At 36.0% G+C, this 72,089-nt stretch overlaps 3 protein-coding genes, 1 long non-coding RNA gene, 3 other non-coding genes and 1 pseudogene across 12 annotated transcripts in view; 4 read left to right on the plus strand and 4 right to left on the minus strand.

Moving 5' to 3' along the window:
• Positions 1-1,652, minus strand: part of LOC127108008 (ABC transporter G family member STR) — a 3,087-nt gene extending 1,435 nt beyond the window's left edge. Inside the window, exons 1-4 of the mRNA XM_051045372.1 lie at positions 1,195-1,652; positions 916-1,095; positions 565-833; positions 1-226 (exon numbers count right to left, since the gene is read on the minus strand). The exon at positions 1-226 is cut by the window's left edge and continues 1,435 nt beyond it. Coding sequence (XP_050901329.1) covers positions 1-226; positions 565-833; positions 916-1,095; positions 1,195-1,548 — 1,029 coding nt within the window. The 5' untranslated portion in view covers positions 1,549-1,652. The remainder of the gene's footprint in view (positions 227-564; positions 834-915; positions 1,096-1,194) is intronic.
• A 10,207-nt stretch (positions 1,653-11,859) lies between these two features.
• On the minus strand, positions 11,860-12,507 carry LOC127108087 (uncharacterized; annotated as a pseudogene).
• Positions 12,508-13,265: 758 nt separating this feature from the next.
• Positions 13,266-23,914, plus strand: LOC127106672 (uncharacterized). Of its 3 annotated transcripts, none has more exons than XR_007795448.1 (3): positions 13,266-13,496; positions 19,744-23,422; positions 23,510-23,914. It is a non-coding gene; the product is annotated as an uncharacterized LOC127106672 (long non-coding RNA). The 3 variants fall into 3 exon arrangements; XR_007795446.1 differs by lacking the exon at positions 13,266-13,496 and adding an exon at positions 19,347-19,570; XR_007795447.1 differs by lacking the exon at positions 13,266-13,496 and having other exon boundaries at positions 19,344-23,422.
• LOC127109625 (small nucleolar RNA snoR113) lies at positions 13,443-13,541 on the plus strand. Its single transcript, XR_007796896.1, has one exon. It is a non-coding gene; the product is annotated as a small nucleolar RNA snoR113 (small nucleolar RNA).
• Positions 19,517-19,615, plus strand: LOC127109626 (small nucleolar RNA snoR113). Its single transcript, XR_007796897.1, has one exon. It is a non-coding gene; the product is annotated as a small nucleolar RNA snoR113 (small nucleolar RNA).
• LOC127109624 (small nucleolar RNA snoR113) lies at positions 21,580-21,676 on the plus strand. Its single transcript, XR_007796895.1, has one exon. It is a non-coding gene; the product is annotated as a small nucleolar RNA snoR113 (small nucleolar RNA).
• Positions 23,915-30,885: 6,971 nt separating the features above from the next.
• Positions 30,886-40,212, minus strand: LOC127106673 (uncharacterized). Of its 3 annotated transcripts, XM_051043977.1 has the most exons (11): positions 39,395-40,211; positions 39,038-39,295; positions 37,344-37,586; positions 36,886-37,032; positions 35,259-36,661; positions 33,933-34,006; positions 32,497-32,578; positions 32,302-32,427; positions 32,011-32,117; positions 31,442-31,599; positions 30,886-31,357 (listed from the first exon to the last, which is right to left on the minus strand). In XM_051043977.1, exons 1-11 carry the CDS (start codon positions 39,833-39,835, stop codon positions 31,118-31,120), a joined length of 3,279 nt encoding a protein of 1,092 aa, XP_050899934.1. In that variant the 5' UTR covers positions 39,836-40,211; the 3' UTR covers positions 30,886-31,117. The 3 variants fall into 3 exon arrangements, 2 of the variants coding, with proteins under 2 accessions (XP_050899934.1, XP_050899935.1); XM_051043978.1 differs by lacking the exon at positions 30,886-31,357 and having other exon boundaries at positions 31,438-31,599; positions 32,011-32,107; positions 39,395-40,212; XR_007795449.1 differs by lacking the exon at positions 30,886-31,357 and having other exon boundaries at positions 31,503-31,599; positions 32,011-32,145; positions 39,395-40,212.
• A 5,444-nt stretch (positions 40,213-45,656) lies between these two features.
• Positions 45,657-47,463, minus strand: LOC127106674 (uncharacterized). Of its 2 annotated transcripts, none has more exons than XM_051043980.1 (5): positions 47,149-47,463; positions 46,929-47,074; positions 46,756-46,845; positions 46,436-46,594; positions 45,657-46,063 (listed from the first exon to the last, which is right to left on the minus strand). In XM_051043980.1, the coding sequence occupies exons 1-5, from the start codon at positions 47,243-47,245 to the stop codon at positions 45,989-45,991; spliced, it is 567 nt and encodes a 188-aa protein (XP_050899937.1). In that variant the 5' UTR covers positions 47,246-47,463; the 3' UTR covers positions 45,657-45,988. The 2 variants fall into 2 exon arrangements, with proteins under 2 accessions (XP_050899937.1, XP_050899936.1); XM_051043979.1 differs by having other exon boundaries at positions 46,929-47,086; positions 47,149-47,433.
• Positions 47,464-72,089: the final 24,626 nt, after the last annotated feature.

The following is a 72,089-nucleotide window of genomic DNA, read 5'->3' on the forward strand; positions in this document are numbered from 1 at the left end:
TCTGTAATTCGGAGGTTTTGGAACAGGGGTCATGGCTGCTATGTCAGGCTTATGGCCATCATGTTGGTATTGGACAAGAGGGTCAAGTCCAACAGTTGCTTGATCATATTCAGTTATAACATCTAGAAGATACTCAATACTGTTTTCTCCATCAGGTACAGGTCTTCCAAATCCGGATAGGTGAGTCTGAAGTGCGTCTGGCCTTCCCATGTATATCAATCTTCCCCTATAAATACACAAGCTAATATGGTCAAATATATATATTTTTTTTCATTTTTAAGTAACCTCATGCATGTCATAAATAGATACAGAGTTACTCTTTGTTGATGTTGATTTTTGTATCAAGCTGAGATCCATTCAACTTATAATTTTAACTGCAAGCTAAAAATCTCAGAGTGATTTTTTTTCTATGTTTCTAGCATATATTGGTTTCTAACTCTATCATGTCGTAACTGTATGCCATAAATATTTTTTTGTGTGTTCCCTTATGACGTAACTTTATAAGTCAAATAACATTATATCAGGCTTTAACAGCTTTAAGAATACAGGTTCTGAAATTTTCACCTTGCGAGGACAGTGATCTTGTCGAGGAGCATTTGAATTCTAAATGAAGGCTGATGTATGGTCATGAGGACAATGCTACCACCCTGAGCTATGTCTTTAATCTTTTCAACTACACTGTAAGCACTTGTAGAATCCAGACCCGAGGTAGGTTCATCTAAAAACAGAAGCGATGGCTTATGAATGATCTCTATGCCGATTGATACCCTTCTTCGTTCCCCTCCCGACACTCCTCTCCTTCCTTCGTCGCCAATATAGGTATGTGTAGCACTCTGAAAGGTCATGAAGTCATTAGTCTGTCATTTTATGTCTGTAGGTAAAGTCCGAGAGAATCACAAAGTCTTATTATCATACCTGTAAACCCAATTTATCAAGAAGCTCGTGCACCCTTTTCTTTTTTTCGTCCCTGGAAATAGAAGGAGGAAGCCTAACTTCTGCGGCAAACATAAATGTTTCGAAAACTGTCAGCATAGGGAAGAGCTGGTCATCTTGCATCACATAAGAGGACACCCTTTTCATGTAGCTTGTAGTTACCTGCATAATTAGAGTTTATATCAGATTAAAAGTATAATTTTTTTTTATATCAGAATTGAATGCAGCAATACAATGAAAAGGGTTGAGTTAATATTTTACCGGCTTTCCATCAATTCTAACGGACCCTTTTAGACTCCCTCTAGCAATTCGTCCGGCCAAAGCATCAAGAAAAGTAGATTTTCCAGCACCACTAGGCCCCATGATTGCCATAATTTGACCTTTAACTGCCTGGCCAGAGATATCATGAAGAAGAAATGTTTCTTTGTTGATCCAAACCCCATCTTTTTTCTGCTTCTTTATGATACTGTATGAGAGGTTAGTGAATTCGAGGCCATAGCCAGGAATGGATTTCTGGGAACTCAGTTGGTTCCCATTTGTTGCGGTTCCTGGTTTATGGGAGTCCATGAGACTCTCTAGACTTTTGTTTGTGCCATCCCTCTCTAGTCTCGCCATTACAGTATCAATCACTTTTGGCACTTGTTTGATTGCTGCTATTAAGGGACTTTAAAGCACTAAAAAAGGGGTTTAATACAGACAAAAATGTGATGGTTAAAATGAAGATATTTGAATAGCATGAACTCTGGAGTATAATAATAATATAGTATATACTTTTGAAAGAGAAAGAAACCATCAGGCGGCAATCTTGTTGAGATACATTTTTGTTTCCTTTGGGTTTGTCGTTAAATTTGCTTTGAATCTACCGAAGAATGACGTAGTTTTGTTTCACTTCAACTGTAACATATAGAGCTGGCATGGCAGCTACCGATCATGTTTGTCAGCTTCTGCATGTATTTGTCCCCAAACTCTAAATAACTTACTTAGAGTTTCAAGGCTGCCTTTAAATTTAATTCAACATGGATCTACTCACTCCTCCTATTCAACTTATCTGTTTTCTTTTAAATATTTGCCTATATCATATTTGTTATTTAAAAATAAATATTATTTATTGTTGTTCCGTTACGGAATTAGAAATGGACGGTGAATTGGTGATTTGTGGAGGATTACAGTGGATTTGAGTTTACAATGCGGTAGAGAGGGAGCTTTGAGTTTACAATGCGGTAGAGAGGGAGCTGACCTGCAAGGTTAGCACTCAAATGCTCAAAAATGTAAATTGAATAAGAAATTACGTACCTGGATTATTCATGTTTGTTCTTTATATAAGCAATTATAATAAACCGTTATTTGCTAGGTGTGAGATGCAGATAGTCGTTGGATGTATCTGGGACTTGGATCACCTGTACTTGTTTGTAGGGTAGCTCTCTTGCGCTAAGAAAGTTCTGGAATGATCACATCCCCTTATGAGTGGTCGGTTATAGACCATTACGGTCGGTTCAGAATAATTATCCCCAAGCCATTGTTTCTGCATGGCAGTGCAATGGTTTGTCGTTTTTGCATCGCCTACCGATCACTCTTCCAGCTAGATCAAAAGAAGGTGTTTCCGTTTCTTTGGAATTACACCTTTAATGTCCCATGCTTCAATTTTCTTTTCGAAAGTATCCTCGTTATGACCATTGGGAACTAGAACACTTGAGCGTTGTGTGTAAGTGGCTTGGACAATTAATAAGGTTTAGTATACCATCACCTAATTTTTGGAGAGTCATTTTTTCATTTCTTTGAGGTATCTTTCCAGTTTCGTTGTTATCTCATTTTCTTTGATATTTCTCTTTTTTGTGCTTGGAGAAAATTACATACACTTTGATTGAAAAGTCAAAGGAAGATGTTAAAGCTTCATGGGCGGATTCTGTTTATTCTTCAACTATTTCTATCTTTGTTTGAGAGGGTAATCTTGGCGGGGTATTTTTTGATATTGGTCCATCTTCAGATTGAGTGTATTGACCCGCAACGAGGATCAAAGAATTTGTAATGAGTATGGTGATTGTGTCATCCCTTTCTATGAGTGTGTTTTCCTGATCCTAGGTCTTCGACCGCCCTTCAATTACTTCTAGATGAAAATTCTTAGACACCTGATGGTTGCTCAGTCGCAGCCACACCTTGCGATTTGCGTGTATGTGAAAGTCTTCTAGTATTGGTGCGAGTATTTGAATGGAAAACCCTATCCGATCCTTTTCTTTCATCTCTTCAAAGTCTATTGTGGCCCTATGACCTAGGCACAAAGTCGTCTTTTAATTTCTATGGTGTTGACTGTTTGTGGCTTTGGGTCTTTTCTAAAAAATTGAATTGTTTTGAAGACTGATTATTCCTAGTTACTCTTATCTGCTCGGAGGCTCATGTGACATGATGTGTTGTCGGAGGTGGATCGAGGGTAAATATACAAAATTGTTTCCCAAGTACTAAAACAAGAGTCATTTCTTGATGGAAATGGGTTGTATGCTTACAAAGGGGATGGCCTCTCTCAAGAAGAGTTGTATTTGAAGATGCGACTAAAGAGTTTCGTCAAAGATCAGGGTTACCCTAGGGGCGTTAATCCTCAGGATGAAACCGCCTGGAAACACTTAAAACGCCTCACTGATTCCCGTTTACTCATGGATGCCTGTACTAGGGAAGAAAGGAAGTTTTTTTGTAAGTCTCGAAAGCTCTTGGCCTTTTTGCCTTCAACTTTGTTAATCATGACGTATTTATTTTGGTAATGATTGTGTGCAAATTCAATGAAGGACAAAGAAACGCTCCATCTTTTACGACATGGAATCTGCCCAGGAAGAATTGTACCGGGCCTTTCCACTACTCTAGAGCCCTCAAAAGGTGTTGTTGCTCCGAATGTACCCCATCGACCACTACGTGCATCAGATCCTCTGATCCCCATGTCGTTGACGGGGTCGGGCCCACACCCTTCTAAGAAACGACAAGTTCCTTCTTTAGAGGAGGACTGCTCTTATTAGCCATCTGTCCGAGCGTACCCTTGAGAAAGAATTGGTGACTCAGGCGTGTTACACTCGACGCACCTCTACTGCTTTGTCCCTTTGTGGAACCAATCGTTGGGACGCTATTTTGTCTGACCAACAATGCGACTCTTACTAGGATAGGTGATGCTTTACTCCCCCTTAATCTCCCTAGCTCTGTTGTAGAACATGCGACTCTTTTGGTGAGGGTTGTAGCGAGGAATGACAAGCCTCTAACTTCTGCCCGAGCTACTTTCACATCTACTAAAGCAGATCATTTTACGACAAAAGAGATCTACGTCTTAAGAATGCTTCATTGGCTCAACGTTTAACTGATTGTTCAACTTCCATCCTTGGGGCCGTTTCATAGTCTTTTGAGAATGCCTTGCAACAAGTGGATCATTTTCATCGTCCTTTGCGTATTTAAAGGGAGCAGGCTCAGCCGAATCAGATGCTCAAAGAGGGGAAGGTCGTTTCCCTACTGAGGTAGCCTTCCATTTTTTGTCACATCCTATGTGTAAAGTATATATGTAATGGAGAAATAAATATGTTTTTGTTTTTACCTATTTGAGGTATGTTCGTGTGATTCCAAATGCGGATCTCCGGATGATGTGCAAACTTACAAGGTCTTCCCTCAAAGTTTATTGGAAGTCTCTAGTGAAAACCCGATCCAAGGTCAATATGTGGCCAACCCGCCGCGATCTCTGGAGTGGCTAGCTACCAGAGGGCGGTGAAGTGTTATTGTCGTTTTAATGGTTTTGCCACTTTCTCTCTGTGTGTGCTTTACATTGAGGGGAACTGATTATTGTAGTCGCACACGCGTGGCATTTGTGACAACACCCTTAAGTCTTTGTGTCGGGCCTTAATCCCTTCGTTCGTACCCCAAACACGCCATTACCTTACACAGTCACAAAGAAATGAATATTTCAAAATTTTCAATATTTCGTTAATAATTTGGAATTAATGCTACATTTGAGAGAAAGTTGATTATAAAAAAATAATGTCAGACACGAACAATAGAAAAACATAACCAGGTGGACTGGCCATCACTTATTCTTTGTGTTTTACTTCTCGTTGGATCAACCACTTTTGGAAGGTGGAACGTTCATGCTTCTGATCTGTCTGATAGGGATGCCACGTTGATTTCCATCATTTTTCCTTCTCCTTGATATCACTGGAGTGCTTGATGTATTATCTTTGCTCCTTCGAGATTGACATTGATGGTTACCGACTTTCCTTGAAGATTATGGTATTTGAGCTTAAGATGGACCGTTGAGGCTACAACATCCAAGGTGATTGCGAAGGGCCTTCCAAGAATGCAATTGTAAATGCTCCTTTAGAGAACTACAAGGAACTGCGAGCTGATAGACCAACCATATTTCCCATCTCCTACAAATATATTAAACTCGATGTACTCCAATGGACAGGTTGTCGTGTCGTTGAATGCCTGCATATCTGAGCCTTCGTACGGACATAGGCATCCTTTCTCGATACCCATATTCTCAAACAAATAAAAGTACATGATATCACACGAGCTACCTCCGTCGATTAGAATTCGGGAGATATCAAAATGTCTGATCATAACAATTCTCACTAAAGGGAAATTTTTTGTTTGGGATTCCCTCGACTTTCTCACAGTCTCATAACCCTAGAATTGGTCGGTCGAGGGTTTTAATTGACGTACCTCCATCCTTCTTATGGACGCCCAACATCTCGGCGTTCTTTCTTTGCATCGTTCCCTTGTGCTGGTTGGGAATATAAATACAAAAAAAGTCTAGAAGGGGAGGAGGTTGAATAATCCGACCATCCTTTTAAAATAAAAAATAAAAAACTTTGAACACAAAATTAGAGTTTTATGGGCGGAAGCGAAAACAAAATAAGATGGAAGCTTAAAAGCTCATCAATATGATTTCTAACTAAGATATTTCAATGTTATCACTAAAACATGATCCTTACATGGACATAAACAAAATAGGATAATTCAATATGCTTGATTCACACAATTTAATATCCCAACATAGACATGTTTTATTATCACAATTGACTTAAGAACTATTCAATAGGTTTGATACAACACAAACCTATGTTTATACAATAAACCGCTACAAGCATGATCTAACATAGTTTATATATAAACTATGCTATGATGTAAAGTTTACATAATAAATGCAGAAAATTAAAGAGAGATAAGGGAGAAGGAGAGTACACAAGAATATATACTAGCTTTGTGCTATCATCCTCACAAACACCTACTCAAGTATTCAATGGTTTAAAATCATTTGTAAATAATCATTTTTTCCACTATTTTCAAGAGTTAATGTATAATTATTATGATGCAACGAACTATCATCAATCCGAATGCTAATAGCCACACTGTATTACCCTACACACATGTCAAATCACAATTCCTTCTGTTGATGTAGATACTCAACTTCCACATACAAGATCATTAATGATCTTGATATGATAATCTTGCTATCCATGATGACTTGCTTCAAGCTTCATTTCTGCAACATTCTTTCCCCGGATCTAATGAAGACTTGCCTAAGTGATTACCATTAGCCTTGGATAATTGGATAAATCCCAACTTTTTCTGCAACAACCTTCACATGATTTCATCAAAGTCTTCAATGGAGTATAAAGATATTATTCTCTCTTTGATAAAAACACACAACCAAAATCCATGTCCAATAAATGATTCTTCCACCTAATACACAAAAACACAACTTGAAAGAAAAACATTAGATTCCCTAATGTACCTTTAGTTTATCTCTCACACTCAATCTTTATAGTTGAAGATCCATAATAATGGTTCTTAACAAAGGTTAAAGATGATCAATAATATATGAAGAATCTTACACACACATAACTAGTTCTCACAAGATCCATATTCTAGGAGGTTATTCACAAGGTATCAACAAAGAGATAGGTGTTGGTGAATTAAGAACACACTTGGTTCTCTCAAGGTTCTTGGCAAAAATAGGTTTTTAGGTTCTTGGTGAATGTTCAAAGATTGATCAATTCCATCAATTGATTATTCAACTCACTCTCTTAATTTTTGTTACCACACAATTTTTAGAAGTTGTTACTTACTTTCTCTTGTGTGTTTAGTTTTCATGAAACAAAGAAAAAAAATTAAAAGAGACGAGAGATATTGGTGCAAGAATAGAGACACACTGAAAACAATGAGTTTTATCAAATCATAAAGTAGTGATTTGAATCAAAGAAACAATAACTTGAATCAAAGGTTGGAAAGGAAGGAACAAGGCCATGATTTGAGTCATGTGTGTCTCATGATTCGATTCATGAAGAGCTGTGATTCAAATCACACTATTATATGATTCGACTCACAAGACTTCATGATTCGAGTCACACTATGCATGACTTGAATTAAACATCTTTGCAGCCATGATTTAAGCATTCTAACTTATGATTCAAGCAATACTTAATACATTTATATAAAAACATAGCTAGGCTAAAAAAAGGAGACATTTTCATGGATAAAACTATCAGTGGATGGTGAGGTTCTCAAAGGTATAAAACTAGTCATAGCCGAAGCAAACAAATACAAATGATTCCAAAAAAAATGACAATCATGAATTAAACAAACAATTCATATTCATATAATTGACAAAGTAAAAATACGCAATAAATCAAATAATGCATATACATGCAAATTGAAAAATCAACAAAACTAAAATGATACCGACGATGACTGCAATTTCAGTCTCCCATTTTTTGATGTTTGGAAAATTTGGGGATATTATTCGTGATTTGATTTGAGTGATTATTTGAATTCGAAGTTGAATTTAAAAATTTATGAATCCGGTTGAATCCAATTTTATTTATCAACATAACATGATGATAATATACACATGACCCCCTGCATTAAACACTTACTGCACATGAATATCGATAATATCTCAACACTTTCTCCCCCTTTGTCAAATATCAAAAGAGAGAAAAAAACAACAAAAATCAGTTGTATATTTTACAACAACAAAATCAGTTGTCTCAAATTATTGATCTGTCACAAGTTTTTTGTGAAATTGACGAAGATTAACAAGCCAAAATCGATGTTATTGACGAGGAAGAATGAGAAGATGAGATATTGGTTGATCAGATGGTGAACGATGACACTATTGACCCTGAGAAAGAGCCATTACCTACTAGTCATGTTTATTGTCCATCTCTAGGGATGTCAATTTGACCTACCCCCATAGGGTACCTACAAAAATTATCCATAACGGGTAGGATAAAAACCCGCAAAATGGGCACGAGCATGGGGACATGCAATTACCCACTAAAATATGCGGGTATGGGTGCGGGTACGGGTACCTTAGTATTCAACCCGTACCATACCCGCATTATATATATTTATATATTTTTATTTTTATTATTATAAACACATGTATGTTTATCTATGTTATTGAATACTTCTATATTAAACTTGTACGTTTTTAATGTATGTGTTTGTTTATTTTTTAACTCAACAATAATATTCTTGATTTTTTTTAATCTTGCTAAAATCTCAAAATGACATGATAAATTATAATTGATCGATAATGTTTTTATTAGAAATACGGGTAAACGGGTACGAGTATGTGTATTTAGCTACCCATAGGGTACGAGCACATGTATAAATGTTGGCGCCCACACGGATATAGGCTTAGGTACGAGAATTTTTTTAAATTGCTGGTATGGGGACGAGTACTATAGTACCCTTTTCAAACCTTACCCATTACCAGACACCTCAACATATGACAAGCTTGAACTTGGTGCAGATGAACCATCGTCAAATATATTTCACAATTTGTATATGCAAACACAAGGATCATTAAAAGTGGGAGACAAATTTTGCACAAAAGAAGATTATTTTAGAGCTATTAAAAAGTATCACATGGAACTATCAGCTGATTATAAGGTCAATCAAACTAATGTGACGAGGTACAAGATCTTGTGTCGTAATGAGCTATGCCTGTTCTGGTTGGCGGCACCTTACCGGAAGAGGAGTGATTCTTGGGAGATAGGTTCTATGGGTCCAGCTCACACTTGCATAATCACCAATCCGATGCAGGATCATCGCAAACTCAATTCTTAGTTAATATGCTATGAAATTTTGTCTGTCATTAGCGGTAATCCGTCGTTAAAGGTGAGTACAATAATATCGCATATCGTTACACGATACAAGTATACTCCCTTGTACAGGAAATCATGGATAACTAGGACTAAGGTGGTTGAAAGAGTGTTCGAAAATTGGGAGGAGTCGTACAAAGAAATTCCAAAATACTTGGTGGCAGTTAAACATGCTCTGGGGACTATTGTCATTTTGGAGACCTTGCAACATATACCCTAGACGAGACATGTGTTAGTAGAAATGACATATTCCACTGACTCTTCTGGGCACATGAACCATACATAAAAGATTTTGTTTTATGTAAACCTATTATACAAATTGATGGAAATTTCATGCTCAAAATTAGACACGTCGCTTAAAATTTCATACGGGAAATCAAAGACAGGGCGTTGCGGAAGAAGGTTGTGAATGCATGATATGCATTAATATAACCTTCCTTTAAACACTACCGCGATGACATCATATTGACAAATGCATATGCAGTAAGGTGGATCGACAATATTCCATTGAAGAAGTGGACTAGGACATACGACAATGGTCAACAACGGGGCCATATGACAACAAATCTCGTTGAATTAATGAACTCTATCTTCAAAGGCATCTGAAACCTACCGATAATAATTTTGGTGAGACCAACCTATTTTAGGTTAGGGTCAATGTTTGAGACCAAACGTTCAAAATGGAGTTCAACGTTAGAATCAAAGCAGCTATTTAGTGATACTTCAGTGAAATTCATTACGGAAGAAGCTGCCAAAGCTAATACACATGTGGTCACATTGTTTGATCGTAATAAATGTTAGTTCAGTATTGTTGAGTCAATGGATCACAATGAAGCGAGGTTGAGGGGATACTATCGAGTGGAACTAGATAGAGGTTGGTGCGAATGTAGAAACTTACAAGTCTTTCATATGCCTTGCTCCCATGTCATAGCGACATGATTAAAGGCTCGGCATGACCTTTCCAACTCACTATGCGCCATTTACAAAATTATAAAACTATGCAATGTTTACAACAATAGATTTCCGGTGGTAGAAAAAGAGGACTATTGGCATGCATATCAAGGGGAGATAGTCTGGTACAATGAAAAAATGCGAAGAAAGAAAAAGGGTCTCCCTAACAGCACGCGTATTCGACCCGAAATGGATACGGCGAACAAATTAGTGAGATTATGTAGTTCATATCGTCAGCCCAAACACAATCGTACAAACTATCCCAATGTTAAACCAAGCACATCAACATAATTTTAAATCTAACAATTTTACTTTATATTGAAAACAACGTTCATTTCATAAATATCATAAAATTCGATTACAACAATTTAAAAACAACAACTAAATAATAATTTAAACAACAATTGAACAACAAAACAAACAAATACAAGGACTAAACAACATAATTATGCGATTACAACCATCATGACAATTTCCTGAGAATTGTACATTATCATGCGAACATCTATATCAGTTTTAACATTGTCTCATAAACGTCTTTCTCCATTGTCGTTGAACACAGTAACAAGCTTTTGAATTCTTCCGATCTTTTCACTCTCTGCAATATCTTAATATAACCAACAAATCATGCTCCAACTAAGATGTTCGAACGTCTATGTATTCCAGAGTCGGGTCTTCATCGGAGACTTTACTACCGAATAAATTAAATCGATATTTCTCTTGTGAATATAAGAACACATATATGAAGATATTTTTGTAGAAAAATGGAAGGAGATTGAAGAAAAATGATGAGGAGGCGATGCAATATTTATAGAATTTGCAAACAAAGCAGTAGCCACTGCATGTGCCGCATGCTTCTAGTGGATGCATGCATGCGCCACTTGCAGTGGCGACACATACATGCATTTGCCAACCATAATGGCGTCAATATGTAACAAAGCAATGCATGCGCCAATTGGGTTGACTACTCCTCTTATTGTTTACTTGAAACATAGTTAGTTTGATAAATAATTTAAAGGCTTAAATGTACTTTTGGTCCCTCTAATTTGAGCGTTTTAAACAATTGGCCCCCTATTACAAAACCAGCGATTCATATCCCTTAATTTTGATGGTCTTTGGATAATCGCGATCCCCTCCACTTTTGCATACGTGACAATCATGATTAGGATAATTTTTTTTAATTAATTGACAGGATGACTAGGATATTTTATTAATTAATATATTTTAAACTAATTTAATATTTAATAATGATTTTAACTAAATTAATATTTAATAATTTTAATTAATTTTTTTAAAAGAAGTGTTTAGACTTGAGGCCCAAGTCCATACAATATATTCTCAATCCACAAATAGATATTAGCATGTGTTTGAATGAGTTATATAAAGACTAAAATTCTTTGTGAATAAACCAACGTGAGACTTCAATAACAATTTGTTTATAGTTTCTTTGACGGTTTCTTCTAGCTATGCATCACTCTCTTCCTTACAACACCATCATTCTTCCTCAAGTAGAATAATATGGAAAACATAAGTAGCAGCAACAACAAAAATATGTAACATGAATAAAAAACAAGAAAAACATCCTCACTAATTAATTACATTCAACACCACAATTCATTAATGGAAATATTATCATGTTAATGCTACATGTATAGATGGTAACATTATCATGTTAATATTGTTGTTTTAATTTTTATGCAGCTGTGTCTGGAGAGAGATTTATAGCAGTGGACATAACATTTAGAAACATAGCAGGATCAGAAAAGCATCAAGCGGTAGCAGTAAGAAACAACACAGATCTTTCCATATCCTATCGATGCAGTTTCGAAGGATACCAAGACACACTCTATGTTCACTCACTAAGACATAGTTGATAATTGTCTTTTCCATTAAACATAGTATCCCACTTAATCTCTTCAACATCAGTCGACCAATATCCATCACCATCACCTCCATCATCATCGTCATTGTCACCGCCATGGATCTTATGTTCCTTTTGGAAATGATACATAACATGGCTAGAAAAACCATCGAGACCACCGAACAAATTAGGAATATGAACTACACCATTTGTGAGAAACATTTTCTCTTGTTTAGCCACCACAAATTTTTTGTTCCTCTTTATAATACCACTCTTCCATCTTTTCCCAAATCCACCACCAGACCTTGTTATTGGCACCACCACAAGTGTTGATTCTTCAGTATTAGTCAAAGTCCTCCTAACATAGTTGGCTAAATACTTCTTTGACCTTTTGATTGCAGCCACAAACTTTGCAACTATGTGTGAAAACTTTCTCTTGTCTTTTATTGCAAGTTTAAGAATTTCTAGTCAGTGTTTGGCTATAGAGATTCCCATGCTTTGGAGAAACTCATGCTTGAAGTAAGACTAGTCTTCTTCTTCAAGCTCATTGTGAGCTAAGATAAGTTCATACTCGTATACAAGAGATGGTTCAAGGTTTGTTTTTGAAAGCCATGAAAATCGATCCATAGCTGCTACTGAATTAAAGAAAAATTTATGTCAACTTTGAAATTTTGTTCCACTTCAAATTTAGTAAATATACAGTATAGTATTATGAATGCAGATAATCTAGATCTAAAAAGTGAATATAATATTGTTTTTTTAACTGCATGTTACCTAGTTGATCATTGTCTTTTCCATTAATAAATTGTGGTGTTGAATGTAATTAATTAGTGAAAATATTTTTATTGTTTTGGATTTATGTTACATAGTTTTTGGTAATGACTAATTAGTACACATGTTTTTCATATTATTCTACTAGATGGTGTTGTAAGGAAGAGAGTGATGCATAGCTAGAAGCATCAATAAAAAAATTAGAAACAAATTGTTATTCATTGATTTATTTACAAATAATTTCAATCTTTATATTACTCATACAAACACCTACTAACATCTTTTTGTGAATTGAGAATATATTGGGCCTCAAGCCCAAATTTAATTAAAACCATTATTAAATATTAAATTAATTAAAAATATATTAATTAATAAAATATCCTAGTCATCCTTGTCAATTAATTAAAATAATTTTTTTATCCTAATTAAAAATAATTTATTTTAGACCCCAAAATTATAAGATAAAAATGCACTCAAGTTTAATTTAAAAGATATGTTATTTTGATATTTAATTTGAAAGATATAATTATTTTAAAAGAAAATTGGCAAAAACGAGTAACATATTTAAAATTTAAAAGTAAAATAAAAGAGTGTTATGAGCCAAGTCTATTCTTGAAGTTGAAATTTAAAGAGAAACCCTAACCCTAAGGGAGCGATAGAGACACAATGTGAGTTAGGTTAAGGAATAGTGATAGGAACGATTACAAGTTACTCCTTTTACAAGATGCTCATTCTTGTATCAATCAGAGAGTTAATATTATAGCTATTGTTCATCATTTTCTGAGATTCACTGGCAATGATGATAAAAAGGCCGGTCTTACGGCTGCCATTTACTTACTTCAATGGTAGTAGATTGATTAATGCTTTCGTGAAAGTGTTTTCTGAGCCAGTTTCATCCATGTTTTTATCATTTTTATTGAATACTTTGTTTTAGGTCAAAAATATATGTTTTTGCTGTCTAAACAGCTGCATCTTCTGGGTTGGGTTGATGTTCCAATCCCAAATATGGCCTCCAAATAAACTGCAAGAAAAAAGTAAATATGTTATTTATTGAGAATGCTTGATATTAATAAATTAGTTAGAAGATGAGTGATTTAGTGGTAATACATCTTGTGCTCGGAGACGATCCAAGAGTTGACGATAAAATATTATTTTATTTTTCGGGGTAAGACTGTAATCTAGTCCGGTTGTAATGAACCTAAACAAAAAAAGATAAATAATATTATTTACAAATATTTATAGAATAAATATACAAAATGAAATAACATCATAAATTTACCTAGTTGCGTAGGGGAAGGAGTAGACGTTAGGATTTTCTGGGGCTAGCCTCGGAAATCTCCACCACCCCCATGTTTGGAGCAAAAAAGCACATCCAGAAAATGTACAGTGGTCATTTTATGCATTTTTACACAAAGAGCTATATAGGAAAGCCAATACAGCAGAACCCCAACTATACGTACTTATTCTATCAATGTCCTCGAGCAAACTCAAGTACATGAAGTTTATGCTATTTCCCGTGCCTTCGAGAAATAACAAGTTCCCAAACAATAACATAATGTAAAACCTTGTTTTTATGATTTTTTCTTGTTCGGATGAATCCTCAGTCAAATTTATAGAGTCGTGGTAGAATTGGAGGCTCGATAGTTTAATACCCTGGCCCCTTGCTTTTGCAGATCCCTCACCCTCGACTAGATCTACGCCCAACATTTGAACACATAGTTCGTTGGACTGTTGAACATTTCCAGTCACAGGCTTACCATCTATTCGAAGACCCAAAAATATGTACACGTCCTCTAGTGTGACGATACATTCACTGATTGGTAGGTGAAAAGTGTGTGTTGGTGTGTGAATCTTGCAGATTAGGTTGCACTTGTCTTGTCTAGGGGAAGGCTTGGTGGTAGTGTTGCATGCAAAGATGTGACACGTGTAAGGCATGTGTGGGAATCTTGCAGACTAGGTGCAGGCTAGGTGGATAGGTTGGCATGCATTGGTACAGATTAGGTTGCACTTGTCTTGTCTAGGGGAAGGCTTGGTGGTAGTGTTGCATGCAAAGATGTGACACGTGTAAGGCATGCGTGGGAATCTTGCAGACTAGGTGCAGGCTAGGTGGATAGGTTGGCATGCATTGGTACAGATTAGGTTGCACTTGTCTTGTCTAGGGGGAGGCTTGGTGGTAGTGTTGCATGCAAAGATGTGACACGTGTAAGGCATGCGTGGGAATCTTGCAGACTAGGTGGTGAAGACATTTGATGGATAGGCATGCGTGAGGAAGGCTTGGTGGATGTGTGAGTATAAGTATTCACACAAATTTTCACAAAGGTATTCACAAAATCTTCACAATATCTTCAAATATATCTTCACAATATCTTCACATATATCTTCACAAAATCTTCACATATCATGGCATCTTCATCACAATACAAAATCAAAGCTCACGTGAATGGTGAGACTTATGAATGTGATATGTCTGGCTTCTTATTTAGAAACACCGATTGCACTCGTTTTTGTCTAAATAGAGGAGCTGACTTCTCTTATCTGAAAAAAAAGATTGAGTCCAAACTTAGACAACCCGTGTCCCAAATTTTTTATCAACAACCTTTTTTATCTGAAAATAACTCAGTCAGGTTTTATAAGTCATTGATTCAAAATGACATGGAGGCACAATACATGTTTCGTAACCATGAGTATTCTGGTTACGACTATATAGTGTTGTACATTGTGTTGGAACAATTTCAACCAACTTAGAATATTCAGTCACAGGTTATTGATCCTATGGTTGATGACGAACAAGACGTTGAACACCCCGTTGAAGACAATGTCGTTGATGATGCAGAATACGTGGTTGATGACTTGGTGAACCGTGATTCCGAAGACGAAGACCAAGTACAAATACCTATAGCGCCACGATACTCACCGCCTGCGCACTTCACAACCCTTAACTTGGGCGAGGATGAGCCCTCGTCAGATATGTTCTACAACCCATATATGAGGTCTGATGAGGAGTTAAAGAAGGGTGACCAATTTCGGACCAAGGAAGAGTGTCTGTTAGCAATAAAAAACTGACACTTGAAAAACTGTGTTGACTACGATGTTAACAAATCAAACCCGAAAAGATACGTTATTTTATGCAAAAACCCGGAGTGTGGCTATAGGTTGATAGCATCGTACAAGAAGAAACATAATGCGTGGGTGATAGGGTCCATTTCTCAAGCTCACACGTGCGTCAACACAAACATGGCACAGGATCATCGCAAACTTAGCCATGATATGATCTGCCATTCCATAATACCTCTTGTTGAAGCTGACCCGTCACTCAAGGTCAAAACTATTATCTCCCATTGTGTTGCTGTTTTCAAATATACACCGTCGTACAGAAAGGCTTGGTTAGCGAAAACCAAGGCAATTGAACTGGTATACGATAATTGGGAGGAATCATACAAACAACTTCCGCGCTACCTGGCTGCATTACATTTGTATTCACCTGGGAAGGTTTCTATAATGGAGACCTTGCCGGCACAATCCCCTGACGGAACTTGTCTAGAAGGTAATGGAATATTCCATAGACTTTTCTGGGCATTTCGTCCCTGCATCATCGGTTTCACATTCTGCAAGCCGCTTATTCAAGTCGATGGAACTTGGCTGTATGGGAAATACAAAGGATCGTTACTGATAACGGTCGCACAAGATGGAAATTCTAATATTTTCCCAATAGCTTTTGCATTGGTAGAAGGAGAAACGGCTGATGCTTGGAGTTTCTTCCTTAAGAATCTCCGAACGCACGTGACTCCACAAGCTGGCATCTGTGTGATTTCTGACAAGCACACTTCTATAGACAGTGCATACAATAATCCAGCAAATGGTTGGCATGACCCCCAGTCTACGCATGTCTACTACATCAGGCATATTGCTCAAAATTTTGTGCGGGAGTTCAAAGATAATTTCTTGAAGCAAAATTTGATAAACGCAGGGTATGCATTAAACCAACCCGAATTCCAATACTACCGCCGGGAAATAGTGTTGGCAAATTCTGATGCAGGGAGGTGGATCAATAATATTGACAGAGCAAAGTGGACTATGTCATACGACGATGGGGTGAGGTGGGGCCACATGACAACAAATCTTGTGGAATCAATGAACGGCGTCTTTAAGGGCATACGTAACCTCCCGGTAACCGCTTTGGTGAGTGCGACCTATTTTCGGATGGCAACGTTGTTCGTAACAAGAGGCAAGCGTTGGCATGCAGTGTTACAGACGAGTCAAGTATATAGTGATGCCTGCATGAAGTTTATGAGGCAGGAATCTGCCAAAGCCAGCAGCCATCGGGTTACGGAATTCGACCGTCATGGCCACACTTTTAGTGTCAAGGAAACAATTGACCACAACCAGGGGCTGCCCAGACAAGAGTATAGGGTCCTAATACCAGACTGTTGGTGCGACTGTGGTCAATTTCAGGCCTATCGTATGCCTTGTTCCCATGTCATTGCAGCGTGTTCACACAGCCACTTCGATGCATTGTCGCTAGTGTCTCCCATCTACAAAGTTGCAACATTGCTAAATGTATACGACAATCTCTTTCCGGTGGTAGCATTGGAGGCATATTGGCCAGAGTATGACGGGGAAATTGTTTGGCACAACGAATCGATGCGGCGGAATAAAAGTGGTCGCCCAAACAGCAGGCGCATTAGAACTGAAATGGACGTCGTAGAGAAAATGCAGAGGAAGTGCATCATATGTCGACAACTGGGGCATAATAAGAACAAATGTCCATATCGTGGATCTAGTTCCACAACATAGTTTTCATATTCATAACTCTGTGTACCAATGCTATTTATCAATAAAGTTTACTTTTTATTCCAAATAGAAGATGACACTGGAACAACAAACACAAACATCTAACATTACAACAACAATTACTAAAACAAAAACAAATACTGGAACAAGAACAAGTACTAAAACAAGAACAACTACTAGAACAATAACAAATACAACAACAACAACACAAACAACCATTAAAATCTAGGAAATTACAACAGTTAACACTATGTCATCTGATCCATGCATCATTTGAATGCAATCAATATCGCTTTCAACTTCAACCCACGAACATACCGTTTCTCCAGTTTCAGATGAGATACTTCTTCTAAGCCTTTGAATCCTTCTGATGACTTCACCAGGTTCGTAATCTCCCTCTAACCAAGACATCAAGGACCTTTTTAGTTGGTCCAACGAACGAATGTTCCAAAATTTCATCTCCATTGGGGGTTTCACAGGCGAGAAAATAACATGCCCATCCCTTTTTAAGATTACTGGTTCAGGATCCGGGCGCCTTGATGATGTTCGCTGTCATGATGACGGTCTTGGGGATGCCATGAACTCAACTTGATAGAGAAAGTGATAGGAAATAGTGGTGAGGAAAATGCAAGGAAATAACACTTTATTTATAGGAAAAGATCTAGGTTGTACACCAATGTACTTAACCCTAATTAGTGTCGCACTTGAATTAGGTCATAACTACCAAACTCTAATTATAACCGATCAATAAACCCTAATTATAATTGATTAATTAACCTTAACATGATTAACCCTAACTCTCCCAAAAATTTATAAATAATATTAATTACTTATAAAATAAATTAATATATATATATATAAATTAATATATATATATATATATATATATATATATATATATATATATATATATATATATATATATATATCTTGTAAATAATATTATTTATATATATGTATTAATATAAATTAATATAATTTATAATAAATATAAATTAATAAATTTAAAATAATTTAAAAAAGATTTAAAAAAAAAAAAGGAATTAGGTGTAGGCGTCACTCCTAGTGGCGACTTGCCCTACCTTTAAGGGTAGGCGCCAACTAGGGTGGCGCCCATGAGGAAAATAGGGCAAAAAATGCCCATTTTTGTAAAAAAAATTAAAATATGTGTATGTTTGGAATTTTTTTAAAAAAATTAAATATTTAAAAAAAAACTTCAAGACAATCTAGATCTAAAAAGTGAATATAATATTGTTTTTTTAACCGCATGTTACCTAGTTGATCATTGTCTTTTCCATTAATAAATTATGGTGTTGAATGTAATTAATTAGTGAAAATATTTTTATTGTTTTGGATTTATGTTACATAATTTTTGGTAATGACTAATTAGTACACATGTTTTTCATATTATTCTACTTGAGGAAGAAAGATGGTGTTGTAAGGAAGAGAGTGATGCATAGCTAGAAGCATCAATCAAAAAATTAGAAGCAAATTGTTAATGAAATCCCACATTGATTTATTTACAAATAATTTCAATCTTTATATTACTCATACAAACACCTACTAACATCTTTTTGTGAGTTGAAAATATAGTGTATGGACTTGGGCCTCAAATCCAAATTTAATTAAAACCATTATTTAAATATTAAATTAATTAAAAATATATTAATTAATAAAATATCCTAGTCATCTTTGTCAATTAATTAAAATAATTTTTTATCCTAATTGAAAATCATGTATTTTAAACCCCAAAATTATAAGATAAAAATACACTCAAGTTTAATTTAAAAGATATGTTATTTTGATATTTAATTTGAAAGATATAATTATTTTAAAAGAAAATTGGCAAAAACGAGTAACATATTTAAAATTTAAAAGTAAAATAAAAGAGTGTTATGACCCAAGTCTATTCTTGAAGTTGAAATTTAAAGAGAACCCCTAACCCTAAAGGAGCGATTAGGTTAAGGAATAGTGATAGGAACGATTACAAGTTACTCCGTTTACAAGATGCTCATTCTTGTATCAATCAGAGAGTTAATATTATAGCTATTGTTCATCATTTTCTGAGATTCACTGGCAATGATGATAAAAAGGCCGGTCTTACGGCTGCCATTTACTTACTTCAATGGTAGTAGATTGATTAATGCTTTCGTGAAAGTGTTTTCTGAGCCAGTTTCATCCATGTCTTTATCATTTTTATTGAATACTTTGTTTTAGGTCAAAAATATATGTTTTTTTAATTTATGGGTTCATGTATCTCCAAGTTATAACTATTCGATGCTGCTTGAATTATTTCTGCAGATTGATTGATGAAACACATCACCAAACCGGTATGGCTGTTAACATCTTTACTGAAAATTCCTCATGTTGCTGCAAGATATATAATTCAGCTTTCTAATGTTACCGGTAGAATTTCTGGACTTATCTGCCTTTTTATGTCCATATATGCATAAACATGCTTCGAAAATGGTTGGTCAGTTTTCAGATTCCTGCAGGTATTGTAGGATTTTAGCTTTTGATGTAATTTACATCCATTTTCTTTCATTTCTGTTTTCTGAGTTCTGTATTTTAATTACTTCTCTTATCAAAGCAACCAGAAATGAATACACTACAGAAGGTGAGTTTGAGACTCACTTTTTTTTTTCTCTTGACAAGAAATCAATCTATGCCTAACCAACTCTTCTAACTGTACCCCTTTTATGTATAGGAAATGGTTGCAATTTAGTTAAGTTCCCCCCTCTTACCTAGTACCAACCTACTTTCACCCCTCACATAGACTCTCATTATTACCGAGTTTGGTCAGAATTAGGAATCATGGGGATTTTATAACTCTTATCATGCAATGTGATTTAAGCCTTGGTTGCTTATGGCCGCAGTTAGTTGGTGTATGCTAAAAACTAGCTTGGATTTTATTGTCTCCTTAAGATTTTGAATTTGTTTAGCTCAATCAAGAATTACCTTACTTCTAAAGAAATCGGTATTTGTTTGAGTAGTTTTGGCTTAGGTGGTTTGTATTTTTTTTTATGTATAGTCAAGGTTTTTAAATGTTGTGTTGTGTAGATTCAAATGATTTTCCTATGCTAAGAGAAATCAACAAAGGTCATTTTAATTTGTCCGGCAAGGTAATTCAGTTAGAATTGGTTTTGATATTTGTATTATGAGTTTTAAGACCCTTGGATAAATATTTAAGTAAAATATGTAAATTGTAATTTTTTACTTTTAGTTGTTACCTTTCCAAGGTTCTGATTCTTCATGCTTTTTATTGCACCTTAAGATACTTCATTGCTGGGAGGCTTTGAAAGATAATTGGTTTGTCTATGTTTGAGACGGTACAACAGATACCCTGCAAAATGCCATAACAATTGTCCGAAAGATTATTCTTTTCGTGATATGATTTTTCTCCTTAATTTATTTATTAATTTTGTGATATGACTTTCCTATTTAATTTATTTTTCCTGGTCACATGTTCTTTTAGGGAAGATCCATGCTTGGTCCTAAGGTCCTAAAACCTTCCTTAGAACTATAGTCAGAAAAACGACTTTCTCGATCAAAAGTCATTCTGATGACATCAATATTCTATTTTCTATTAATGCGATGGTTGGTTGTATAAGTATTCATAGGAGGTTTGAAGTCTACGTGGGAATCTCACATTGGACTGAACAATGCAAATTTGAAGAAACCAAAATTTGATGATTCAAATTCCATAATAAAACGAGCAAGACTCATTTCTAAAAAAACAAAGTTTTCTTAAATGAATCATTCATTTATTTATTTTTTGCATTAATAAGTAACCAATGATCAAAAAACAGCAACATATTTAAAGTTAAAAAAATAAAATAAAAGAGTGTTAACCCCGAGCATTATTCTTGTTAGGTGCACATATGTTCTTTGAAGTTGAAATTCAAAGAGGCTTGCTCCTGGGAAACCCTAACCCTAAGGGGCGGGAGGAGAGAGAGCGATAGACACACAATGTGAGTTAGGTTAAGGATTAGTAATAGGAATGGTTACAAATTACTCCGATTACGAGATGCTCATTCTTGTATCAATCAGAGAGTTAACATTATTGCTATTTGTTCTTGAGTTTGGTCTCCCGAAAGCAACTAGAGGCACTGATAATTTTCAATTTCTGAGTTTCACTGGCAATGATGATAAAAAGGCCGGTCTTACGGCTGCCATTTTTACTTCAATGGTAGTAGATTGATTCATCCTTTCGTGAAAGTGTTTTCTGAGCCAGTTTCATTCCATGTCTTTATCATTTTTATTGAATACTTTGATTTAGGTCAAAAGATATGTTTTTTAATTTATGGGTTGATGTATCTCCAAGTTATAACTATTAGAAGTTAAACTCACACAATAGTCAATTTGAGTTTGAACTCTGATTCCTGCATTCGTCTTTGCCGATATCAATTGAGTTTTATTTTTGGGTTCCTTTACTTATTTCTCATTAAAATTTAATTTATATGACCGATAATTAACATTATGAAACTGTTAAGAAAGATTATGAGTTTAACGAATTTGATAGAAACATGTTCTATAATAGAATATTTTGATCCATATATCCAATCTCATTCAGCATACGTTTGGTTATGCGGTAGCATATAATATACATCCCTAAAAAGACATGTATTAGATGATATTCTTGTGTTAAAAACTGAAAGCAGATTGAAATCAACTCTATGCTTTATGCTCACTTGGACAGTGCTGCATCAGTTTACTGTACATAAGCTTTTCTAAAGTAAATTTATCCCTTTCTCTCTTGACAAGAAATCAATCTGTGCCTAGCCAACTCTTCTAACTGTACCACATTTATGTATAGGAGATGGTTGCAATTTAGTTTGTTTCCCCCTCCTACCTAGTACAAACCTACTGCGACCCCACAGATAGACTCTCATTATTACCGAGTTTGGTCAGAATTAGAAATCAGGGGGATTTTATAACTCTTATCATGCAATGTAATTTAAGCCTTGGTTGCTTCTGGCCGGAGTTAGTTGGTGTTTGCTAAAAACTAGCTTGGAGTTTTGGCTTAGGTGGTTTGTATTTTTTTGGTTTATTGGCGGCTTCATCATACTTTTTGATGTATATTCAAGGTTTTTTAAAGGTTGTGTTGTGTAGATTCAAGTGATTTTCCTAGGCTAAGAGAAATCACAGAAGGTCACTTTGATTTGGGGACAGTACCGATACCCCGCCAAATGCCATGACTTCAGTGTGAGTTGATGTAAAATTACTTTTACATTGTCAGTTCAACTCCCCTCCCCCCGATGTTTTCGTCTTTAGATAAAATTGTATACTTTTCAAACGCAAGTTACTTGACATAGGGATTTAATTGAGATTAAAGTTGTTCTCTTACCTTAGGAATTAGATTTGAAAAGAAATAGAAAATTTGGTACCAGTTTAGAAGATTAATTTGTGCTGATATGGCCATGGATTTTGTATAAGAGTTTCTTTTTCTACAGGGTTTTGCCAAGAGTTGTATATATACGATTGCAAGGGCATCATCTATAACCATTCATTTTGAGATTGGAATGTTTCTTTTTCACTTATTCAGCTTTGACCCTGTTTGGTTTAGTGTTTGTGAAGAACATATAAATTTATTTTAGCATCCTCCAAAGGAATTTGATATGCTTGCTGATGAAATGCAGGCTGGAAGATGAATTTTTGTTTTTGAAAGGAAATTATAGTATATAAAAGGCGGGAACCAAAAAAGTAAGAGTTAGCTACAAAGCAGAAGAAGTGCCTGATAAAAAGCAAGAAAAAAAACAACAAAGGAAAAAAACATAGAGAAAAATAAAATCATCTTGAGTATTGCTTTTGAACTACCCATAGAGAAAAATCATCTCAATGTTCTTAAAAGTGGTAAATGGGCCCAATTTATCAACATACATCTTAAAGTGTATGCAGGACTGTGGTATGGTGGTTTTACCTCACATTCAAAGCTTCGACATACACCAAATGAAGACAGTCTCATTACAGAACGCCAAAGGTGGTTACCAAATAGAGTCATAATATATGGTTTGAATAGATTGGGTCAGTTAACCATAATATTTTCATTATGTTTGTGTTGGGCCAGGTTGTATGATGACCGTATATTGTTGAAATCAGGAAGCATGCCTATTGGCAGCATGACAGGAGACTCTTTTTGATGGTTATCCTGGCACTGCAAATGTGAAAAGGAAATTGAAGAGATTAGTTGGAATAACTGAATGCGATGAAAGTAGGTCAAGAAATCCACCATGGGTCAGTGTTTGTATTAAATCATACTATGTCTCCAAAACTGATGTATGGGGAAGTAGAAACTTTAGAATATTTGACACCAAAATATGTATATGTCTGTCTGTCTCTCCCTTTTGCAAACTAGAACATGCATATATATGTCCAGGAGAGATATGATATGTATATAGTATGCACAAACTCTGTATATTTTAAATGTAAATGAATCATTTGTAAATTACAATGTTCAGTATTTCTTGGTTCATTGTAGTTCACGTAATGTATATTTTATTCTGTGTGTACAACAATATGAAACTAAACTAGAGATTAATGAGTATGGCCACTTCGGTTCTTCCACTTCAGTTTGATTCTGGTTTGTGAACTGTCTAAAGGAAAAACAAGTGTTATTCATGATCTGAGGAAGAATCAATTAAGTAATGACAATGGGATGGAAATCTAATATTACTGCTCCCAATATAACAATATAAACAATTCTTAATCACATATGACTTATAATCAAGTGTTCAATTTTAGTTCTTAATCATGTATGACTTATAGTCATGTGTTCAATTTCTGAATAGCAGTAGCAGGCCATATTAACATAGTGACATTTAAAAGTTTTACTATATAACGGACCGAGACCGGTAAATATAAGGTTCTAACAAACCAAAATGTCTTCGGGACCATTCTATTTAGAGAGGTTCTAACAAACCAAAATGTCTTCAGGACCATTCTATTTAGAGGGCAACCTAAATATTTTTCTCAGTTTTGCGCTTAGGATCTTATCTTGTTATTTTATTGGGAGCAAGATATTAAATACTATGTTCTTAGAATAATAAAATGCATAAAAGTAAAGAGCACAAGACAATTATACTAGTTTCCATTATCAACCAAGTGTACATCTAATCCCTTCACACCTTGAAGGATTTTCTATTATGTTAGATTTTTATACCATCCTCATGTAACACCTAATCCCCTGACTCAACATTCAGTAAAATTATTCAATTTTAATTCAACACTTAGAGTGTCACGCATGTTTCACTAAACATAAAAACCAACAAAATATACCCATGAATAAAGTAGCGGAAACAATAAAGTTTGACATATAACTTATCAATAACAAATGAATAACAAAGTGATTCAACAACAAATGAATAACAAAATGGTTTAACAACTTTAAAGTGAAAAAGACATCTAACTATGAAATATAGACAGTCCGTCCCCAGTGCTACATATCAGAGCGACTCCACTAAAGACCCGAACGATAAATAACTAAAGAGGTCTTAACGACGTCCTCTAGCTCAAGCAACTACTCATCTACTTGATTTTTTATACTCCAGAGGAGCACAAACACCACAACAAACAAACAAGTGTGAATACGCTCAAAATATGTTAACGATGCAAAAGTAATAAAGGACAGTACACACCAAACATCAACGCAATCATGTCATTCACAACTCTCACCAATCATCAACATATTTCTAAAACAATCACATTCATCAGTACAAATGTATAGCCAATGTACTCATCTCCTCATCACCAAATACATATGGTATCATCCTACTCATCAATTGAATGTCATAGTTATGTTACTGAACAATTCTATCACCAAAATTTGAACATCAGAGTTATATTATTGATTTAATCTTATCCCCAATCATCATCAATCTCTATCTCCGATATACATGATGCATGAAAATGCCATAACAATGTAATATGAAAATCATTACCAATAGGTCATATTTGAACCCCATTAATCACCATAATATAACATCATATGATAACATTCACCAATATACATATAACATATTAATACGCAACAATACATCACCGACACACATGATGCATGGTTTATGCAACAACGACATACATGGGTAACAACACCATTGGTTCCATCTCGAACCATAGACAATACCAATTAAGCTAATCACATGAGTTCTCACTCCGAACTACACGCCTCAATATCAACAACATATAATTATATTCATCAGCACATAATTATACCAACAATCCACAACTCATACACATAATCATAATTCACAACATATAATTATGTAAGACATCTCAAATATTATTAAAATCATCAATGTATTTTATCTCAACATAAAAATCAATGTCATATAATTTCTCATCAGTAATCATCTCAACATCAACATCTCTCCTCATGGGACAATCATTAATTCAATCTATCACAACAATCAAAAGAAAATATTTTCATCATCATTAACCATTAATTAGATTTACACAACAAGTAACACCAAATAATCATGTCATCAAGTATACTATTAACCTCTTAGGACCTTACCATGATAAATTACCATATGTTAGCTTTCTAATGCTTCAAAGCGCGACTCAAACGGAGTCATGAAACTCAAGTTACGATAAAAACCATATCTGAACAAAATTAGCCCTGTCTGATTTGAATCATGTTATTTTTCTAATTCGAATCAAATGGGCCAGAAGCGTTTTTTTATTCAAATCTTGTTGTAATATTGATTCAAATCAAACTTCTCTGCATCATTTTTCTGCTAAAGTTTCACGAGAATCTCACTCACAAACCCAATTTCTCCAACCTAGAGTTATCCCACTTCAGTTTGAACATCTTACTCATATAACACATCAATTACCACACATATTTTGGCATATTAACATCGATTTATCACAAAATCATCAATCTATTTCAAATCTACGAACATGTTTATCAAACCAAAAACCCATGAATATAAACATTCAAACTCAAATTTGCACATTCATAGAAATTACAACAAGCATGATAACCTTCATACAATCTCATTCAAAAACTTATAAAACATCAACAATGGGGAAATAGATAATAAAAACTTAAAGGAGGGTGAAGATCCCGCTTTATCCTTCATGCATTTGATCCCATATAAGAGAAGTTCTCCCTCTTACCTCAATTTTCCAACAAAGAACTCAAGTTTTGGTTATGACTTCTCCTTCCTAGAGTTCTCTTTAGGGTTCCTTTTCTTTCTGATTATTTAACCTTATTTCAATTATAACAATTCTACATTTTCCTTTCACTTTTCCTTATTCCACCATATCACTCTAATTTTCTTATTAATTCAAATTTCATCCCATAACTCTTTACCTCTCCCATGAATCGTAGTAATAATTTGAACCTCTCCCATGAATCGTCCAAGGGATATGTCTCTTGTTGCTCGAAATTTGTGATTTGGGCTCTTCTTTCAGAAAACTTAGTGGTGAATCTTTCTCTACTAAAGCTTCTTGCACTAAAAGTGCTTCTCGCGCTGATTTGCGGTTTGCTTGTGCGGTCTTTTCAATTTCTAGATCAAAATGTATTAGTTCTGATCCTCTGATCCCGAACTTCGCATTAAAAACCAAAAATACCTTTAGTAGTACTGCACCAAAACGAAAAAAATCAAATAAAAACTAAAAACAAATAACAAAATTAAAATGAAAAATAAAAAATAAAAATTAAAACTACTTGTCCCACAAAAGTTGTCTTGTTGAGAATATCAACAATCCCTAACAATGATGTCAAAATTTTGAGGACTTCTTGACAAGTGTATCTATAGTATCAAAGTAATAAAAATAAATATTATACCCACATGGTTCACTATCTAAAAATGTTACGATTTATTAAGAGAAAGCAACTAGGTTTTATGTGAATTCCTTGTTTAGCCCCTGTTGACATTTAATGTATTACACGGATGGTAACAAGACCACTATACCCAATTCATTTGTTATGAATTTAATAAGAGAAAGCAACTAGGTTTTGTGTGAATCCTTTGTTTATCCCCTGACTATCCCCGGTTGACGTTTAATGGATTACACGGATGGTAACAAGACCACTATACCCAATTCATTTGTATACATCTCACTGACTTCTATTTGACTTCTATTAGAGGTATCCTATCCCTATTCAACTGGCATTATTCAACTGGCATAAGTAAAGTGAGTTGTTACAATACGTTAATTCTAATTCTAATGTCACTACTACTTAGGTTAAGGTCAGAAATCCCAACTCATTTATTGGATGATCGGTTTTAGGGAGGAAGAAAACATAAATGTTATTGAAATTAGTAATTTCATCGGTATTATGATGAGTGGTAATAATAGCATCATTCCAGATTCATTGGATGATGAAACAGAAAAAAATATCAAACTTTTTTTTATTGTTTTTGCCGATCTAACTGTCAATGATGTCGTAAAACCCCAAATTTAGAAATAAATAAAAAAAAGATGTGGATCTGAAATTGTATGAGCATACGAATGCAAGAACCGTATCGGAAAAGAACGGTGATTGCAAGCATTGATACTCAAACATTACTTTCGGCAATAAAGAGTACCCAATACGCTACAAAGCGCATCAGTGATGATACAATATTGCCTATTTTATACAAGAAAGTTAGCAATTAAGGATAGGAATAGCAGATTCGTGGTGAAGGCGCATGTTGGAATGAGGTTCTTAGTAATTATATATACAGATTTGGAGGATGGAAGACCCTAGCTAGGTCAAACTTGGGCCGTTCTTTCCTTATTGGGCCTATCAGATTAATGTGAAATTTCATAATTTTTTATTAGATTTTTGGATAAGTTATGAATATTTTATCGGATTTTCAAACAAGCTATGAGTTTTTATCGGATATTTAAAAAAACTAATGTATAATTATATTTTTTATTGGATTTTTCAAAAAAAACTATGAATTTTTATTGGATTTTTCAAAAAATCAATAAGTTTTTATCAAATTTTCCAAACAATTTATGAGTTTTTACCGGATTTTTAAATTTTTTGAGTTTTTATCGAATTTTTCAAATATATTAGCATATTTTTCAAAAACATCAATGAACTTTTATCCTAATTTTCAAAATACACAATCAGATTTTTCAAAAAAAATCTATGAATTTTTTTTAGATTTTTCAAATAAACTATCGAATTTTTCGAAATAATTTATTTTTTCCAAAATTTTCAAATGCCCGATAAGTTTTTAAACCCATCATTTTTTAAAAAAAAAATGATCAATATACATATCAAATTTTTCTATTCATATAGAATTTTTCAATTGCACTATTGTTTCGTGGGCTCTTTTTTAATTAAATTTTAAGAAAATTATTTTGGATATTATTTAAAATTAAGGGGTGTCACGTTAAATTTGAAGGTGGTATGATAAATTCTTAACGTACGAGGTGTGTTTTCACTACAAATTACTCGTAAAACACTTTCTAATTATTACACTAATTTTTTTTACTATAATTTTGCATTAATTTAAGACAAAAGAATATATGAAGTAACAATTTATTTTTTAGGAGTGTAATGAGTTTGTTTTGGACCATTTTTTTATAAAAAAAATATTTAACGGATAATATCTTTATCAATTTGGATTGACTCAATTTTTAATATTTTTCAAAATTAGAATCGAACTAAATTAATCGGTTTAATTCGATTTAATTATTGGTTTACATTACTCTTTTTTGAAAAAATTTGTATACTCTCTGCTATTATATTTTTTAATATATTTTTTTATCATTATTCTTCATCTATTTAATGTTCTACGTTTCAAACAACTTACAGATTATACTTAATACATAAAAAATAGGAATAAATAAAATATAACTATAACAATAAAATATTATCACCCACAAAAATTAATATGCTTCTGTTGCAGCGCGAAAAACACCTGGAGTAATCACCGATCTTTATTTGTTTCAAAGGAACGAGAAAACATCGAATAAAACCCACTAAAGTAAAGGAAAATGGTCGTACAGATGAAACATAATGAAATAAAGTCAAACAATACAGTTAGAAAAAATCCAAAAATGCATCTCCAGCTTTTGAAAAAACATTGAACAAATCTGGAGACCCATCTATGTAATGTTCTGCAACTTAAAAGGGAAGAAATGACAACAATGTTGTCCAATCCAATATCCAAAAAAATCATTAATCATTTAAACAACCTATCAAACACATTACTCACTTAAATAGCATATTCAAATTACCTATAATATAACTTAATGCTCTATTTCTACAAATATATATTAAAATAAAAAAAGTACAGAGAAATCAAAAATATACTAAATATGAATTTGATGTTGAATTATTTGATCGATTGGATGTTGATGGTAAAAATTAGGGATGGCAAACGGACACGTCCATCTCGTTTAGATCAGGTCCGCAAAAACCCAAAAAAATATAACGTAACGGGAGAAAGCGTGGGCAAGGCGGACCTGCGGACACCTCACTTTTAAGACTAAAACTGCATAAAATTATATTAATATCCGCGTTTGAAAAAGTCCGTAAAAAATGGAGCGGAACAAAACGAACACATTAGAGGGTGAGAGATTAAACTCTTGGTCGACACGCACTAAAGTGCAGACAAAACAAAATATTCAACGAAGCTGACTCGTTTTACCACCCCTAATAAAAATTTAAAAATATGTTAAATGGGTTTTAGAGATCATAAAATAAGAGATTTTGAGAGTTAAAAGATTTTTAGACTTTGGAGTGTTTTAAAATATTTTGAAAAGTGAGAAAAAAAGAAGAAGTTCTAACGCATATTTGATTAAAACAACATCCAAAGAGGCGATCTGAAATCTAAGAATAATTTTAATTTTTTACTAATGGAGATGCGGTATTTATGATACATTAAATAATGATGTCAATGTAAAAAGATTTACACGATCGATTCATTATCATCACCCGTTTGCATTATTTTATAGGTTTTTAAAATAAAAGTCAAAGTTATTTTAATATCCAACATATATGATTAATTGACGGTGTAAAATCATTTTACACTGTCAGTATATTTCAATTAAATTATTAAATAATCCACATTAAGAAACAGAAACCGACTGAAATGGAGACAATTTACAAAAACCAACAATGTAGAAATTCAATTTTTTTTTCTTCTAATTTTTCTCTCAATCAATTATACAGCTCAACAAATTGTTGACTGTAAATTGTCGGTCAATATTATGCTTAATACTTATAAATCAACATATTTCATTAAAAAAATGTCAAACAACATTTATCTATAATGTAATATAATTATCCAATTGAATATCAGTAAGCCTCGCCAAAACGATTTAATTATATAAGTTTAAACAAAGTAAATTAAGAAAAAAGATAGGAAGCTGGATAATGTAAAAGAAACGGAATAGCAAAAGGAATTAGTCGAACTAATGAATTACAGGACAGGTAATCATAGTGAGCTGAGCAAACTACCGCCAAAATCAAACCAACAATTAGTTGGGTAATAAAATATTTAACTATAGTGAAGTTTTATTATCAAACAAAAGTTCACCAACACTGTACAAAATTCTATACATTAAAAAGAACAGCCACTACGTGGATTTAAATCAAAGAATTAAAGGGAGAAAGCTACCATAAACTCAAACACACTGAACAACACAACACTAAGAATACAAAAATTAAAATCAAATGAATGAAATGAATATGAACCAACAGCAAAAAAATAAAAATAAAGATTTACGATGTACATCTCACTACCAAAGGCGACCCCGTTTTTTCAGCATGGAATGCCTTCACCAAAGACACAAACTGCAAAAGGTTATCTTTGGAGAACCACCGAAGCTTTAATTTCAGAGAGCCTAGGGCTGTGTCTCCATGACTGACCGTTACAAGGTTCATTCGGGTAGAGGGATAAAAGTCTGTCAAAGAACATTTCAGACTTAAAGTAACACAGTAGCTATCACCAACCCCAATCACCTGCAAAGTAAAACATTTTAGACCTTTTTTATTGTTTCTAAAGTCAGGTATTTTCTGCATCACTTAGCCTCATAAAATACTCACCATCTCAGTAATGTCAGCAATGGAGCAACATGAATCGATTCTGTAATATGGAGACACAGCGGCATCTGATGAAAATGAATACAGTTGCTTGATATCTTCAATGCATAAAAGTACATAACCTCCTATCACAAACAGCGATCTTGACAGCCATGATTCTTCTGTAAGTGAAAAAAGACAGAGGATAGCTTTATCTATGTTAAGTGATGACTAAAAAAAACATAAATACCCTTGCAAATTTCAATTAAAGATATATTTTAAAACTTCCATATCCAGTACAATTAATAGTGCTATGTAGTTTCTTCAACCTTCTCAAGGTTGTCAATCAAACTAGCTATGCATCGTTTCAATTCAACCATCTAAGAAAACAGCCTCTTGAAGAAAAAAAAAATAGCATTCACACCATAGTTCTGAGAAGTATTTAATAAAATTTAATGTTTTAGAATTCAGAGCAGTAATTTAGTCTTGAAGACTTTATGACTAAAATAAACAAGAAATGACAACTGTTATTTTTAGTAGAACAGAATATAAAGGGAAAAAATGTAACATTAAATTACTAGAGAGAAGCTTACGATTGCCATTCTTACAACAGATAAGCACCATTGCATACTGGTATATGCTGAAATTTGAACCACCACATATTTGATGGCTAAACAACTCAACCTGGACCTGCTCCAAACTGCCATTTAAATTTCCAAAACCCCAGTCTATTACAGAAGGAAAATTTGAAAATAGAAAGGAACTGATCATAAATCATAACTATAGAGGAATTGCTGATATCAACGCCAACGAACTTTTCAAAAATAAAAATATAGACATGTATTTCCACCCAAATTAATAATTTACAAGACAAAGGAAACTACCTTCTTAATGAGCATCTAGCATTTCCATCACATGAATCAAACACATGTATGGTACATAGTAACTCTCTTGACAATTCAATGCTTCTTGTTACAAACAGGTACGTTTTACCACCCTCAAAATTTACCCTGATGAGCCAAAAGAATCACAGTTAAAAGTTACTACTTAAGTTAATGGAAATTTACAAGTCCACTAACCTTAACACCTGAAGGCCCATTCCAACAAGCACCTCCCGAACTTCTTCCGTTTTGTGGCAACTCAAGACTCTCAATAGTGCCCCTGGATGGCATTTTTAAGAGGGCTTTTAAAAGCAATAAAAGTAACTGAGTGTCAACAAAACTTTCTAGTCTATTTTGTTGAAATTAACATGGCTTTCTCTATGTTGTTGAACTAATAGGAGGTACTTGAAAAGTGGGGTTCCTTTTTCAGGCTGTAAACGGATAAAATTTGGCAGTTTGGCATGTATTATAATCCTTGTCCAAAGTTAAAGGAAGTGAAAATTGAGCATTTTAAGCACCCATTGTGTTTAGATATTTGTAGAATTGATTTTAAAAAATTAATAAAGAAAGGATTTAAAAATGATTTTTGTGTTTTGGAATGATACTTAAAAAATTAGCTTAAGTGGACATTTTGTTTGGACAAGAAAAAATCACATAAGAGATAAAGCAACCGAAATAGTGCAATATGACATAGAGATAATAAATGAGGGTTTTGTGGTCAATCGTCACTTCATGTTTGAACAGTGAAAAGTTAAAGCTCCTTGGAGTCGCCAGCCACAAATTATTTACCAATGCAGTATTAAATGTCAAATCTGTTTTCAGTAATAAAATAGCCAAACAAGAAGAATGTTGTTGGAAAGTATCATCTATTTGGGGAGAGTAGTTTTGTTAGTTTCCTCATATTCTTAGACTCCACTTTTATGATTGCCTCTTCCAAAATATATTCCTGGATTAATATGTAAATCTTGTTATGATTGCCTCTTCCAATATACATTCCTGGATTAATATGGAAATCTTGTACATATATATAAATGGCAGTGTTGAGGACTTCCTCAAGCAACCCGGTAAATAGTTTACCCATCATAGGTAATTGTTTGAAACGGAAGGCCTCCCATCTTGAGAACTAATACTAGGAAAATGTCCATTAATCCAAGAAGGCCCGAGACAGAGTTTATGTAGCAGTTATGAAATGGGACAGTAGTTAGCAGTTATTGTATTTAATGCAATTATAAATATGAGTTAAGGACAGAGGAGGGCGATGGGTTATTTGTCAATAGGTTGGCTCTCTGATTCCTATAGGTTAGGTTAGTTACTAGTAGTTATTTTATTTGAATTACAGCAGTTTGTATTTCTCCGTGTTCTTGTTGGCAACTCTCCAGAAATTATTCTCAGTGTTGTTGATTACAATACTTATTCTATTCAGTATATACTATCTATTGTTACCCATGTATTCTAGTTCTATCAGTAACGTTATGGAAGGGCACTGAATCATGTTAACCTCCAAAACAAAAAAGCAGGTTTCATATTTCTTACATAAATTAATGTGGTATGTGGGGACACTAGAGCCAAATGAACGTATGTACTAAAAAAATGCAAGCTCCTTGTGCCAAAAAAAAAAAGGCTAGGGGCCAAACCTGATCCATCAGAAGCAACATTGATTAGCAGCACATAGAGCTTATTATGGTTGGTCAGCAACACTGCAACTTCCCTACATGGATAAATAAAGAAATTATACATGCCACACAGAAATGTGCAAATTTTTTAAGACATAATAAGTGCTGAATAATGTGGATAGGGGTAACTTTAGTAATAATCATTTCAAGTGTTTGTTTTGGAATTATCACATCATTTCTATTGCCTATACCAGCAATGGTTCAGAACCAAACTTTTGGGTGCAGAAAAAAATTATGACATAGAATAGAAAAAAATAAAGAATGTTGAAAGTGGAAATTGATTATACTCTTTTTGTTATCATAACACTTCAATATTATAGAATATGTTAATTATGAAATGTGATCCAAAAGTTTTCATAATATCTTTTATCTATATGATCTTGTTTAGTGATAAAAGTTATCTATATGATATTGTTTGGTGATGAAAGATAACAAAACTAATACAAATGTCTAACAAAAACTCTGGAAAGAAACAGTATTATTTATAAATTTTACATAAAAACTGACCTAATCTTTGCTTGTTGATTACTTTCTAAATTATTAGTTTCACATGATTGTTAAAGACATGACACTTACTTTCAATAATCAATCACTATTCTTTTAAAATAAAATAAAAAGAATTATAAAACAAGTATCATTTTTGGGTTATACCAAAGGGTTAAGTTCGGGAGATATAATATAGTTTTTAAGTCATCTTGGGTACTAGTTTACCATTCTTGCTAGAAAAACTATATAGCTAACTATTGACTTTGGAAAGGAAAAAAAAACAGGTTTGAACTTTTTATAATTTTTGCCAGTTGCCTCTTTTTCCACCTTATGTGCAATTGTTGGGGTGGATTAGAGAAATAAGTTTATAGCTTAACGGTTGAAGGAAGGAAAACCCCTAGATACATCCAGATAATTTTACAACTCCTTGCAGACACTGCTGAATGTAATCAACAGTTAACTACAGTAAAGACTAGTCAATTAGAAGAGAAATACTCATCATGGGTTAACATCATACGTGATTATGTGTAAGGTTAAACACTCGGGGAGTAGCCAACTTGATATTCTCATAATCCAGTGAAATGGCCATTTGAGCATACCCCAATCTAATTTTGAAGATGAGACACGCTCAACACGGGAAAAGAACACCATAAAGTTAAAATGCAAATCATGATTATGAATAATAAATGACTTGTATCCCTAAAAAATGTCTCCACAGGAATAACAACTTGCATAAAGTGAAGATATGTCCGTCTAATTTTTCCACTCAAATGCTCGTGAATTGGATCAACTGAAAATTACCTTTCTTTATAGTTTGTCTCCATTTGAAGTATGCAATTACAACGGATGCAATGACTACAGACTTCCTTGGCTTCAGAATCAGCAATATTTGTATTGAAATACATGATGATAAGCTCATCATTCTCTAGGGTAGAGCAAGTACGCCAACTAAATTCAGTGAAATCATCAACACCTGATTCTTCCCTTAAATTTCCAGAAACCTGTCCTTGGTGCATCTGCTCTTGTTCGTGACCACATGCATTGATGTCTACATTATCTTCAAATATTGAAATCACTCTCTTCTTGGCTTTTTTTCTGATCTTTCTTTTCTCGAACAAATCAGTTTGTTGGCTAGCAGAAAGTGTACTCTCACCATTGCCGTCGCCAGCAAAATCCATTGACCACTGCTTAGAAGTTTGGTCACTAGATGAACCAACTGAACAAATGTCATTTTTCCCTATGTGAATAATTCCTTGTCTAGGGCTGCAATAATCTTCCTCGTGTTGATTTGGAGATGTAAGTCCATCAACACCCCCATTCACATTATTTTTGCATGGGGGACTATCAACTACAGGAACTGGTGGTTCAAATTCGGTGCAATCAACCACACTACAGCTTGTGTTACTATCAGAAGTCGCCACTGAAAAGGAATCAGCCGACAGTTGCAAAATTTCCTCCACCAAGTTATGGCGGCGATGAAGAAGGTCTTCTTGAAAGTGAGGAGGAGATGTGGGACATATAGATGATGACCGAGACCCATTTACATCACCAATAGTTGTCAATGGAGATAAGTTGACATTTTCAGTCCTTAAATCTGCTCCTTGGGTGGCAATGGTGTCAGAATGAGAATTTTTAGATTGTGAGAGGGGTGTATTAATTCCCTGAAGTGAAAAAAAAGCTTTGAAACGTTCCAAATCCACTCCCCCTAAGTCAGAAAGAGAGGCCCCACTAGCATTACCAAGAGATCCTCTGTAGTCAAAGTATTGCTGTCTATGAAACCAAGCAGACATATCTGCAAAAGAACTGTCATATTCTAAAATATTCAAGCTACTTTCATCACCTGAAGCTAGAATAGAGTCTGATGCATATCTCGAGACTTCACCATGTTGCTCCTGATTTGCACTGTTTCTGAAGAAATTATCTTTCTGATGGTGTGATTTACCTCTTCCCTTTTTCTCAATTTCTGCCGATTTCTCAGAAGAAATATTCATCCAGTCTCTAAATTCCCGCAACCATAGAATAGAACGCTCTTTCTTCATGTGTTCAACTTTATTCATTAAATCTGCTATTTCAGCTTCATCGTCAAATAAATTAGGATCCTCGTTATTTTGAGTTTCATTCACGCATGATTGAGACTCCGGATCAGAACATATACTAGTGATCTCTCCTTCACTCTCAATGCTGGCAACACGATAGACCTTTCTCTGCTTGAGAAAACAAGAATAATGTGACACTTATCTCTATGAATATCCAAAGAGGAAACTATTAGGTTTTTTTAAACAATGTGACAGGTAAATATCTAGATAAAATTGGCCTCTTAAGTTCAATTTTCAGAAATGAGGTAATTTAGAACAAAATCGAGGTGCAAAATAAATCATTTATCACTGTTCACTTTTACATCTACATGTACAATTTCAATAATACATACCCTTCTATTATTTCCACCTTCCACTATAGCCTCATCCTTGGCAGGTACATAAATCCCAAAGCTGGCAGGTTGCTTATGCATACTGGCAATAATTATTTGTCTCGTCCAAAAATCTGTAGCATTAATTTCCTTCTCGTCTAACTTTAACTGATCAACATAAAGGAGGACTGTGGTAAGTTTGAAAGGAAAAAATGAAATAAAAAAAAAGGTGAAGATTCACACAGAAAATGATGTGAACTTCAGAAAAATGATTCTACGTGTACAAAAAAATAGTACGAAATGCCAATACAGTGAAACACACTGCTGAAAAGCAAAAATATGGACAGCCATACCCACAAATAAGAGCAAAATATATTGAGGTCACAAACAAACAGATAGACAGAGCTGGAGACATATATATTTTTAGACTGCGTGTGTGTGTGTGTGTGTTACAGTGTGAGCAAAATATATAAACTTACCCTTTCTGGGTAGGCGAAGAAACTGAATACATGTGCCCTATACCATCGGGCACAACATAAAGGATTTCCTTCCAACCACAAGCTTTTTAGATACAAAAGGCCCACAAGAAACTCAAGCTCTGAAAAATTTGAAATAATATTGTAGGAAACATCAAGTCCTTCGAGTGACTTCAAATTCTCAATTCCTCGCAAAGTAGTTAGAGCATTGTTCCTTAAAACAAGTTTAACAATATGACAGGAGACCTGCATGATCCAACAAAATTGGCATGTGGGTCCAAAGCAAACGACTAATTGAAAGACATAAAATAAATAAATAAAAATGTATTAAGAACTTTCCTTCAAATAATTTACTTTCTCACATTTACGTACCCTAAGTAAATAGCTAGCATAAATAGATGACTCTTCAACTAGATTGCCTATCGAGTTCTACGAACAATAAATTCGAAGTCACAAGCAAAAATCATCACACTAACAATTCCAAAATGCCAATTCATACTCCATGAATCACAGAAGTCGAGACTGCAAGCAGATTAACTTAAGAGGGCCTTGCTGCTCTTTATGTGGCTGGTGAAATTAATGCAAAATGAATTGAATCACATTGTAAAGAGAGCACAAAATAAATATAGATTGACAGTCCATTATAGGAAGTTGGGGACTTAATGATTTCTAAGGATCTATCCAGGTGAATGAATGTGTGGCAAGTCTGCATCTACTCCTTATATGGTGGGGTACATGATTTGATCAACATGAAAATCACAAACACAACACCCAAAAACATTTGTCAGACATTTTCTTTATCCCACAATAATTGGCAATTAGAAACTCATCCAAGACATATATTTACAACTTCTACTGAGCCAAGAATTCATACATTCATACTGTGAGCATTCAGACTAAACATAAATTGCTCTGAATATAAATTCATCAAAAAGTCCATTAGATTCATTATTATTGTATCTAAAGACGACTAAAGATTTTCACATCTTAGCTGACCCAGCCTGTAATAGTTTCTATTTTAGAAGTTATGCACCTATCATCATGAGATAGGCAGGAGCATAAAACTACATTTTAAATCTCAAATTAATTACATGAAGAAACCATCTTGAATTTAGAAAATTAAACCAAACCAGCCCTGTCATGGGTCCCATCGATTTAATATAGCTTGTTTTCTGTTTGAGACCAAACATTCTTATGCTGCAGCTGCGCCTAACTAAAAGTATATGCTTTGAGGAGTCCCTAATACCTTGCAAAACCCTATCCAAGGTTAACTAATATACACATTACTCAATCAAGGTGGCCAGAGAAAAAATCTAAATCCAGAGGGGGAGAATACAAGGATGTATAATTGAGTTTGCAGTCTCTACCATCTCACTGTCATAGTGTGTTAAATATTGAGAGTCAAATTCAAGTTACTAGTATTAGAATAACCTGGGTGAGGCTTTACTGCAGTTGGCTTTGGTCTCAACAATTTGATCAACCATACTATTAAGAAATCAATCCCAAGTTCTAATCCAAAACTTTTACAATTTCGTGGCCCAGTGTTTAAAAGTTCACTTCATATTTAGAATGGAGAAAAGTACAAAAAGATAAACTCACTCCAGTTCGCCAATGATATCAATACAGTCAACTATGTCAAAATCTTGAATATTCTAACATGTAATGCAAGATGCAAAATATTGGCATCCTAAACACACCTGGGTGAAGGGAGCAAATGTTCTGAGGTGATTGAAACCAAGGTCCAAATGCTTCAATTTGGTACAATGATGCAGATTATCAACCTTTGCAAACTTGTTCCTGCTAAGATCAAGTGTTTCCACTGCAGGAAGAAGCTGCAAAGACTCGTCCATGAGAACCAAACCATTACATGCACAAGACACAAACGATAACCGGTTCCATTGAGGAGAATCCTTTATCTCTGTTATCCTACTAGCAAACACATGCCGCAGAGCATCCTATACAATACACAAAGTCAGCTCAATCATTACCAAATATATACATATTCAAATAAAATAAACAAAATAATGATTCGAAAGTGAGAAATTGAAACTAACAGTAGAATTATGACAAATAATCTTCTCGAGAGTATGCCTGAGCTCGAGCAAGCCTTTGGCGGCAGAAGTTGACAAGTCGCATCCCCGGAGTTCAAGAACCTTCAACCGCCCAAACGGCAAAAACGACAAGGGCGTGGGATCTCTAACGGGAGGTGGCAACACCGAAACCACCTTAAGCGAGGTGAGGAGGCGAAGGATCCTCCGGAGTTGCTCAAGCGCGCGGTGGTCGCCGAGGTCGGAGACATAGGCTCGAAGGTAGTCGACCGGGGCTCCGACGAGGAGACTCTCTACCTCATGCAACGCCTCGAGCCTGGATTGAACGTAGTGAAGCCCTGCGGGATTTAGCTTCAAGACCAAGGTTCCTTCAATGAGATGACCGGCCTCTTCCTCGACAAACTTTACGAGTTTCTCCAAATACCGATCTCCGGTGACAATCGACATGTTCAATCGATTAGATAAAAGCGTTTCACGGCAGAATTAGGGTTTTGAGAGAGATAACGATAATCCCCGACTCCATGTAAAGAAAAAAGCGTGTGTGAAGAGTGACTTGAGAGAGAGAGAGAGAGATACGAAGGGTCACAAAAAAACGGAACGAGAATAGGAGACGTGAGAGAATTGAAAATGGAAATTCAAAGAGAAGAAATAGAGAAAGGTGGTTCGGAATTGAGAGGGATGAGGGAAATAGAAACGGCCATGGGTACGGATGCAGGTTTGTTTCAGAGAAGAGAGAGAGAGAGAGAAAGAGTAACGTCGTATTTATATTTTTTATTTAATTTTTGTCGTTAATTATGTTAATTGCTTAATTAGAGTGGTGGTTAGTGTGAAAGGAAGAAGAAGTTATTAAGTTAATTGTGAGGAATGATTGGCGTTGGTGTTTGAATATAATAGGATGAAAAGGACACGTGTCTTTGCATCTTGTTCACTTCACTAAGCTGTCACTTTATCGGCTGTTCAAATTAAGAAAAGTTTAAGTTCCAATACAGGACAATATTCCATGCACCATATATACCAGCGGTGTATAAACTCGGATCATTCACTCCCTATTCTCTCTTTTTCTTATTAAAGTTCCTCCAAAAACAAAACACTGCAAAACATTGATAGTGTTTTAACCTCTTCAATTTTATTTAACCAATTAGAAAGGCATTAGTTTTCGGGGCAACAATAATCATCTTTAATCAACTTTTCAATTTATAAGGAGGGGTGGCAAATATAGATATTGATCGTTACAAAAAAAAATATAGATAGGTGTGGACATAATACATAATATGGGTCTAAAATATTAATTTATTTTCATTAAAAATGAGAGTGGTGCGATCTCACAGGCCCAACATCCTAAATCATACAATTTACTAAAATTCTTGTTAATATTCGTTCCTCCGAAATTCCGCAAAAAGAAAAAATGACAAATAGACATAATAGAAGATGTTTATCCAAAACTTTGACTCATCCCATAAAAGAATGCAGACAAAATATACATATTTGGCGGCCTAGTCTATTTTGTCATTCCAGTGTATAAGTTAAATCCCACATTAACTAACGAATTAACCATATACAATTTAAGTCTTTTAATTTGTCTCTTAATCATAAACTCCAAACAGCTATAATAATCTCTAGATTGTCAACATTCCCTTGCAAAAAGGAGTTGGTGAACCTAACACCTTTAACCCTATTTGTAGATTCACCATAACAACTTCAAACTCTTTAATTTCCAATCAAACATTTTGTATCTCTACTTTGTTCTTAAAATTTTCTTCTGCATTCGTCATTAACCTCTCAACATTAATTATTGGTTTCATTTCTTTCTTCGGTTCATCCTTAACATATGAGTTTTCTAGCTTCAACCTTCTTTTATTTTTAGAAGTTGAATATTTCACTTTCTATTCAATGTTAGACAACTTATATAGCAAAGGTTAGAGGTTTTCATTGTTCTCCCTCAACGCCAACGTCTCGTACGACGAGTAGACATTATCTTGCAAGTGACACACATATATACGACTTATAGGAGATAAGAAATTGAGGTAGAACAAAGCCTAAAATTACCAACATTGTACATTTTTTGCTCATCTTCCTTATATATTTACCAACTCGATATACACAAGGGTGACAATTCATATAGACTTTGAGGCGGGGACGTCCACGTCGAAAAACTCAAGAATAGACTTCACCTGGTGTTCAAATTTGGAGGAGGCGCGACAAGTCTCGTAAACATTGATGAGTTGGGGGAATGAGCAACAACACATACCACATACACATTGACAACATATCCATCTCTTTAGCATAAGATTCCATGTCAATATAAATGAAGCAAAGAGGAAGAAACATCATTCATTTTCTTTTCAAAGGGAGTAGGATATGGATATGACATATCAGGCTTCGGAGACACTGGGGGATATTCCTTCACTAAATTCATAAGATCACCAAGAATCTTCCCAAATGACCTAGAAAAGGCACCCATCAAATCCAATTAATTTCTACTCATTTCTGGAGCCATCTTATTTGCACACACAAAAAAAAAACATCAATCAACGCACATGCCATGCCACATACCAAAAGCACATGCAAACAACGACATGACAGTCTTACACAACTTTTAGACATCCACCCCGTGTATGTGTTACAAGTCCAATGAGCCATGGGTACCACATTACTAAAATACCTCGCCTATTGAAATTTTTCATCTATGTAATTTTATTTTTCAGACTTCAATTCTTTTTAGACTCGTCTATAATATAAGAAAATTATATGTTTTGGAAATCCCTTTTTAGCCCTACTTGCTTTATTTCCACGTTCAGTTTTTTATGATAAATATGGTCTAATTTTTTCATATGCCAACTTGGTTGTGCCGTATACTTGCAACGTAATGACTAGTTGAGCATTTTATCTTCACCATTTATGTCTCCTATATTTTTATTTTACTTTTAAGTAGGTTAAACAAGAAATATCAATACCTCATTTACTTTCTGGTTGGTATCAAACCCTAATGGTAATTATAATTTCGATCAAATCAATCACAGTTTGTTCCATCAATGAACTGTTGTTGAGATCATACACTTCCCTTAAACCAAATTGGTCAGTCACATCTCTCTCTACTTCTCTTATCTCATTCATTTCCCCTTATCTCCCTCATATTCTTCTTCTTCATTTTCCCTTAACTTAAGATTTCCTCATCGAAATTTTCCTCCATTATCAACATTGGTTAATCACATCTTCTTCCGTTATCACTGATCATTTGCACTTTTTCCTATTCTTAACTAGGTGTATATAAGTTCCATCTTTCGTTTTGATTCTAGGTTGTATACATTTTATAAATTCCTTTATGCACGTTTCTTTGATATCAGGGAAACTGAGAGAATAAGAATATATGTTTAAGAAAACCTAAAAATATTCTGGTTGATTTGAATCTCTCTGCAATTTTCCCTTAAATTGTTCAAATTTATGCTTGAAGATGCAATTTAATTCTTAGAATATGCAGAAGTTTGCTTCAAGGTTTTGAAATCAATGTTCTTATAACACTCAACCTTACTTCATTCAATGTTTTTCCTAATTCCTTGAAATGTTTTTCTTTGTTGAACTAAGCCTAAAAAATGTATGCTTGATTTGCATCACTTTGCAATTTTCCATTATCAACATTCACTGTCCAGATCTTCTTCTCTTATACCACAGGAAAACCTTTCATTTCTTTATTCTATCATCTAGTGTAGTGATATATCTATGAGAACCCCTTATAAGGGAGACCCACATGTTTCCTACCCACGAGGCCTCGCCCAGGTGGGACCTTTGTGTGTCATGAGGGACTCGCCCTCATAAAAGACGTGTACAATATTATTGCTTAGACATTAACCACCTGTACAAAGTCGCACCACAACCCCCTAGAAAGTAGGCAGTCAACAGTCTCATCCAGACTAGGGGCAGTTACCATCTCTTAGTGTTTCTTAAATCTCAAGCCCAAGGGGACTCTATAAATACCTCTTCCTTAACGGAGAGGACGAATTAGAACTTACCCAACATAACGCATAAACACAAAGTCTTTCACCTCATGTGAGTTGACCCTCTTTTACCACCATAAACATCATCATACAAGATCTCTCACCACCGTTAGCAAACTCTAACCATCCTTAACTACAAAGGCCTCTAAGTATCCTCTACCTGCATAGGGATACAATGCACTACTGTACTTTTTGACAAGTACAATGGCATCCATCGTAAGTCCCTAGTAAAACTAATCGTGGTCACATCTTTTGTTACAATCACCATACTTATTGCCACCACCCCCTCTTCATGTACCCAACCATTCCCAATTAAGGTCAACAGGAGAGCTTCATCCCATACGTCAGAGGACAACGGTGGTAGCCCTGATGGCAATGCCCGGGCAGAGATGCGTACCGATGAACTTCGTCGTTAGAATTAAAGCCTGGATATCAACGTCCTCAACATTCGACAGCGCCAACAAGAGACAAATCCCACAAAAGATATACAGGTGTTTGACCCCTAACCACTATAACACAAAATATGGGAGGCACTTATCCTTGAAGGGTTCAAGCCTACATCCCTCTGTGGAGAGGTTTGATGGCGTAGTGATCCTTATGAACATCTTATCTCCATCAACACCTAGATGATCATCATTGTTGAGAATGTATCAAGTGTGAGTAGTATGGATAATAGTCCCACATTGGTTGGTAATATGGAGACTTAAGTATTTATAAGTGAGAGAACTCACTCACATATCACCTTAAGGTTTTGGGTGAATATGTGGTGTGTCTCTCACAAATGTATTGCTCTAAAAAAGAAGAAGTCTCACAATGTTCAATGCTCCCTAGTGAAAAACTCCCCCAACAAATGGTATCAGAGCCTGGTTCGAGAAGGGACCGACTTACTTGTATCGTAAGTCAACGACGCCAGTGTGGTGAATAAGAAACGTTTCGTTGAAGAGTGTCAACGGCGTCAGTGTGGTGAATAAGTAGAGCTTTCACTTGATGGGGAGCATTGTGGACTCACACTTGAGGGGGAGTGTTGAGAATGTATCAAGTGTGAGTAGTATGGATAATAGTCACACATTGGTTGGTAATGTGAAGACTTGAGCATTTATTAGTGAGAGAACCCACTCACCTACCACCTTAAGATTTTGGGTGAATATGTGGTGTGTCTCTAGAAAAGAAGAAGACGCACAATATTCAATGTTCCCTAGTGAAAAAATCCCTCAACAATCATCGGAGCGCCTGACTCCCTGAAGTGCAAATTATTGTCTGACATCTATTGAAACGCAGTCTTGCGATGGTATATGATTCTACCTCGAACCTCCATCGCCAACTATCAGGAGCTGGTGAAGAACTCTTACACTAGTTTGTCGTCAGCAGACATGGATAGATGTTCACCACCAGCTTGCTCAACATACGAAAATTGATTGAGTCATTTGATTGTGTTTTTCATTTTCAAATTTTAAAGTTGATTTTATGTTTCATATGTTAAACTTTATATCGTTTTCCCCTTCCATTTTCTTAGTCAGGTCTAAAAAAGGTTGTGAATGAGATTTTAGATGTGGAGTCAATAACATATCTACGGTATCATATCTTTAAGCTCAAGTCATTTTATATTTGATTTTCATATTCATATCTAAAAAATATTGTGGACAAAATCATAAATAACATGTATAGAATTGCACTCTATGTTGTGAAGATATTTGTTTTTCTGTTACTTATGTCATAGTGATTACCATTTTGTATTAACCATGTTGTAAGAAACAAAATATGTCCTTGTATGCTATTTTATTTTGATTTTTCATTAATGACAATTACAATGTGTTTTGAATTTTAGTGGCATAGTACCATTTGACTTTTGTTATTATGTAGTTTGAGTAGTTGTTACCTTGATTATATTTAAAGCTTGGGAAGGTATTCTCTATTAAGTATTTGTTGTAGTTAGAGTTGGACGAATTTGGGATTCCAGTGTAAAATTGCTATCTCTTTGAAGTTATTTTGTTGTGATTTTTAGTTGGCTGGATTTCATATGCATTTGTGTTTGGTGCTTCTTTGGAGCTTAGTGTGAGTCTTGCCTTTTTGCACACTGATTTTTGTCGATTGCCTTTTCTTTATGTCAGGTGCTAGGGTTTATCTTTTTCGTAGATCTTAGAATTGGAGATTTCTCATGGGTTGATAGCTTGAACTTGTGTTTGGAGTAGAGTGAGGTGTTGCACATGCACGTGAAATGTTTCTGTCAATGTTTATACAAAATACAGATGTATCTGCATGTGAATGATTCTGGTATATAACCAATAATTATGGCAAACTTCATTTTCATATAGTGCAATGATTAACAAACACCTAGTTATGTATGATTTACATCTTCACACATAAAATGTGTCCCTTTTGTATGTGTTTTGCGAATAATAATACATATTGCTAAGATACCAAACACTATACTTTTGGAATTCTCTATATTTTTTGTCTGAGAGAGTGAACTGTAACAAAAATAGCAGAAACCTTTCTAAACTAGTCCATATAGAGAGATTATCATTTCTGTTTAATTACTGCTGTAAAACTTGATTCTTTATACACAAACAAACTACTTCGATTCACCTCTTCATCACACTAGCTATAGCTAACGACTCTTCTCTTCCTCGACTTCTTGAAGCAATACTTCTAGCTCTGCTTCTGTCAGGGACTCTAATCGTTTCTGCAGATTCAATACGGGCAAAATTATATATTGAGAAACAATGTAAACACACATCATGCTTCAAATATTTCTGTCTAAACCATTTCTTTTAAGATATCTGAATGATTCTCAGTCTCTTAGATGCTTCCAATTTGAGAAATTTTAATTAGTCACGGGTATCAGTCTTTAATATTGTCATCTCTAATTTTATCTTGTCAAATCTTACCACAGATACATAGCACACTTAGTTTATTCTCGTGTTTGATCTTTACCACCTAACATTCTCACCGCCCAATTTCAAGATGGATTAAAAAGAACAAATTTGACCAACAACAAGTCACACATGTACTTGTCATTCCTATGCTTAAAACAAGAGAATGGCAACAATTTTACCTCCATGACTTTGCTTTCGTAATCGCGAAGCTGCTGCGCATAAGTCATTTCCTTGTTTGAAACTCTAAAGATATATGTTGAGATCCATCCAATTGTGAGACCCAAAACCAGCACAAGTTGAACCACATTTCCTGCTTGTAGTGGATCAACTCCAACATACTGCACAATATATCCAACAATAGTTACATCATTAATCTCATCTCTTTTACATACATAATGTCTATTTTATATGATATCCATTCCATCCTAGAACAACAACTAATAACAAAAGAGAAAACATTAGACACATATTTTTGTTTACGCAGTTGGGCCAAATGTACCTCTAATCCGGATTTTAAGCCAATGCCAAGAAAAGTAACACCAAGTCCAATTAATATAACATCTTTCCTTGAATATCCAAATGGTGTTTTCTGTAACATCAAGAAAGAAATTGAGCAGTAAGTAATAAAGCACATATATGAAGATAAGACATAACAAGGTATAAAAAACATGCCTTAGTCTTAGTCTGATTAATGGTGTCATCATCATCAGTGGAGTTTGAAGAAGAAGAAGTAGTACTTCTAGGAATAGAGAATCTGACATTCTTTGAAAACTTGGCACTTAATATTTTTGGTGTTAAACATTGGGGAATGAATGTTCCTGAAGAATGAACTGAAATGAATTGGAATTAGAAGATAATAGAAGTGAAGAATGAGGAAATGAAAAGAACAGACCTGTGTGATGAAATGGTGAAGAAGAGGCAGGTGGTAGACCCCTCCGTTGGAAGAAGGGTAAAGCAGAATAAGAAATACAAGATTTTATATAAGCCATCGCTAAAAAGAAAAGAGAAAGAAAAAAACTGGGTGTGAAGTTTGAAGTGGTGGTGTTGCAGGGACGAGTGGAGAGGAGAAGAGATAGAGATGAGGTTTTCTTTAGCTTCAATGTCCCAACAAATTCGTGTGTCTCTCATTACTCCATACGTGCCACTTCCTTATTGTCCTTGGATGGGTCCCATATGCCACATACTACTATATGTTTTCTTTTCAAACAAAATGAGCATCCAACTTTTTTTTACTTCTCCTATCTTAGGTTTTGGTCTTGCTGAAAAATTAAAATTCTTTTTAAAATTTGAAAATATATTTTCGCACTTAACTTAGTTCTAATTAGATTCTTATTTTAGAGAAAAATTAATATGTAAATATATCTTTTTATAATTTATAGAAGTGTATTTTGAACGGATTTAAATCAAATATTTGTTAATTCTTATTTTATTTTTTATTCTCATAGACTGATTTGTCAATTTCCATTTTCAATATTCAATCAATCTAAGTATTCAATATCAATTACACATTTGATAAAAAATTTAACCCTAATTTTTTTTTTTGATTTTCTATACATACATTAAAAAATAAAAATATTAGGTTGTGTAATATATATAATATATATATATATATATATATATATATATATATATATATATATATATATATATATATATATATATATAGTCATGATTAGATAATATAACTGAGCAATGCATTTTGTGCATTTTTTATTTTCATGCATTTCTGTCATTTGCGTCTTTTTTGAGTTGTAGGTAAATACAAAAGTACACTTCCGTAATGTTTCAGAATTTGATTTTTAAAGAAGACGAAAGTGCATTTCCGTATTTTGTCTATCTCCGTTGTTTGGCTTGATTTTGAATGTCATTCATATGGGTTTGATTTTGTTCGACTATGTCTAGCTTGTCTGGTTTAATTATAGGTAACATCAATGACAACTAAGAACAACTGAGACATGATAGAGTTTCGGAGCATGCATCGATTTGCAAGAAATGAGTTTGACCCTCACAACCATCGGTTGGTGCCAATTCATTTGATGCAGAGGTGTCAACTTCTAGGACTCATGTCTCTCCGACTTCGTCTTTCCAGAGACAGGTGTCACATGATGCTGCCCCGTAAGCCTCACTTGTCCGGTTTGATGCACCTGATGCCTATGCAGTTGTTCTTGAGATTTTGGAGGAGGCTCGTATGACACATCTAGGGATGTCAAAAAAACTCAGTACCCGTGTGTAAAAGTTGTCACGAACACGAAATGAATAGCTTAATGAGTATGTACGGATAAAATAAACGGATATTTAGTTACCTATTTTCTTATAGACACGGATATGGATTTGATGGTACTCGTACTCGCGGGTATCCGTATCCGTTAATAAATAACAAAATCACTTAAATATTAATTTATTTAATCTAAAATTATTATTATTATGTCAAATAAGAAACTATTATTATTATTATTATTATTATTATTATTATTATTTTGTTGAATATGAAATTATTATTATTTTATTGAGTTTAATATAATTTTTTAATAAAAGAAGAAATAAAATGAGTGTGATTTATTTTTTTTATGTGTTAAATTTGAAAAAAAAAATGTTTGCCTTTTAGTGATAAATTTTTTTTAGTTAATCATATAATTTTTTTAAGAAAATATATTTAAATTTTAGTGTCCACGGATATTCGTGAATACCTGTAGGCATCTCAAAATTCACAGATATTCGTCTAACAAATATTTGCATCAATATGGGGCAAGTACGAATATCATATTTATTAAACGGGGCAGGTAGCGGGGGACTAGTCCCCATTTCATGGATACTCGTTGCCATCCCTAGACACATCTTTGTTGCCTATATATGTGGACCATGTTGTCATGCACGTGTGGGACAGATAGGTAAACTTTATCTGTATTTATTATTTGAAACACATTTGTTATGATATTCCAACTTTCTGACAATGATGTATTTTTTGCAGTATTATCATGCTTTAAAACGCATCAACCATGGTCGGAAGATTGTGAGATTGCAACAGTCTAAGGAGTGGTGGTTTGAGGACGTCACTCAACTATATGGGCTGCGAGATTTATGCATGATCAATTATACTACTATTAACCATGGTATGTTGTCAACGTTCGTTGAGTGATGACATTCTAAGATATCACCTTTTCATCTTCTGCATAGTGAGATGTCAATCATACTAGATGATGTGTCATGCCTACTACATCTTTTGATCATAGGAAGATTATTATACCAATTTAGGATTACCATAGTTGAGTTGATGCATTGGAGATGATAGTGACATGTTAGGGAGATGAGCCAGAGGATGCTGGAAGACACCAGAGGGTATCATACTATATTTGGATTCTTAGAAAGCATATATGCACACCACCTGGTTGCGGAAGTGTAGGTCGATGGTGATGATGAACATGTTATGTATCATAAGCATGTGCATTGAGGCCATACCTCGTGTACTTGGTTGGCATGTCCATATTTGGGGACAAGAGTGCCTATTATGCGGATGTAGTTTACCTCAAATACTTCACTGACCTGTAGTTGATTCATGAGTACAAGTGGGTGGGTGGTTGTTTGGTTTACCTGTACTCCAAGTTAGTTAAAGGTCGTCTTTGGAAGACTAAACAAATGGCAGCTAACTGCATGTTGTTGATGGTAATATATTTGCATCCTTTTCTATTTTTGTACCATTTTCATAACATTTGTGCTACAAAATTACTAATAATTCGTTTATATCATTTCCATACATGGATCCTCCAACACTTACCATGCATCTTCGGCTGATCATAAGTTTATAACTATATTGAGAATATGTCAAGTGCTTGTACATAACCTTCTACTCTAAATGGTTGGGTTATGGCTCACGTCTAATGTATCCACGTCTGCCTAAGTGAGTCATGCGCCAGTTCGGGTATATGCGGGTTATTCCAAGCGACCCTTTTTTGTCTGCTCCTTCCACTATGCCCCATGGAGATGTAGATGCCATGTATGATGGTCTCTTGAATCATCTAGTATCATTTATAACACTAGGTATTATCACAGAGAATAGGAATGTTACTCTCAGATGTCTAATAATCTTCCAACTGACTCTTCATCCAGAGTATCTGAGTGTTGCATCCAGAAGCTGCAGTGTATTTAGCTTCAGCTGTTGAAAGTGAAATTGTTGACTGTCTCTTGTTGTACCATGAGATTAAGTTGTCTCCCAGAATTTGGCAACTTCCAGAAGTATTTTTTCTTTCAATTATATCTCCAATGTAGTCAGCTTCACAATATCCTACTAATTTATACTCACTTGATTTTCTATAAAATAAACCAAGATTAGTAGTACCATTCAGATACCTAAAGATTTTCTTAACATCAGTTAAGTGAGTTTCCCTATGATCTGATTGGAAGCGAGTACATAAGCATACATTAAATAAGCTATCGGGTCTAGAAGTTGTTAGATACAAAAAATAACCTATCATACCTCTGAAAAGCTTCTGATTTACCTTACTGCTTACCTATTCTTTTTCCAGAATGCATGTAGGATGCATCAGAGTCTTTACTAGCTTACAATCTGATAAGTTGAATTTCTTCAAAAGTTCCTTTGTATATTTGCTTTGATGAATATATGTGCCTTCTGGTCTTTGATCAATTTGAATTACTAGAAAGAATTTCAATTCTCCCATCAGACTCATTTCAAATTCTTCCTGCATAGACTTGCCAAAATCCTTGCACAACGACACATTAGCAGAACCAAAAATAATATCATCAACATATATTTGCACAACCAGAATGTCATTCTTGAAGGTTTTGCAAAAGAGAGTTGTGTCCACTTTTCCTCTAGTAAAATTATTTTCCAATAAAAAATTGCTTAGTCTATCATACCAAGCTCTTGGAGCTTGCTTTAGACCATACACAAAAAAATTTAGCTTAAAAACAAAATCAGGATTTTGAGAACTTTCAAAATCGGGAGGTTGATGCACATAAACTTCTTCAAAAATATAACCATTCAGGAATGCACTCTTAACATCCATATGATAAAGTATGATGTTATGATTGACTACAAAAGAAATTAAAAGATGAATAGACTCTAACCTGGAAACTATAGCAAAGGTTTCTATATAGTTTATACCTCCTTGCTGACTATAACCTTGAGCTACCAGTCGAACTTTGTTTCTGACAACTTCACCTTTCTCATTCAGCTTGTTTCTAAAAACCCATTTGGTTCCAATAACATGGAAACCTTTTGGTTTCTGAACAAGATCCCAAACATCGTTTCTGGTGAATTGATTCAGTTCATCTTACATGGCCAAAATCCGAAGCTTACCGTGGACCAGGAGAAGATTTTGCTCGAAGAATCATCGGAGTTCGAATAGACGAAGGTATTTCGACTTCCACCATAATGCATAATGACTTGATAACTGTTGAATGAGTAAGCTTATCTCGGTTACTGCTTTGAATATACCATCGGAGCTCCTTGCATGTCATATTTCTCCATTTGTGTGAGATTTGGTTTGCATGTTAAGTTTCAATTTGGGAAATTTGGGATTTTGGGTATGATTGATGTTTACGTGCGTGCTCGATTTATGATACTCACCAAGGTTGAGTTAGACTTTTTTTTTAGAATCTGGTGTAGAAATGCAGTTGGGTTGTTTTGATAAATGGAAATAGGGGCTTCGGTTGAGAGGAAGATAAAAAGAGAGGGAGTTGGTGAGAACCGAAGAAGCTTTCGGTTGGAACTTCAAAGGGTTTAAATTTATTTTAATGTTTTGAAAAAAGAGTATGGCTTTAAAGTAACTCAACATTTATTACATTGGGCCAAGTATGACGTTTGTTAAAGTTTTTTTTCTTTATGATGGATTTATTTGTGATAGACTTGACTGTTGATATTTGGTTGGTTTCTGAAACATACTTTCCAAAGTGGGTCTTTACAAGACCGCCACTTGTTCATCCATGGCCACGTGTCCACTGTAACACCCTTCTATAAGTACTGATAGGGTTACACAACACCTATCCCGTACAGGGGAAACAGAATAATTACGACTCGACTCGACCAACCAGGCTCTGATACCACTAATGTAACACCCTTCTAGAATACCCCAAATATTTAATTAAACAACATATATAAATCAGAGTAATTATGCAGTTAAGGGTGTCACACAATATTTCACACCATTCAACACAATAACTGTCATGCTCTTTTATTAATCCAAAACATAAACATTTGCATAAACCGCAGCGGATAGAAATCTCATCAATCATGTAAAACACGTAACATATTACATGTAAAATGGTTCATAACCAACAATAAAACATTTAAAACAAGTTAAAACATCCCATCCCGATGTTACATCTATCAGAGCACGACCCACTAAGGAGACTACACTAGACTCCAAGCATTAGCTTCTACTCAACTCATTGCTCGTTACCTGAAAAATAGTTGTAAGGGTGAGTTCCTCAATCGATATAACAAGCATTATAAAACATCATGTAATGCTAAGTAAATAACACGTTTCATCACCCAAATCAGATTACACGTTCAGTAACAGCAATATCAACTCAATCATACTCAACATCAACACAACACACAACACACGTATAATACTGGAATACATCCATTCATATTATACGCCATACATCAATTATGCAATGAGACTCCATGCATGCGGTACCGACTCTTTGTGAACATATAGTTCACCTCACCGACCAAATCCAGGTACGGCTACCAAGCTCACTAGTCCCACTCATTTGAGACCTAGTGACTCACTCACTAATTCCTCACCATGGGAATTAGCTACCACCCCAAATGGGCCATGCTATGCACGCTAATCACCTAGCATGCAAACACCAACAACAGTCCAAAATGACTAACTCACTAATCCCTCACCGTGGGAATTAGCTACCACCCTAAAGGCCACAATATGCATGCTAATCATCTAGCAATGCAACATCAACAATAAAATCCACAATGGACATATGCTCACACTCTAAGCCATACAACAGTTCATTCATAATTGCATACATAACATGTACATTCACAACATTATGCAGACTATCAAACATCATCAACACATGTATCAAAACATCATATCATGTCAAATAATCAACCACAGTATTAGCACACTCTACTAATACCTATACTGCTCAAAATAGCGGGAAATAATCCCTACCATATCACACACTGATATAGGCAACCACCAATTAGGCACACAACATTTAAATTAACAATTTTCCATACTGCAACAGTATTAACCGGTTAACTCCCTGGGTTAACCGGTTAACGCAGGCAAAACACGCTTACTGCCCAAAACTTAACAGTGTTAACCGGTTAACGCCCTGGGTTAACCGGTTAACGCAGGCAAAACAACACTAATTCTCAATTCGTAACAGTGTTAACCGGTTAACACCCTGGGTTAACCGGTTAACGCAGACAAAACAGCAGTCCTGCGCTAACACAAAGCAGAATGCAGAATTCTCCGCATTTTCCGCCGTTGGAGGACTTCCGGACCTCCGATTCCAATTCCGTAAAAAGCTATACGTTAGGGAAATTACAACACACTCAATTACAGGTTCAATTTCAGTTTTTGCACAACATATCCATCACAATTTTCAGCATTCAGCAATCCCAATTAGGGTCAATTCAACGGTTTATCACTACCCATTACATGCTAACCCATAATCCCCATTAACGACGATAAACCCCCCTTACTTGAGTTAATCCGGCAACTTTGAGCTTCAAGCTTTTCCGTTCTCCAACCCTTGCTCTCTAGCTCTTCCTCTTGCCCTTTCTCCACTTTCCCAATCGCTTCTCTGTTTCACGTAAAAACTCTTTTTACCAAATGGGATTCTTTTTCCTTATTTCCAATAATTATTATTCCAATAATAATAATAATAATACTCCAATTATCTAATTAAATTAATAAATATATTATTAACTTAATTTAAATAATTATCATATTATTATCGGGGTGTTACAACTCTCCCCCACTAAAAGAGTTTTCGTCCTCGAAAACATACCTCAAGCGAATAACTCCGGATAAGACTCCTTCATCTGACTCTCAAGTTCCCAAGTCACATTGCCACCTGCTGGTCCTCCCCAAGCTACCTTCACCAAGGCAATCTCTTTACCCCGCAACTGCTTCAACTCTCGATCCTCAATCCTCATAGGTGATGTTTCAACAGTCAGGTTATCTCTCACCTGTACATCATCTATTTGGACTACATGCGACGGATCATGAATGTACCTCCTCAACTGAGACACATGAAAAACCTCATGCAAATTCGCAAGCGACGGCGGTAAAGCGATACGATAGGCTACCTCCCCTATCCTCTCCAAAATCTGATAAGGACCAATAAATCGAGGTGTCAACTTCTTCGACTTCAAAGCTCGACCAACCCCAGTTATCGGAGTAACACGAAGAAACACATGATCTCCCTCTTGGAACTCAAGTGACTTCCTTCTCTTGTCATGATAACTCTTCTGACGACTCTGAGCAATTCTCATCTTCTCCTGAATCATCTTAATCTTTTCTGTAGTCTGTTGGACAATCTCCGGTCCAACCACAGCACTCTCACCGGACTCATACCAACATAAAGGTGTCCGACATCTCCTACCATACAAAGCTTCAAACGGTGCCATACCAATGCTCGAATGAAAACTATTGTTGTAGGTAAACTCAATCAAAGGCAAATAACAATCCCAAGCACCTCCCTTTTCCAAAACACAAGCCCTCAAAAGATCCTCCAGTGACTGAATCGTCCTCTCAGTCTGACCATCAGTCTGCGGATGATATGCAGAACTCAATCTCAGCTTAGTTCCCAAAGCCTTCTGCAAACCTTCCCAGAACTTCGATGTAAATCTAGGATCTCTGTCCGAAACAATGCTCGACGGAATACCGTGCAAACTTACAATCTTCTCAATATACAACTCGGCTAATCTCTCTAACGGATAATCCATTCTGATCGGAATGAAATGAGCCGACTTCGTCAATCTATCCACAATCACCCAAATAGCTTCAAAATTCTTACTTGTCCTCGGTAAACCAGACACAAAATCCATACTGATACTATCCCACTTCCACTCTGGAATAGCCAACGGTTGCATTAGCCCAGACGGCTTCTGATGCTCAATCTTTGACTTCTGACAAGTCAAACAAGAATAAACAAAACTCGCAATTTCTCTTTTCATTCCCGGCCACCAAAATAACTTTTTCAAATCATGATACATCTTCGTAGCTCCAGGATGAATACTCAGGCCACTACGATGTCCTTCTTCAAGAATACTCTTCTTAAGTTCGATAACATCCGGAATACACACCCGATTACCAAATTTCAAAACATCCTTCTCATCAACTCTGAATTCACCACCTTGACCTTGATTCACTAGAGTCAACTTATCAACCAAAAGCAAATCGGATTTCTGACCCTCTCTGATCTCATCCAGAATACCACTCGTTAACTTCAACATCCCCAATTTAACACTATTGTGAGTACTCTCACACACCAAACCCAAGTCTCTAAACTGCTCAATTAAATCCAACTCCTTAACCATTAACATAGACATATGCAATGCTTTCCGACTCAATGCATCAGCCACCACGTTTGCTTTACCCGGATGGTAATTCAAACCAAAGTCATAATCTTTCAGAAACTCTAACCATATCCTCTGTCTCATATTCAGCTCTTTCTGATCAAACAAATACTTTAAACTTTTATGGTCACTGAAAACCTCAAATCTTGACCCGTACAAGTAATACCTCCATAACTTCAGAACAAATACCACAGCTGTCAACTCTAAATCGTGCGTCGGATAGTTCCTCTCGTGAACTCTCAATTGTCTCGAAGCATAAGCTATAACCTGCTTATTCTGCATCAACACACCACCCAAACCCAACAATGAAGCATCACAGTAAACCTCAAATGGTTCCGACGGACTCGGTAATATCAGAATAGGAGCAATGGTCAACCTTCTCTTTAACTCTTGGAAACCTTCTTCACATTTTGAGTCCCAAACAAACGCTTGCCCCTTTCTAGTCAACATCGTCAACGGTAATGCCAACTTAGAAAATCCCTCAATAAATTTCCTATAATAACCAGCCAAACCAAGAAAACTTCGAATCTCAGCAACAGACTTAGGAGCTTCCCACTTAGATACCGCTTCTATCTTAGAAGGATCAACAGCAACACCACCTCTTGAAATTACATGACCAAGAAAACTAACCTCTTCTAACCAAAATTCACACTTAGATAGTTTAGCAAATAACTTCTTTTCTCGTAGAACTTCTAAAACCACTCTCAAATGCTCAGCATGCTCTTCTTCAGATTTCGAATACACCAAAATGTCATCAATAAACACCACAACAAACTTATCTAGGTACGGATGGAAAATCCTATTCATATACTCCATAAATACTCCAGGCGCATTAGTCACACCAAAAGGCATTACAGAATACTCATAATGTCCATACCTCGTTCTGAAAGCAGTCTTCTGAATATCCTCAGTTTTCACACGTATCTGATGATACCCAGATCTCAAATCTATTTTGCTGAACACACTCGCACCAACCAATTGATCCATCAAATCATCAATCCTCGGCAAAGGATACCGATTCTTGATCGTCACTTTATTCAGTTGCCTGTAGTCCACACACAACCTCATAGTACCTTCTTTCTTCTTAACCAACAACACTGGTGCACCCCACGGTGACACACTCGGACGAATAAATTTCTTATCCAACAGATCTTCCAACTGACTCTTCAATTTAGTTAACTCAACAGCAGACATACGGTACAGAGCCATCGATATCGGTCTAGTACCAGGTACCAAATCAATCGAGAACTCAACTTCACGCTCTGGCGGTAATTCATTCACTTCTTCAGGAAACACATCAGGAAAATCACACACCACAGCCAGATCACAAATCACCAGTTTATCTTTAGCCTCCAAAGTCGCTAACAGCATAAACAACTCTGCCCCATCTGCTACTTCCTCATTCACCTGCCTCGCTGATAGAAACAAATCCTTTCCTTCCTCAATCTCAGGAAAGATCACAGTCTTATCAAAACAGTTGATATAAACTCGGTTACACACCAACCAGTTCATACCCAGAATAACATCAATCTGCACTAGTGGAAGACACACAAGGTCTATCCCAAAGTCTCTACCAAAAATACTCAAAGGACAATTCAAACAAACGGAAGTAGTAGTCACTGAACCCTTCGCAGGAGTATCAATCACCATACTTCCATGCATCTCAGATATCTCTAACTTAAGTTTCACAGCACAATCCAAAGATATAAAGGAATGAGTTGCACCTGTGTCAATAATAGCTACAAGAGGAAAGCCATTAATATAACACGTACCTCGGATCAAACGATCATCTGCAGAAGTCTCAGAACCCGATAAAGCAAAAACCTTGCCTCCCGACTGGTTCTCTTTCTTCGGCTTAGGACACTGTGGACTGATATGACCCACCTCTCCACAGCTGAAACAAGTCACAGTCTTCAACCGGCACTCTGCAGCCAAGTGACCACCTTTTCCACACTTAAAACACTTCTTCTCATTACTGGTACACTCATGGATACAATGTCCAGCCTGACCACATCTGTAACACTTGGCAGGAGCACTAGAGTCTCCCCCACTAGGCCTCTTCATCCCACTCTGACTCTGGAAACCTTTGCCAGCTGCATACGGTTTTCCACGGTCATTCTGATTCTTGCCTTTCCTATCAACCCTCTGCTGATAGCTTTCCGCTCTGGCCTTGGTATCCTGTTCAAAAATCCTGCAACAGTCAACCAGATCAGAAAACACTCTAATCCGTTGATATCCAATAGCCTGCTTGATCTCGGGACGCAACCCGTTCTCAAACTTCACACATTTCGAAAATTCTCCCGCAGCCTCATTATAGGGAGTGTAATACTTCGACAACTCTGTGAACTTAGCAGCATACTCAGTAACAGACCTGTTACCCTGCTTCAATTCCAAGAACTCTATCTCTTTCTTTCCTCTGACATCTTCTGGAAAGTACTTCCTCAGGAATCTCTCTCTGAACACAGCCCAAGTGATCTCAGCATTCCCAGCAGTTTCCAACTCAGTGCGGGTAGCAACCCACCAATCATCTGCTTCTTCTGACAGCATATGCGTACCGAACCTGACCTTCTGGTTATCGGCACACTCAGTCACTCGGAAGATTCTCTCGATCTCCTTCAACCACTTCTGAGCACCATCTGGATCGTATGCTCCCTTGAACATTGGAGGATTGTTCTTCTGGAACTCACTCAGTTGACGAGCAGCTCCCATTCCCACAACATTTGGATTTCCCCCAAGTACTCCAGCCAGCATACCCAGAGCCTCAGCAATCGCAGCATCATCTCTACCTCTTCCAGCCATCTCTATTCTGAAAACCCAACAAGCTAAAACAATAAGTACTGATAGGGTTACACAACACCTATCCCGTACAGGGGAAACAGAATAATTACGACTCGACTCGACCAACCAGGCTCTGATACCACTAATGTAACACCCTTCTAGAATACCCCAAATATTTAATTAAACAACATATATAAATCAGAGTAATTATGCAGTTAAGGGTGTCACACAATATTTCACACCATTCAACACAATAACTGTCATGCTCTTTTATTAATCCAAAACATAAACATTTGCATAAACCGCAGCGGATAGAAATCTCATCAATCATGTAAAACACGTAACATATTACATGTAAAATGGTTCATAACCAACAATAAAACATTTAAAACAAGTTAAAACATCCCATCCCGATGTTACATCTATCAGAGCACGACCCACTAAGGAGACTACACTAGACTCCAAGCATTAGCTTCTACTCAACTCATTGCTCGTTACCTGAAAAATAGTTGTAAGGGTGAGTTCCTCAATCGATATAACAAGCATTATAAAACATCATGTAATGCTAAGTAAATAACACGTTTCATCACCCAAATCAGATTACACGTTCAGTAACAGCAATATCAACTCAATCATACTCAACATCAACACAACACACAACACACGTATAATACTGGAATACATCCATTCATATTATACGCCATACATCAATTATGCAATGAGACTCCATGCATGCGGTACCGACTCTTTGTGAACATATAGTTCACCTCACCGACCAAATCCAGGTACGGCTACCAAGCTCACTAGTCCCACTCATTTGAGACCTAGTGACTAACTCACTAATTCCTCACCATGGGAATTAGCTACCACCCCAAATGGGCCATGCTATGCACGCTAATCACCTAGCATGCAAACACCAACAACAGTCCAAAATGACTAACTCACTAATCCCTCACCGTGGGAATTAGCTACCACCCTAAAGGCCACAATATGCATGCTAATCATCTAGCAATGCAACATCAACAATAAAATCCACAATGGACATATGCTCACACTCTAAGCCATACAACAGTTCATTCACAATTGCATACATAACATGTACATTCACAACATTATGCATACTATCAAACATCATCAACACATGTATCAAAACATCATATCATGTCAAATAATCAACCACAGTATTAGCACACTCTACTAATACCTATACTGCTCAAAATAGCGGGAAATAATCCCTACCATATCACACACTGATATAGGCAACCACCAATTAGGCACACAACATTTAAATTAACAATTTTTCCATACTGCAACAGTGTTAACCGGTTAACTCCCTGGGTTAACCGGTTAACGCAGGCAAAACACGCTTACTGCCCAAAACTTAACAGTGTTAACCGGTTAACGCCCTGGGTTAACCGGTTAACGCAGGCAAAACAGCACTAATTCTCAATTCGTAACAGTGTTAACCGGTTAACACCCTGGGTTAACCGGTTAACGCATACAAAACAGCAGTCATGCGCTAACACAAAGCAGAATGCAGAATTCTCCGCATTTTCCGCCGTTGGAGGACTTCCGGACCTCCGATTCCAATTCCGTAAAAAGCTATACGTTAGGGAAATTACAACACACTCAATTACAGGTTCAATTTCAGTTTTTGCACAACATATCCATCACAATTTTCAGCATTCAGCAATCCCAATTAGGGTCAATTCAACGGTTTATCACTACCCATTACATGCTAACCCATAATCCCCATTAACGACGATAAACCCCCCTTACTTGAGTTAATCCGGCAACTTTGAGCTTCAAGCTTTTCCGTTCTCCAACCCTTGCTCTCTAGCTCTTCCTCTTGCCCTTTCTCCACTTTCCCAATCGCTTCTCTGTTTCACGTAAAAACTCTTTTTACCAAATGGGATTCTTTTTCCTTATTTCCAATAATTATTATTCCAATAATAATAATAATAATACTCCAATTATCTAATTAAATTAATAAATATATTATTAACTTAATTTAAATAATTATCATATTATTATCGGGGTGTTACATCCACGAGTAAGAGAGAGAGGATGGAGGCTACTAGTATTTTTTTTCTCCTTTAAGCGACCCTTGGATTCCTCATTGCTTTATCATTTAGTTTCATCACTATATGCTTTAATTGTAATTGTAAGTACAAATTGATTCACTTTTTCTTCTCTGATACTTAGATCCGCGTGGCCATTATGGATGAAGTAGGGAGCATATTTAATTATGTTTTATTCCACCTTAGTTTGCTAGAGTTCACACTTTCATTTAGTACCTTTTGATGTTTTAGTTAAATGTTTAAATAATAATAGTGGTAATAATAATAATAATCGTAATGGTAACACAAATTATTGTCGTCATTTGTTTTTTAATCTTCTTCTTTTTTAATTTAATTTTGTTTAGATTTTTTTGATTTAAGGGGAGTGGTTGATTACGCATTAACAAATAAAAATACTTTTTCTTGTCCTAATGAGATGGAAATTTTGGTCCAATACCAAATAGTCTTCCTCAAAGTATATTAATTCTAAATAAATTCAAATTCACCGTATTTAAATAATATTCTCTTAAAATTATTTAAATTAATTTTGAATGAAAAGGAGAATAGTAAGCCTCCGCTTCACTATCTCTCGACTATTCGAATAATTGGTGTACGCCATATTGCTCGGATTTTCGTCATTCAATTAAAACCCTAAAAATTCCATAAAATCCAAAAACCTCTTTCCAAATTAAATTATTTCTAAAAGACTTTATAACTTTAATGTTGGATGAAAAGGAGAATAGTAAGCTTTCGCTTCACTATCTCTCGACTATTCGAATAATTGGCGCGCGCCATATTGCTCGAGTTCTTGTCGCCCGATTAAAACATCAAACCATAACATTTCAAATCGTTTCTTTTAAATCAACTACAAATTCCAAATTCTTTTAATTCTAAATTTCCGATAATTAAGGATAGGAGGCGTTCGGCTCACTATCTTCCGATTATTCAAATAATTGGCGTACGCCACATTGCTCGAATCTTCGTCATCAAATTAAAACACAATCGAATAAACTCAAATCACCTTTAAATATCAAATACAATTTCACAAAAACAAACTTTACAACTTAAACTTCAATAGAGAATGGGAGGCGTACGCCTCACCATTCCTTGATTATTTGAATAATTGGCGTACGCCACATTGCTCAAATCGTCGACTTTTCAAAACCTACCAATTCAAATTCAAACTATTTTCCAAATCAAATACAATATCTAAAAACATATCTTTTACAATAAACCTCAGATGATAAAAGATGGGAGGCGTTCGCCTCGCCATCTCTCGATTATTTGAATAATTGGCGTACGCCATATTGCACAAATTATCGACTTCCGACTAAAACACGCTAAATAAAAGGGAATAGGTGGCGCTCGCCTCATTATTCTTCAAATAAGCAAGTAAGAGGCGTACGCCTCACTTCCATGCATATTCGACATCAGCAAATAAACTTTCGATAAAAATTCGAACGAAAAGGGAGTAGAAGGCGGTCGCCTTATTATTCCTCGAAAGAATTGGATGATTAGTGTGCACCATATTGCTCAATCTTTCGTCGTTCTTCAAAACACCTTAACAAATCAAACTAACCTCGCCCCCGCGCGATCGAAACCAACAACATCAAACACATCAATTCAACTTGTCACCCCCGCGTGACCAAAACCCTTTCAAAAAGAACATTGTCAATCCTTTCTAATGCGCACAACAAATTAGTGCTTAAGCCTCCACCGAGAGTAGACAAGTCAGCGTTTAGCCGTTAGAACGCCGACCTACACAGTCGTTCAACAAACAAAACACACCAAATATTCGTAGTAGCCCGAACTACGAATGCTCTGATTTCTTTATTGCACCATAAGGATACGTAGGCAGAAGATTGTTGTATCTTCGCGAGCACACTAATAAAAAAACCTCCCATTTCCCCTTCCTGAGGTCTTCATCCATATTTATCATCAATTTTAATTACTCGAAGAAAGCGAATAACATTCAATTAACATTCAAATAGCAAATTGGACTAAAAGGTTCCCGTTGAGTACAACGGACGTGAGGGGTGCTAATACCTTCCCCTTACGTAATCGACTCCCAAACCCGAATATGGTTGCGACGACCATTATTCTATTTTCTTAAAGGTTTTATCGATATTTTCCTATCCCTTCATTGGAATAAATAAATTTCGGTGGCGACTCTGTTCGAACATAATTTTTCCGCGACTATCGCGAGGAATCGTATTTTTCGAGATGCGATAGATGGCGACTCTGCTGGGGACTTTTGGCTCCAAGCTAGAGAGAGTCAAGCCTAACTTAGTCAATTTGCTATGAATGTTAGAATACCACTTTTTATTTGCTTATGTATATCTTGATGTATTATTTATGCTATGTAATTTATTCTGCTATTATGTTGGGTGATCTATGGTGTTTGACACATGTTGTGAGATAAGCTCCGTACCCGAGCTTTGAGAAGAACTTAGAACCCGGAGTTATGTAGTATTGAACCGAGGGGTGTACACCTCATTGGGACAATACGAGAACTCCACATAGAGTAGATTTGTTCAGAATTTCCATCACAATATGGCTAGTCCACTATTATGAGGAAACATTGAACATGGTTCATGACTCTGGGAACCTCATCTTAAACTGAAGTCTGTCTTCATGATTGGAGATCGTGTAGTATTGAACCGAAGGGTCTACACCCTGTTCGAACAATACGAAGATCCCACTTAGAGTAGACCGATTCAGAACTTCCATTTCAATGTGGCTAGCCCATTATTGCGATGAAAGACTGAACTTGGTCCATGACTCTAAGTTCTTAGCATGAAAATGGATAACCTTAGGAGCAATCCTTGATGTGTGGGAAAAAGACATAGAACCGCTGTTAAGTTGAACCTTATGATATATGTGAAACTTGGATCCCTGTCATTGCATAAACATCGTGTTGCATTCATTATGAGCATAGCAAAATCATTTACACACTTTTTATTTTTCAGGGATTTTCAAACTTTTCAGATAATTAAGCATTCAAGAACAAATGGAGTCAGGAAAGAGAAAAACATTCCAAATCAAAGCCAAGGTACCATGTGTGAAGTGTAACACCCCGATAATAATAAAATAATTATTTAAATTGAGTTAATAATTTATTTATTAATTTAGTTAAATAATTGGAAATTTTATTATTATTATTTTTGGATTATTATTATTATTCGGAAAATATATATATGTTGGAAATAAGAGAAAGAATCCCATTTTTTGGTAAAAAGAAAGTTTCACGTGAAAACAGAGAAACGATCGTGAAAGAGGAAAAGGGCAAAGAGACAGAGCAAGGGCTGAAGGTTGAAGAGAGAAAAGCTTGGAGCTCAAAGATTTGCCGGATTAATCAGGTAAGGGGGGTTTATCGTCGATTAATGGGTATTATGGGATAATATGTGATGGGTAGTGATAAGCCGTTAATTTGACCCTAATTGGGATTGTTGATGCTGAAGAATTATGTTGGATAAATTGTATTTAGACTGAAATTGAATCTGTGTTTGGGTTAGTTGTGAAATTCCGAACGTATAGCTTTTTACGGAATCGGAATCGGAGGTCTGGAAGTCCTCCAACGGCGGAAAATGCGGAGAATTCTGCATTCTGCCTTGTGTTAGCGCAGGAACTGCTGTTTTGTCTGCGTTAACCGGTTAACCCAGGGTGTTAACCGGTTAACACTGTTATAATTGGTGAAAATGTGCTGTTTTGCCTGCGTTAACCGGTTAACCCAGGGCGTTAACCGGTTAACGCTGTTGCGTTTTGCCAGAAAATGTGTTTTTGCCTGCGTTAACCGGTTAACCCAGGGCGTTAACCGGTTAACACTGTTGCAGAGTGGAAAAATTGACTTTTTAATGTTGTGTACATAATTGAGAGTTGGCCTATGTTGGCGTTTGATGTAATAGGGATTATTTCCCGCTGTTTTGAGCAGTATAGGTATTAGTAGAGTGTGCTAATACTGTGTTTAATTGATTTACATGATAATGATGTGTTGATACATGTGTTGATGATGTATGATGGCATGCATAATGATGTGAATGTATATATTATGCCTGTATTTGTGAATGGACTGTTGTATGGCTTAGAGTGTGAGCATATGTCCATTATGAATTGTTGTTGATGCTGTATTGCTAGATGATTAGCGTGCATAACATAGCCTTTGGGGCTGTAGCTAATTCCCATGGTGAGGAATTAGTGAGTGAATCATTGTGGATTTGTTGTTGATGTTTGCATGCTAGATGATTAGTGTGCATAGCATAGCCTTTGGGGCTGTAGCTAATTCCCATGGTGAGGAATTAGTGAGTGAGTCATTAGATCTCAAATGAGTGGAACTAGTGAGCTTAGTAGCCGTATCTGGAGGGATCGGTGAGCTTGAACTGTATGTTCAAGAATAGTCGGTACCGCATGTGTGGAGTCTCATTGCATAAGTTATATATGGCGTATAATATGAATGGATGTATTCCAATATTATACGTGTGTTTGTGTTGTTGTGGAGTATGATTTGAGATTATACTTGTGCCTTATGTTGGTGTTGAGTATGATGTTGAGCTGATGTGCTGTTACTGATTGTATGTTGCGATTAGGGTGATTAATGTGTTAAATTACTTAACATGACATTATATTCTATAATGCTTATTATATTGATTGAGGAACTCACCCTTACAACTATTTTTCAGGTAACGAGAAATGAGTTGAGTAGAAGCGAATGCTTGGAGTCTAGTGTAGTCTCCTTAGTGGGTCGTGCTCTGATAGATGTAACATCGGGATGGGATATTTACCTTGTTGAATAATTTACATGTGAATGTTACATGTTTTACATGATTGAGGAGATCTCTATCCGTTGCGTTTTATGCAATTGTTTATGTTTTGAATTAATAAAAGAGCATGACCGTTATATGGTTGAATGGTGTGAATATTATGTGTGACACCCTTGCATGGCATAATTACTCTGAATTGTTATATGTTTATTTTTTTTAATTAAATATTTGGGGTATTTTAGAAGGGTGTTACATTATTGGTATCAGAGCATAGTCGGTCGAGTCGAGTCGTAATTATTCTGTTTCCCCTGTACGGTATAGGTGTTGTGTAACCCTATCAGTACTCATTGTTTTAGTTTGTTTGGGTTTTCAGAATAGAGATGGCTGGAAGAGGTAGAGATGATGCTGCGATTGCTGAGGCTCTGGGTATGCTAGCTGGAGTACTTGGAGGAAATCCGAATGTTGTGGGAATGGGAGCTGCTCGTCAACTGAGTGAGTTCCAGAAGAACAACCCTCCAATATTCAAGGGAGCATACGATCCAGATGGCGCTCAGAAGTGGTTGAAGGAGATCGAGAGGATCTTCCGAGTAACTGAGTGTGCCGATAACCAGAAGGTCAGGTTCGGTACGCATATGCTGTCAGAAGAAGCAGATGATTGGTGGGTTGCTACCCGCACTGAGTTGGAAAATACTGGGAATGCTGAGATCACTTGGGCTGTATTCAGAGAGAGATTTCTGAGGAAGTACTTTCCAGAGGATGTCAGAGGAAAGAAAGAGATAGAGTTCTTGGAATTGAAGCAGGGTAACAGGTCTGTTACTGAGTATGCTGCTAAGTTCACAGAGCTGTCAAAGTATTATACTCCTTATAATGAGGCTGCTGGAGAATTTTCGAAATGTGTGAAGTTTGAGAACGGGTTGCGTCCCGAGATCAAACAGGCTATTGGATACCAACGGATCAGAGTGTTTTCTGACTTGGTTGACTGTTGCAGGATTTTTGAACAGGATTCCAAAGCCAGAGCAGAGAGCTATCAGCAAAGGGTTGATAGAAAAGGCAAGAATCAGAATGACCGTGGAAAACCGTATGCAGCTGGCAAAGGTTTCCAGAAGCAGAGTGGGATGAAGAGGCCTAGTGGGGGAGACTCTAGTGCCCCTGCTAAGTGTTATAGATGTGGTCGGGCTGGACATCGTGTCCATGAGTGTACCAGTGCTGAGATGAAGTGTTTCAAGTGTGGCAAAGGTGGTCATTTGGCTGCAGAGTGTCGGTTGAAGACTGTAACTTGTTTCAACTGTGGAGAGTTGGGTCATATCAGTCCACAGTGTCCTAAGCCGAAGAAGGAGAATCAGTCAGGAGGCAAGGTCTTTGCTTTATCAGGTTCTGAAACTTCTGCAGATGATTGTTTGATCCGAGGTACGTGTTATATTAATGGCTTTCCTCTTGTAGCTATTATTGACACCGGTGCTACTCATTCCTTTATATCTTTGGATTGTGCTGTGAAACTTAAGTTAGAGATATCTGAGATGCTTGGAAGTATGGTGATTGATACTCCTGCGAAGGGTTCAGTGACTACTACTTCAGTTTGTTTGAATTGTCCCTTGAGTATTTTTGGTAGAGACTTTGGGATAGACCTTGTGTGTCTTCCACTAGTGCAGATAGATGTTATTCTGGGTATGAACTGGTTGGTGTGTAACCGAGTTTATATCAACTGTTTTGATAAGACTGTGGTATTTCCTGAGATTGAGGAAGGTAAGGATTTGTTTCTATCAGCAAGGCAGGTGAATGAGGAAGTAGCAGGTGGGGCAGAGTTGTTTATGCTGTTAGCGACTTTAGAGGCTAAAGATAAACTGGTGATTGGCGATCTAGCCGTGGTGTGTGATTTTCCTGATGTGTTTCCGGAAGAGGTGAATGAATTGCCGCCAGAACATGAAGTTGAGTTCTCGATTGATTTGGTACCGGGTACTAGACCGATATCGATGGCTCCGTACCGTATGTCTGCTGTTGAGTTAACTGAATTGAAGAGTCAGTTGGAAGATCTGTTGGATAAGAAATTTATTCGTCCGAGTGTGTCACCGTGGGGTGCACCAGTGTTGTTGGTTAAGAAGAAAGAAGGTACTATGAGGTTGTGTGTGGACTATAGGCAACTGAATAAAGTGACGATCAAGAATCGGTATCCTTTGCCGAGGATTGATGATTTGATGGATCAGTTGGTTGGTGCGAGTGTGTTCAGCAAGATAGATTTGAGATCTGGGTATCATCAGATACGTGTGAAAACTGAGGATATTCAGAAGACTGCTTTCAGAACAAGGTATGGACATTATGAGTATTCTGTAATGCCTTTTGGTGTGACTAATGCGCCTGGAGTATTCATGGAGTATATGAATAGGATTTTCCACCCGTACCTAGATAAGTTTGTTGTGGTGTTTATTGATGATATTTTGGTGTATTCGAAATCTGAAGAAGAGCATGCTGAGCATTTGAGAGTGGTTTTAGAAGTTCTACGAGAAAAGAAGTTGTTTGCTAAATTATCCAAGTGTGAATTTTGGTTAGAAGAGGTTAGTTTTCTTGGTCATGTGATTTCAAGAGGTGGTGTTGCTGTTGATCCTTCTAAGATAGAAGCGGTGTCTAAGTGGGAAGCTCCGAAGTCTGTTGCTGAGATTCGAAGTTTTCTTGGATTGGCTGGTTATTATAGGAAGTTCATTGAGGGATTTTCTAAGTTGGCGTTACCGTTGACGATGTTGACTAGAAAGGGGCAAGCATTTGTTTGGGACCCAAAATGTGAAGAAGGTTTCCAAGAGTTAAAGAGAAGGTTGACTACTGCTCCTATTCTGATATTACCGAGTTCGTCGGAATCATTTGAGGTTTACTGTGATGCTTCATTGTTGGGCTTGGGTGGTGTGTTGATGCAGAATAAGCAGGTTATAGCTTATGCTTCGAGACAACTGAGGGTTCATGAGAGGAACTATCCGACACACGATTTAGAGTTGGCAGCTGTGGTGTTTGTTCTGAAGTTATGGAGGCATTACTTGTATGGTTCAAGATTTGAGGTTTTCAGTGACCATAAAAGTTTAAAGTATTTGTTTGATCAGAAAGAGCTGAATATGAGACAGAGGAGATGGTTAGAATTTCTGAAGGATTATGACTTTGGTTTGAATTACCATCCGGGTAAAGCAAATGTAGTGGCTGATGCATTGAGTCGGAAATCATTACATATGTCTATGTTAATGGTTAGAGAATTGGATTTAATTGAGCAGTTTAGGGACTTGAGTTTGGTGTGTGAGAGTACTCACAATAGTGTTAAATTGGGAATGTTGAGGTTAACGAGTGGTATTCTGGATGAGATTAGAGAAGGTCAGAAATCCGATGTGCTTTTGGTCGATAAGTTGACTTTAGTGAATCAAGGTCAAGGTGGTGAATTCAGAGTTGATGAGAATGGCGTTTTGAAATTTGGTAATCGGGTGTGTATTCCGGATGTTACCGAACTTAAGAAGAGTATTCTGGAGGAAGGACATCGTAGTGGCTTGAGTATTCATCCTGGAGCTACGAAGATGTATCATGATTTGAAAAAGTTATTTTGGTGGCCGGGGATGAAAAGAGAAATTGCGAGTTTTGTTTATTCCTGTTTGACTTGTCAGAAGTCAAAGATTGAGCATCAGAAGCCGTCTGGGCTAATGCAACCGTTGGCTATTCCAGAGTGGAAGTGGGATAGTATCAGTATGGATTTTGTTTCTGGGTTGCCGAGGACAAATAAGAATTTTGAAGCCATTTGGGTGATTGTTGACAGATTGACAAAGTCGGCTCATTTCATTCCGATCAGAATGGATTATCCGTTAGAGAGATTAGCCGAGTTGTATATTGAGAAGATTGTAAGTTGGCATGGTATTCCGTCGAGTATTGTTTCAGACAGAGATCCTAGATTTACATCAAAGTTTTGGGAAGGTTTGCAGAAGGCTTTGGGAACTAAGCTGAGATTGAGTTCTGCATATCATCCGCAGACTGATGGTCAGACTGAGAGGACGATTCAGTCATTAGAAGATCTTTTGAGGGCTTGTGTTCTGGAAAAAGGAGGTGCTTGGGATTGTTATTTGCCTTTGATTGAGTTTACCTACAACAATAGTTTTCATTCGAGCATTGGTATGGCACCGTTTGAAGCTTTGTATGGTAGGAGATGTCGGACACCTTTGTGTTGGTATGAGTCCGGTGAGAGTGCTGTGGTTGGACCGGAGATTGTTCAACAGACTACGGAAAAGATTAAGATGATTCAGGAGAAGATGAGGATTGCTCAGAGTCGTCAGAAGAGTTATCATGATAAGAGGAGGAAGTCACTTGAGTTTCAAGAGGGAGATCATGTGTTTCTTCGTGTTACTCCGATAACTGGTGTTGGTCGAGCTTTGAAGTCGAAGAAGTTGACACCTCGATTTATTGGTCCTTATCAGATTTTGGAGAGGATAGGGGAGGTAGCCTATCGTGTCGCTTTACCGCCGTTGCTTGCGAATTTGCATGAGGTTTTTCATGTGTCTCAGTTGAGGAGGTACATCCATGATCCGTCGCATGTAGTCCAAGTAGATGATGTACAGGTGAGAGATAACCTGACTGTTGAGACATCACCTATGAGGATCGAGGATCGAGAGTTGAAGCAGTTGCGGGGTAAAGAGATTGCTTTGGTGAAGGTAGCTTGGGGAGGACCAGCAGGTGGCAACGTGACTTGGGAACTGGAGAGTAAGATGAAGGAGTCTTACCCAGAGTTGTTCGCTTGAGGTATGTTTTCGAGGACGAAAACTCTTTTAGTGGGGGAGAGTTGTAACACCCCAATAATAATAAAATAATTATTTAAATTGAGTTAATAATTTATTTATTAATTTAGTTAAATAATTGGAAATTTTATTATTATTATTTTTGGATTATTATTATTATTCGTAAAATATATATATGTTGGAAATAAGAGAAAGAATCCCATTTTTTGGTAAAAAGAAAGTTTCACGTGAAAACAGAGAAACGATCGTGAAAGAGGAAAAGGGCAAAGAGACAGAGCAAGGGCTGAAGGTTGAAGAGAGAAAAGCTTGGAGCTCAAAGATTTGCCGGATTAATCAGGTAAGGGGGGTTTATCGTCGATTAATGGGTATTATGGGATAATATGTGATGGGTAGTGATAAGCCGTTAATTTGACCCTAATTGGGATTGTTGATGCTGAAGAATTATGTTGGATAAATTGTATTTAGACTGAAATTGAATCTGTGTTTGGGTTAGTTGTGAAATTCCGAACGTATAGCTTTTTACGGAATCGGAATCGGAGGTCCGGAAGTCCTCCAACGGCGGAAAATGCGGAGAATTCTGCATTCTGCCTTGTGTTAGCGCAGGAACTGCTGTTTTGTCTGCGTTAACCGGTTAACCCAGGGTGTTAACCGGTTAACACTGTTATAATTGGTGAAAATGTGCTGTTTTGCCTGCGTTAACCGGTTAACCCAGGGCGTTAACCGGTTAACGCTGTTGCGTTTTGCCAGAAAATGTGTTTTTGCCTGCATTAACCGGTTAACCCAGGGCGTTAACCGGTTAACACTGTTGCAGAGTGGAAAAATTGACTTTTTAATGTTGTGTACATAATTGAGAGTTGGCCTATGTTGGCGTTTGATGTAATAGGGATTATTTCCCGCTGTTTTGAGCAGTATAGGTATTAGTAGAGTGTGCTAATACTGTGTTTAATTGATTTACATGATAATGATGTGTTGATACATGTGTTGATGATGTATGATGGCATGCATAATGATGTGAATGTATATATTATGCCTGTATTTGTGAATGGACTGTTGTATGGCTTAGAGTGTGAGCATATGTCCATTATGAATTGTTGTTGATGCTGTATTGCTAGATGATTAGCGTGCATAACATAGCCTTTGGGGCTGTAGCTAATTCCCATGGTGAGGAATTAGTGAGTGAATCATTGTGGATTTGTTGTTGATGTTTGCATGCTAGATGATTAGTGTGCATAGCATAGCCTTTGGGGCTGTAGCTAATTCCCATGGTGAGGAATTAGTGAGTGAGTCATTAGATCTCAAATGAGTGGGACTAGTGAGCTTAGTAGCCGTATCTGGAGGGATCGGTGAGCTTGAACTGTATGTTCAAGAATAGTCGGTACCGCATGTGTGGAGTCTCATTGCATAAGTTATATATGGCGTATAATATGAATGGATGTATTCCAATATTATACGTGTGTTTGTGTTGTTGTGGAGTATGATTTGAGATTATACTTGTGCCTTATGTTGGTGTTGAGTATGATGTTGAGCTGATGTGCTGTTACTGATTGTATGTTGCGATTAGGGTGATTAATGTGTTAAATTACTTAACATGACATTATATTCTATAATGCTTATTATATTGATTGAGGAACTCACCCTTACAACTATTTTTCAGGTAACGAGAAATGAGTTGAGTAGAAGCGAATGCTTGGAGTCTAGTGTAGTCTCCTTAGTGGGTCGTGCTCTGATAGATGTAACATCGGGATGGGATATTTACCTTGTTGAATAATTTACATGTGAATGTTACATGTTTTACATGATTGAGGAGATCTCTATCCGTTGCGTTTTATGCAATTGTTTATGTTTTGAATTAATAAAAGAGCATGACCGTTATATGGTTGAATGGTGTGAATATTATGTGTGACACCCTTGCA

Source organism: Lathyrus oleraceus, chromosome 7 (assembly GCF_024323335.1).
Source record: "Lathyrus oleraceus cultivar Zhongwan6 chromosome 7, CAAS_Psat_ZW6_1.0, whole genome shotgun sequence".
Lineage (NCBI taxonomy): Eukaryota > Viridiplantae > Streptophyta > Magnoliopsida > Fabales > Fabaceae > Lathyrus > Lathyrus oleraceus.

What these genes read in the sequence shown, in the direction of transcription:
- LOC127106673 (XM_051043977.1), bottom strand. Translation starts at nt 39,835, where the DNA reads ATGTCGATTGTCACCGGAGATCGGTATTTGGAGAAACTCGTAAAGTTT. An exon ending in TCTTCGCCTACCCAGAAAGG is followed by an intron (nt 37,033 to 37,343) that starts GTAAGTTTATAT and finishes TATGTTGATCAG; the next exon opens with TTAAAGTTAGACGAGAAGGA. An exon ending in GCTAGATGCTCATTAAGAAG is followed by an intron (nt 32,118 to 32,301) that starts GTAGTTTCCTTT and finishes TTTAAATGGCAG; the next exon opens with TTTGGAGCAGGTCCAGGTTG.
- LOC127106674 (XM_051043979.1), bottom strand. Translation starts at nt 47,245, where the DNA reads ATGGCTTATATAAAATCTTGTATTTCTTATTCTGCTTTACCCTTCTTC. An exon ending in TTCACCATTTCATCACACAG is followed by an intron (nt 47,087 to 47,148) that starts GTCTGTTCTTTT and finishes AATTCATTTCAG; the next exon opens with TTCATTCTTCAGGAACATTC. An exon ending in ACGAAAGCAAAGTCATGGAG is followed by an intron (nt 46,064 to 46,435) that starts GTAAAATTGTTG and finishes TTGAATCTGCAG; the next exon opens with AAACGATTAGAGTCCCTGAC.